This window comes from Glycine soja, chromosome 13, assembly GCF_004193775.1.
Source record: "Glycine soja cultivar W05 chromosome 13, ASM419377v2, whole genome shotgun sequence".
Lineage (NCBI taxonomy): Eukaryota > Viridiplantae > Streptophyta > Magnoliopsida > Fabales > Fabaceae > Glycine > Glycine soja.
Genome location: NC_041014.1, coordinates 6,169,978 through 6,242,066, shown reverse-complemented (window position 1 = coordinate 6,242,066; position 72,089 = coordinate 6,169,978). Strand labels below are relative to the sequence as shown.

Sequence of the window (72,089 nt, the reverse complement as noted above, 5' to 3'; positions counted from 1 at the left end):
TGAAGTGCTAAAAGTGACAGTTGAGCTTAGCTCATCAGTGGGCTAAGCGCGCATCCACCGCTAAGCCCAGCTTCAGCGCGCTTAGTGCAACAGAAGAATCTGGCAGAGCATCAATATCAAGGCCGCACACTAAGCACGAGAGCAATGTGCTAAGCGCAACAGTTATCTTCAGCCAGGCTCAGCACACGACTGGCGCTAAGCTCGAATCTGTGACATCCCGGAATTTTTGGAAACGATGTATTTTGAATGATTATATATATATATATATAAGTATTATTTAGTGTATATGCATATATGTTCTTGTTAAAAGTAGGAATAGTGGGGGCAAGATATGCGGGTTAGGCTAATTAAGGAAGAGAAATCCATAACTGAGAGGTTATGGGTTAATTCTTAATTAATTAGTCTAAAAATCATCGTTTTGCGTGCGACTTAAAACTTAACAAAAGCAACCTCTGAACCATGCTCGGGGTTTTATTCTGAGCGTTTTGATATATATATATTGATTACTTTCGAAAACTGGCCCCGACGGACGCAGAGAAACGCGAGGAATTGGAACCAGAGAAATGGCACGCAAACCGAGGCAGGATTTTAGCGTTTCAAAGGTCAGATTTTTCTCACTTTCTGTGGCTGTGTATGGGTCACAATCAAAAGAGAAAGTGGGCCCTTTTTGCTCCACTCAAATGGAGACATGTGGCATAGCTTAAATAAAATAATAATAAAAGAGGAAAAAGTCTTTTTAAAACTAAAAAGCAACTCTCTCTCTCCTCACTCAGCCCCACATTTTCAGACAGCTCTCTCTCTCCCTCTCCCTCACGTTGCTTTTCTTTCTCCTTCATTCTCCATTGATGCTCCAAACAAAGCTCCAACCTTTGGCCATCATTTCTGCTCCAAGTCACGAAAGGAGGGCATTTTCGGAGTCGTGAAGCGCATCTCTACGTGTGGGACTTCGAAATTTCAGGTTTGGGTGGACTTCTTTCCCTCTTGATTTTCGTGGGTATGGGGTTTTGGGAGATATGATGGGTATCTTTGCTAGGTTTCTGCTTCATGATAGTTATTTGTGAAGAAATTTGTTGAAAGCATGTTAAACTTGCCATGTTTGGATGAGTTAAATATACCCATTCTGTTTTAGGGTTTTTATGATGATGCTTGTGATGTTTATGTGCTAAAATTGCTTATGGAAAACTGTTAGAGATGAAGGGTAGACTTAACCTAGGGTTAGAAGGTGAGAATATGGTGTTATGAGTGGAAAAAGAGTCAAATTTTGAGAGCTGGAAGGCCAAATCTGGAATTGGTAGTATTTAGAGGTTAGAGTGAGTTAATCCTAGCTTGAAATGCCATTTAGGACTTATGAGAAAGGTTAGGCTGTGAACAAATGACCAAAGTGAACAAAGAGCCATTTCTAGGGTAAATTTGGGTGTTGAGGAGTCAAATTTTGATTCGGTGAAATTTTAGGCGTAAATCCAGTTTGAACAAGTTTAAATTGATGTTATAGACTTGTGTGAGGTGAGAGTTTGCTTCAAATTTGTCCCATTCTCAATTTCACTTCTCAAACCTAGAAAATCTATTAAATTGAGGGGTTTTGGACACCTAGATTTTGTGTTGCTGTGTTTTGAAGCTTGACTTTGGTTTAGACATGATTGATACATGTTTTGAGACTTGTAGGATTTGATTTGGGCAAGATTGGATGAGAGGAAGTGTGGTTTTCGAAATCTGCACTTTATGCAGAATTTTGCTGTGAAATTGTGTAGCAGAATTTTGCATAAGTGCAGAAAAGTGCTATGTTTTGCTGGTTGTGGAAAGAGTAGTGCAGAATGAGTTTTGGATGTTTTCTAGCAGATCCCAACGGTCAAAATGTAGGTTTATGTACTATATACTTCCAGTAAAATTTTCGAGTTGATCCAACGGTTAGCGAATTGGAACGAAGGAAATGTTACTGGGGTCTTTAAGTGAGAAAAAGCTGTAATTTTGGTCTGAGTTTTGGGCAGAGTTTTCTGCCTTTGCCCTGTTTTGCTTGGTTTGTTAGTTTGTGATGATTTGGATGTTGAATTACATGGATGTTGGGGAAGCTTGGGAGGATTGATGGGGACCCGGTGTTGAGAGCAACGAGGATATGGGCTACGTGGGAGTACGTGAGCTCAGTTGGAGGTGGGCAACAGGGGATGGTGGGTTTATGTGCGATTTGTGGATGTGGAAAACTTGTTGTGCACCATCGCCCGACCGCCACCTAGTACCACATGTGATGGGTACCCCATAATCCTACAAGCTTGAATCGAGGAAGTGTAGAAGGGTGAAACTTCCTGCTTTTATTCATTGACCACAGAGTGGTACCTGGAGATATGTCGCGGGGGTCAGGAGACCTTGGGGACGTCAGGTGGGGTGCTATTGCCCAAAACCAAGCTTGACCAATCCCAACCCAACCCGGGCATAGTCAGTCAGTGAGAACTGTGATGTACCTAAACAGGCGAGCTCCTGGCAGTCAACAGATAAAAGGAACAAGACCACAAAGCAAGGAGGCTTGTGTGGTGGCTGGCCAGCTGTGAACTTTGATTGATATATGGGATATGGGCTCTGGTAATCGATTACCAAGGGTGGGTAATCGATTACAAGGCTTAAAAATGAAGACAAGAGGCTAAGATGGTCTCTGGTAATCGATTACCAAGGGGTGTAATCGATTACCAGGCTTGAAAACGAGGTCAGGAAGCTAGGGGAGCTTCTGGTAATCGATTACCAGGGGATGTAATCGATTACCAGGCTTCAAAAGGGAACTGGAAGACTGTGGAGGCCTCTGGTAATCGATTACCAGTCTGTGTAATCGATTTCACAGAGGAATGGGTCACTGGTAATCGATTACCAGGTATGTGTAATCGATTACACAGTGCCTTTTTCAGGTTTTCATGTCCTGAAGCTGTGTAATTCGAGTTTGGCCTCTGGTAATCGATTACCAAGGCTGTGTAATCGATTACCAGAGATGAAAAGCCTTAAGATACCCCTTTTACTTGCATGTAGTGGTTATGAGACGCATTGTGTTGCGACACAGTTAGATTTTCGTGAAAGAGTCTACCCCTTTCTTTTCTTTCCTGTAGATCGTGATGGCGGCGCAGCTAATCCATGATCGAGTGGAGATGGAGTGCCTAGAGGGAGCTTGGGAGACCCTCGAAGGCAACACGAGGTGCCGATTTCGGGGCACGATCCGATTCACGGCTACTTCATTGGTGCATCCAGATGAACCCGCGCGTACGCTTCAGCGCACTGTGGAGTGGATACTCCCCACGCCTACACCATATCGTCTAGTGGAGCCAGTCCAAGTGATCGAAGTAACGTCGTCCGAGGAAGACCCTGAGGAGGATCTTGAGGAGCTACCTCTCGAGCCTGCTGTGGATGCTCTTGATTTTTTAGAGGGTGATGAGGACCCACTTCCTGAGGTTGATTCTCCCGAGGAAGTCACGTCGGCATCTGAGGTAGACTCTACGGAGGATAGTGGCCCTGGAGAGATGGCGATCAGCGGAGGCTCTTCATCCTAGTGGACAGCTCCTCGGACTAGTTTTATATACTTTTTTAGGGTGGGTGTATCTAGGACTGACTGTTAGGTTTACTCTTTTGTTTTTGTATGGGTAGACCTATTGTATAGGAATTTGATGATTGTACTCATGTGGCTGAGACTACTACAGGGGATACTTTTGCTTTGGATGACACTATGTATTTTGTAAAACTCCCATATCTTGGATAGCTTTAAATGATGAATGCATTTATGTTTAATCTTGTTATTTGAAAAGAAAGCATTAGTAAACTTTATTTATAAAAGAGTTTATCGACCGTATTATATTCTTTTATTTTCACGTGACGACCTAAAGTAATGGCTGGTACATTATTCCTTTTGAAACAACAAAATAGTTTAGAGGTTATGAGCGGTAAGAAAGAAATGACTCCGAATAGAGTTGTGAACTGGCCATTCAGGACTCTATAGTGAGGATTTTCCTTCTAAACCCAGTTATTGTGGAAAGAGAAAGATATGAAAAGGAAAAAGAAGAAAAAAAATTTACCATGGTTTTCGTTATTTAAATCATTACTATTAAACCAGTCATTAATTTAGGGATGCCACAGAATCCACTTACTCGCGCTAAGTGCGAGGGTGGCGCTAAGTGCAACGTCGCGAATTCAGATCCTATTTAAATCCTGTCTTGTGTAGAATTAGGGTACAACTTTTACAATACCCTGGGCATAGAACTTTTACAGCAGAATTTGAGCAATATTCCAGAGCACACCACAGTGCCTATTTGGGGAAAAGAGCTCTGGAGGCAGCAAGAGGAGCAGCTTTTGCAGAGATACCTAGGTTTTGTAATCTCATTATTGTTAGTGCTTAGCTTTACTGAGTTTTAAAAGATTGGCTAAAATTTTGTTAAAACATAAGCACTTAGACAATGAAGGAAAGCTGGAGTTGCTGCACATGATGTCCAACGTTATGTCAAGGAATCAGATTGGGCTGCACAATGCACAAGGCAAGATAAAATGTCAAATGAAGAATTGAAGCTGCAGGATCCACGATGTCAGATACGATGTCCAGGACATCCTGCCCGAAAATACTGGACACATAAATCTGTTATATCTTTAACAGATTAATGTGCAGTTAGCAACAGATTTGGCGATCTATCTTTAGGAACGAATTAAAAGATAATTAAAGTTCGAATTACAAACTTGAATAGTTCGTTCAGGGATTAAAGATTAAAGATAAAAACTAAAAGATCAAACCTTATCTTTTAGATCTTTAAGTGCAGATTTTTCAGGAGAATGATAGATCTTATCCAGCGCAAGTTGTTGCAGCCCAGATACGCACACTGCTATATAAACATGAAGGCTGCACGAGTTTTCTACCAAGTCCGAGATTGAAGAGTTATTTCGTGAGTTTTGGGACTTGAGTGTTTTGTGAGCCACCTTGATGCTACCCTAACATCAAGTGTTGGACCTGAGTGTGTAGAGTTGATCTCTATTGTTCAGAGAGCAATCTCTGGTGTGTCTTTGATTTATTTGTAAACACGGGAGAGTGATTGAGAGGGAGTGAGAGGGGTTCTCATATCTAAGAGTGGCTCTTAGGTAGAGGTTGCATGGGTAGTGGTTAGGTGAGAAGGTTGTAAACAGTGGTTGTTAGATCTTCGAACTAACACTATTTTAGTGGATTTCCTCCCTGGCTTGGTAGCCCCCAGATGTAGGTGACGTTGCACCAAACTGGGTTAACAATTCTCTTGTGTTATTTACTTGTTTAATCTGTTCATACTGTCAAATATAATCTGCATGTTCTGAAGCGTGATGTCGTGACATCCGGTACGACATCTGTCATTGGTATCAGAATTTCAATTATTATTAGGGGTTTTTCTGTAATGGCTTGTTAAACAGCCTAGTTGGGGATTTCTAAAGAACAAATGATGTAATTATTTTAATATCTAATTGATTGTGTTTCTTGTGTTCAATGCTTCTTTCAATGCTTAAATTCTGTATGCTCTTGGTCTGATCAACAATTTTTGTGCTTGGTTAGGTGATTTTAGCATTGGGAAATGTATTGTTGCCTTAGAACTTGAATGAAGCAAAATTGAAACTTAGTTTTACAAGAGGGATCTGCGGATTAAGTTTTGGTTTTAAATATGTTGTTACAATAATGTTGTTTAGTCTAAGTCTAGTCCAACAAGAGGGATCTGAGGACAAAGCTTAGGCTAAATTAGTCTAAACTTTCGTAAGCTATTTAAGCTAAGTCTAGTCCAACAAGAGGGATTTGAGGATGAAGCTTAGTTTAAGTTAGTCTAAACCTAGGAGGACTGTCTAAATTGAGCCTAGTCCAACAAGAGGGATCTGAGGATGAAGTTTGGATTGATTCAGTCTAACTAGGGATCAAGGTTTAGTAATTTAGGCTACAACATAGAACACAAAATCATGATTAATTAGAGAAACATCTTTATATACATCAGCTGGTCTATTAGAAAGACCCAACACTTCTACCAACTACTGTCAATTTTACTTACTTGCATTTTTACTGCTTTTACCCTATAGTTAGTTTAGTTTTGTTCTAAATCATCAATTATCAATGTTTCTTTCAACAATGCCTTATTTCTGAATTTAACCATGTCTAAGACTAGTTCCTTGAGTTCGATACACGGATTCATCCATTTTAATTTTAAATACTTGACGACTCGATGCGCTTTCCGGCAAACCGGATTTCCCTTGAACATATTTGTATAAACAAAAAGTGGACCAAAAAGTAACTGCAAGGGAAATCCAACAACAAACAATTGAGGAAAACTTGAAACCAATATTTCCAAATCATAGAACAAATATACACATCATCTCATAACATGATGCATATATATAACGGAAAAAAAGCATCAAATGTATATTGGTTCAAGAGTGAGTCTCATATCATTCATGAGAACTTATACTTTCACTCTAATGCTAATTTTACTTCTCCCTGAAGACTTTTTCACTCTGCATAAAAAGCCTCTCAATAATTATGAGCTGATATTTCTCCCATGTGATTCATGAAGGAAGAAAAACCATTCATAATGATTTTAGGAGAAGTTCTCAAGATGTTTTTGCTAACATCATTTTGCAAATTATGACTTGCAATTTTCTATTTTTCTCATTTCTCCACCACACTTTTTGTTCGGTAGATCCAGATTTCACACATAAACAAGTAAAAAGAAAAGGCCATCAAATATGTGTACCTCAATGTGACATACTAAGGTCAAAACTTTTGAAAAATTAGTCTCACTTTACGTCATCATGAACAACTTATAAGTCCTTAAGATTGTTGTCCTTGGCGTTTAAATCCTCGATCAATCATGAACTATTCATGAACCATTGAACAACTTATAAGTCCTTAATATTGTTGTCCTTGGCATTCAAATCCTTGAATAATTATCCCCTAGGATTTAAGAGGCTCTTGCTGAATAATCGGGACATCAAAGGAGACAAGTAGTAAAATATGTGAATAGATAACTCAAGAAGAGATAAGAGCATGGATGATACAATCTCACTTGGAGGAAGGGAAGGGAGCAAACTTTTTATAGAGAGAAAAAAAAACATATAATAATGTGCAATAAAAGATAATTAATTAAAATAATGAGTAGTTATTATGTTTAAATGAGATATTAAAACCAATTTAAAACAAGAATTATGACTAATTAAAATGGTAATAAGGTATGACATAAAATGTGATTATACTGAAAATATGCCAAGTTAAACTAATAAATAATAACCTTTTAAAGTATAAAAAATATACAACAATAAATGGTCATTTGTGAGTCATAATATCATTTTCTTTATGAAAAGTATCCAAATTCCTTTATACATGATACATATCCGTAAAAATATATCAATAAAAGTATAAGTTCAATTAGAGAGTAAATTATGGACTCCAAATTCATTACAACTGCATAATAAGTGGATTCTTTAGAAGAATCAAACTAAGTCTATGAACCTGGTAATTTAGCAAAGCTTTATTTAAGTTAGAGAAATAAGTATTAAAGAAATCGGGGAAAATTAAATTGCTCATTCACCTTTTTATCTACAAACTTTTAAATCCTTATGAATTACTTTATCTTTCTCTTTTGAGATTCCAAAAAACCAACTTTGAATCATCATATTCTGCAAAAGAAATTTCGTGATAGTAGAACAAAATTATAATAATGTAAAATGAAAGATGATCAAAATAATTAGGAACTAATTTAAGAAATACCTTGTTTGACATTAATCTTGTGTTTGGATTAGGAATTTCAAAATTCCAAGGAATTTGAAATGTCTAGAATTTAAATTGCTTTGATTTTAATTTCTTTCATTTTTCAAATATTTTTTTGGATAAATCTATTCAAATTTCTTCAATTCTAAATTTTTTGTTTGGATAAGGCAATTCGATTTCCTCCATATGCAAAATTTCAATTTTATATTTTAAATATATGAAATTTTAATATTAAACTTTATAGAAAACAAACACAATCTAATTTTGAAATATTAATTAAAAAATATTTTTTAATTTTTAATAATTTAAAAATACAAAAATAATGATAATTTTCACCAGGGTTGTTTTGTCTGACCACAACCAGTGATGTTTAAAACCGACATCAACCAAGGCTATTTTTAGGTCGACATCAAATGGAGTTTTTTTGTCAAAGTATGTCGGGAATATTTGTCAGTTGACGTCAACTGGGACTATTTTTTGGCTAACTTTGGTTGAGTCTATTTTTCAACTGATGTTGGCTAGGTTTTTTTTACCAACGTTGGCTGAGGTTTGTTTGGCCGACACCGGCTAGGATCTTTTCGAACGACATTGACCAAGACTATTTTTAGCCAACGTCGGCCTAAAAAATCCTAGCAGGCATTGACAAAAAATCTACCCAATATCGTCTAAAAAATAGCTTGGTCGATGCTGACCAATAGAACTTACCCGATGTCGGCTGAAAAATATCATTAGTCAACGTTGGCTGAAAAATCCCTAGTCAAAGTTGGCTAAAAAATAGCCCTAACCAATGTTGGACAAAAAAACCTACCCGACATCGGCTATAAAATAACCTTGGCTAATGTTGGCTAAAAAATAGCTCTGATCGATGTTGACTGAAAAAACTCTAGAGGATGTCGACTGTAAGAACCTAGTCGATGTCGACTAAAAATAGTCATGCCCGATATCAGTCAAAATTACCTAGCTGGTGTTAGCAGAAAAAACCCTAGCCAACATCAACCAAAAAAACCTAGCTAATGTGGTTAAGAAATAGCTCTGGCTGATGTCAGCCAAAAAACCGTAGTCGATGTCAGCAAAAAAAATCCTAACCGACTTTGGCTAAGAAAATCTAGTTGACATAAGCCAAAACACTCTAGCTAACATCGACTCAAAAATAAAGCTAGCTGATATTGGCTAAAAATAGTTTTGGCTTATGTTGGCTAGAAAAACTTAGTTGACATCAGCTGAAAATCGCTAGCAGGTGTCTATTCAAAAGTTAGCCATGACCGATGCCTGTAGAAAAAATCTAGTCAACGTCGACCAAAAAATCATTGGTCAACATCAATTGAAAAAACCTGGATGACAACGGCCAAAAAAATCCTTGGTCGACATCTACAAAAAATTCCTATGACTGACATCATTGAGAAAATAACCCTAACCATCATCATCTAAAAATAATCTTAGCCAATATCAGCAAAAAATAGCTTTGGTTGACATCATACAAAACATTTTGACCAAAAAAACCTCGACCAACATCTGTGAAAAAAAACTTATGTCGATCTCGGCCGTAAAAACTTTGGTCACCCATAGTTGTGAGTGTTGACAGAGAATGAGTTGCGAGCAAGAACTTCATGAGTTAGAGTGAGCATCTCTGAAAAAAGAATTTCAAATTCTATATTTTTTTAGAGAATTTGAAATCTCACTATTTTAGTCAATCAAAATGATTCATAAAAATATAAAAAAAATTAAATCTCCTTTTAAATATTCTATCCAAATAATGTATTTTATCATGAATCCTTTTAAATTCCTTGAAAAAATGAATTCCTATGTTAAATTACTCCATCCAAACACACTATAAAGGTTGTCAAAAACTTCCTGATATACTACATATTTCGTAATACTACATGGTTTTTCATTTTCATTCATAATCCATATCTTTAATCATCTTCTTGATTTGACCCTATACACTAAAACATATAGCAAGCCATGAGTAAAGACTGGTCTCGAAAGAAATAATCCAACTTGAGAGAAGGACTGGCCTTGGTTTTTTATTAATTATCATTGGAAAACATATAGATATAGGAAATTGCCTTCTTTGAAACATAAAAGGCAAACCAAAATTAGTTTATGTATGTATGTATATATATATATATATTCCCCCACTTTTAGTTCCAGTCAGAATAGTTGCACCAATTATGTTTCTGCCCATCTCATTTACAATTAGCTGAGTACCATAGCATAAATCACCCCTTGGATCAATGTTTCTTAAAAGCATAATTGGCACTCCAATCTTCAAAGTTAATCTATGATTTGGAAGTCCAAAACTTCTAATATCATTCAAAAATTCTGGAGTAAACCATTCCCCTTCAATTATTGGTGTTTTCATCTTATTGGTATGTAGAACTAGAACTCAGATATTCTCTTTCTTCACCTGGTATAAGGGAAGAAATGAAACTGTTTATTTTATCAACAACTTGCAATGTTAGAGCCAAAACCTCTCTCTGAAAAATGTTAAATAAGAAAATTTGTTCAACAAATCTAGATATGCAAAGTTGATGAAATGAAGTATAGGATTTTCATATTCATGAATCAACAAGTCATGTGGAATTTCTACATTAGATTCAGCATTATCATTCCTTATTACAAGACCATCTCCCAATTCTGAAATCCAATCAGCAAACTTGTATGTCAGTTGCATTTTCGTTAGATACTGTAATCTTAACCTCATTTTGTGTCAGTTTTAAGAGTTCACAAAATTTCCACAAATAAGAAGAATTTACAGCAATAGAAATAATGTATTGTATGGAACCTTTAGGAATAACTGGTAAGATATGTCTAACATCACCTCCAAGAACAACAACCTTTCCTTCAAATGGTTGCTCTAAGCTATTTGAATTTTTGGTCCTCATGATATGTCTCAATGTTCTGTCCAAAGCTTCAAAATAAAGTTTATTCATCATTGGAGCCTCATCCCAAATAATCAACTTTGTTCTTTGAAGTAATTATGCTTTGTCATTGCCCTGCTTGATGTTACAATTGGAGGATTCATTGATGACTAATGGAATAGAAAAAACATAATGGGTTGTTCTACCTCCTGGTAAAAGCAATGATGCAATGCCACTTAAAGCTACATTTAAAACAATGAAACCTTCAACTTCGATAGTTGCAGATAAGGCATTCCAAATAAAAGTCTTCCTAGTCCCTCCATATTCGTATATAAAAAAAAAGAATCCTCCATTGTCAGGCATTACAACTTCCATTATTTGTTGGTAAACATTATGTTACTCATTAGATAATGATGATAAAAGATCCTAGCATGTCCGTTTCAATTCATCTCTATTGTAGTTCAGCTCATCAGCAACAAATTTGTTAACATATTGCCTTTCTATACACATTTCTAGATATGGTAGAGTAGAAGATGAGGAAATTTAAAATTCTAATAATTTCAAATATTTCAATTGAAATTCTTTTATTTTCAAAATTTTGTGTTTGGATAAAAAAATTAAAATTGAGAGAAGGAAAGAAAATGAATGCAAAGAGAAGAGAAGATATTGTTGGTGTGCTTCCAAAGAGAAAAATATTGATGCGGTATGGGGAGTCGCAGGGGAACCGGGATAGGACGGTGTACACCATCATACCCGACCACGACATTTAGTCAACAGCGCAATGCATGACCCAGGCCCTCCGCGCCGGTGATAGGCAGTGATGGCTGCTCCCCTGACTGGCAGGTGTAGTTCTACAAGTCCCTTACACCTGCACTCGATCGACGTTCCGTGAGCTTAGACGGTGTTTCTTAAAGAAGAGGATCATCGGCATGAGGGAAGAGTCGTGAATTCGAGAATGGGATTTCAGAAACTTTCAGGTGTAAGAGAGGATGAAGGTTATAAAGGAAATACACAAACACATTTTGGAAGTATCAAGAAGAGAATTTTGATTTTTAACCTTTTAGAAGGAAATTAAAATTTCACATTTTTAGTTGTTAAAAATTCTATTTTAAAATTCCAAAAATTTAAATTCTTCATAAAAAAACATCCAAAAAATGAATTTTAGATTAAAGAAATTTGAATTCTCTCATAAATTACTTTCCTAAGTTAAAATTCTCTATCCAAACGCACTCCAAGAGATATGTAATATGGCTGGCTGAAGTAATTTTTCTATCTCAATAAAACAAAGTTTTTTTAGATCATGTACTTCCAAATTTATAATTGCAAATATATTATAGATATAAATTTCATATTACTATTTAAATAACTAACTAAATGATTGTAGTATATAATCCACTACTAAAAAAAAGGCTTTCTACATCGGTCAATTAACATCGGTTATTGCAAAAACCGATGTTAACGAAAGCGCGGTGGCATTTTTGTAAATAAATGGAGTGACTTAACATCGGTTTTATAAAAACCGATGTTAACTACTTAATGTTAACATCGGTTATTTAAATAACCGATGTTAACATGATGTTAAGATGAATATGTTAACATCGGTTTTGTAAAAACCGATGTTAACTTCATAGTGTTAACATCGGTTATTTAAATAACCGATGTTAACATTAAGTAGTTAACATCGGTTTTTTGAGAAACCGATGTTACCTTGTTGAAATTAACATCGGTTTTTAGAAAACCGATGTTAATAGATTCATCCTAACATCGGTTATCCTTAAAAAACCGATGTTGATGTTGTTATGTTAATAAGTTAAAACGTGTTGAAATTTCACAACTCGCACGCTCGAAAACCCTACTGCACTCTCTATTCTCTTTCTCCTCCCACCTGAAATATGCCGAAAACCGCTCGGTCGACACCCACATTCCCCCACATTCATTTCAATACTATCGGAAACCGCTGGCTGGAACCCACAGAACCTCCTATCGAAGAAAAGTTGAAGAAAACCCTACATTGTTGTTGGAACTGTGTGGGTCGAAGAAAACCCTACACTGCTCTTGGAACAGTCGTGGGTGCTCAAAGCTCGAAGCTTTCTACCCTGCCAGTTAACAAGGTATGAGCTCTACCTTAGTTTGTTGCTCTTCTTAGTAAGTTCTTAATCAGTGCGGTGGCATTGTCCGAAGGTTCTTATCAAATTATTGGGTCATTTTGTCCACTTGGCTAACCATATAAAAGTATCAATAAGAATTGTAATGTAGGGTTTCATTTTGTTGTGGCAGTTGATTGTGCTTTACGTGGTTTTCTAGCTTGACGAGAGTTACACGCCGAGCAAAGTTTCCATCCGTGCCGGTGATGGTTTTCACAACTTGAAGGTAAATTTTTATTTTATTGGTTTGGGTTTGATTGGGATGATTATGCTTAATTATTTGGTGTTGACTTTGGGAACATTTTTAGGAGATTAAGACCGTGGAACTTTTGAAGCCAACTGGGTGGGTTTATCTATCCTTGTCTGGAGTTGATCCTAGGTAAGTACAGTGTTCTTTCTGTATCCAGTTTTTGTTGGTTTAAGTTTGTATCCAGTTTTTGTTGTTTGGAGGCCTGGATTTTTGTTTTGAACGAAATTTTGTGTGCATGTGTTGGTAGATTTCTAGCATAGAGCGAAAATGAATTAGTATAATTTTCTTCATTTTTTTCTATAAAAATTTAGTGATGTTCATATTAATTGAATGATTTGCTTTCATTGGATACAAAGGGGATGCCGTCTCTTGAGACGTGAAAACATAAGCAACAAAATAACAACCCAACAAAGAAAACTACAAAACCCAACCATACACCCCACACTAGGTAAAGGCCAAAGACATAGATGAGGACCATTACTGAAAAGGAACAACAAAGTCCTTTTCCCAACCCCTCATCCAAGACCAGGTGAGAAAGATTGCATTATCCACCAGCTTAGAGATGACAAACGGTTGATTTTTAAAAATCATGTCATTTCTAAGGTTCCAAATAGATATTGTAGCTGCTATCTACCAAATCTTCCACTTTCTATTAGAATCCCTCGAACCAGCCAAGGAGAAGTGCTGAGAGAAGTTGTCCCTAGGCCTATAACTCTGTCTTCCTTGACCCAAGAGTTAAACTCCCACCACATTGGCATAACTTTTTTGCAAGTGAAAAAGAGATGAGAGGCAAATTCAACTTGGCTTTGACAGAAGGTGCAAAGATCATTTTCAATTACAACTTGCCTTCTAATTAAGTTTTCCTTAGTCGGTAACCTATCCCAAAGTAGTCTCCAAGCAAAGGATAGGGCTCTAGGAGGTACTTTGATTTCCCACAGCTGACTGAAGCCACGATTTAGGTGGCCAATTGGCTGATCACCTTTAATACAAAGATAGGCAGTGCTAGTAGTAAAGATTCCCTTTGGGTCAGCTCCCCACACCCAATAATCCTTCAAAGCTTCATTAGGGCTTAGTGCTGTAGCTTGTTCAATAAAGGCTGAAGCTCTCCCCAACTCATTGTCGAAAAGATTTCTTCTCCATGAGAATTCCCACTCTCAACCTAGAAATCAAGAGTAGTGTTTATGTTGCTTAAGGCTTGGATAGTTACAATTTGTGTTTGCTTATGCTCAATTATCTTGAATAACACAATTCAAGAGAGCTTAAGACTTATTTTGATTCACAAATCTAGCCACAAATCAGCACCACAACTCAACTTCATCATAGGCATCATCTAGGAAACTTAGAAAACAAAAAAAGTTCAACAACAAGATTACTTCTAGGAATTGATTTTGAACATGTTATGAACTAAATAACATGCATGAATTAGACTCAAAATTCAAAAGATAGGCTAAGAATGACAAGAATACATGAACAAATGTATCTAGAATTCAATCAACAAAATAAAAATTCAACACAAACATAGAACATAATGTGACAATTATTATGACTAAACATGACTCTAAGACAACATGGATTAAGTGATTTACACTTATATTTTTGTGTTTTTTTTTCTTATCAATATTTTGGAAGAAAATTTAGATCTAATCAATATTTTGGAATAAAATTTAGATCTAAAGGTTCAACACAAAAACATGATTCAAGAGTAGATCTATAAAATTTGAACCATAGAAATGCAAGAACAAGTGTAGATCTAAGATTTAATCGGTTTATTGTTTTGAATCTACTCTAAACAACACCAAACCACAAGAAAATGGAGGATATACATTGAGAATAAGATGAATAACAAGGATTTAAAGTGAACTGATCAAACAAAAAGATAGAGGAAGCAAAAGAATATCACCTAAATGAAGATGCTTTTGATACCACAAGATGTAGCTCCTATGGAGCTTGTAGGCCTTGGATCTTCTTCATCAACGGAGTCCTTTTCTTCTTGAAGATCATGGCAGCGGAATGGATAAGGAAGAAAGATGATTGGAGACACCACTTCAAGGAGAAGATGAGTCTAGAAGAAGCTCACCATCATAGGAAGCCACGGATAAGAGCTTGAAGGTAGGAGAAGATGAGTGGAGGGAGAGGGAGAGAAGGGGCACGAAATTTTGTGCCTCAAATAAGGTCTAAACTTTGAAGTGTAATTCTCAAATTACCAAAGTTGGAAAAAATGCACACACATGGCCTCTATTTATAGCCTAAGTGTCACACAAAATTGGAGGGAAATTTGAATTTCTATTCAAATTTCACTTGAATTTGAAATTGAATTTGTGGAGCCAAATTTTGGAGCCAAAATTTCACTAATTATGATTAGTGAATTTTAGCTATGGTTCAGCCTACTAATCCAAGATCAAGTCCAAGGTTTTCCACTAAGTGTGCTTAGGTGTCATGAGGCATGTACAAAGTGTGACTATGTGATGTGGCAATGGGGCGTAGCAAGCAAATGCTCGCCTCCCCCTCTAAAATTTAATTAGATTGGGATTCTCCCATTTCAATTAAATTTATTTATCAAAACTCACATCAAATATTCACTTAATGCATGTGAAATTACAAAACTACCCCTAATACAAAAACTAGTCTAGGTGCCCTAAAATACAAGGGCGAAAAATTCTACATTTCTAGGGTACCCTACCTACATTATGGAGCCCTAAATACAAGGCCTAAAAATAATTAAATCCTAATCTAATATGTACAAAGAAGAGTGGGCTCATACTTAGCCCATGGGCCCAAAATCTACCCTAAGGCTCATGAGAACCCTAGTGCCTTCTATTGCATCTCTAGCCCAATCTTCTTGGAATCTTCTATCAATTGCCCTTGGGGGATAGGATTGCATCACTATCTAGAGTCTTATCATCTACTTGAATATTTCCTTGAGTCTTCTCTAATGTAATTTGCAGTGTCTCGCCTTGTAGAGAAACAGCTTCCAAAGCAGCTAACTTTGAGTTCTTACTAACAGGAATGTTACTAAATTCATTATACTGTGAGTTAGACAGTATTACTTTTAAAATGTTATAAATTTCAAATTTCAAAAGAGAAAAAATTTGAAAATAGATTTGCAGGTGGCTTCAATTCCTTAAATTTCTGGATCAAAATAAGAGCATCACAAACTTTCTTCACCCGAAAACAAGGCTGAAAGCGTGAAGTGGCCATATTTTTCAGCTGAACTTTAAACAACAACATCTTATTGACCAGAGATCGAATTTCTTCAAGAATTGCAACACCATAAAGATAAAAGTTAAATTTGTTACAAATTGTTAAAACAAAACTGATATAAATTTCTTTTCATTAACAAAGGATATTAGTACCTTTTAAGTGGAGTCAACCATTTCTTCACAATTTTTTTTCAGTAGATAAGTTGCATCTCATTCAAATAAAACTAATGTACTACTATCAGATTCATCAACCACCCTGATCTTGATACGATACCTGTTTCAAACATAAAAGTTGCTATATTATAGATATGAAATATAGAATTCATTACTAAAAATGTTACAAATGGAAGACGAAACAATGCATTTTGATTTTGTAAAAACTTTAGAAACATGCTGATTTCAACTTTCACAAAATATCTTTTACTATTAGGGTAAATAGATTTGTTGCATCTACGGGCAGTGTACCACCAATCTTCACCTTCTATAAGATGTTTAATTATTCCGAGGACCACACCAAAAGCACTGTGATATGTATTCACAATCTTAGATATAAGCATGTCCAAAAAGTTTAATTTTAAATGATTATAGAAGTGAAGGATAAAAATTAAAAGTGTAAACCTCATAAATTTGTTTCAACTCTTTCAATGTCATTCAATTAGAATGGCCAAGAAAATCTGTTGGACAAGTGGCCTCAGATATCTTAAGAAGGGGGGGGGGGTTGAATTAAGATATTACAAACTATTTCCCCAATTAAAATTCTATTTCACTTTCTATTCAAGTTACAAATTCCCTTAACAATGAACTTCTTAAATAATGATTCAAATAGAACAATCTGAATATAAATATAAAACAATAATAAATAAAAGAGTTTAAGGGAAGAGAAAGTGCAAACTCAGATTTATACTGGTTCGGTCACACCCTTGTGCCTACGTCCAGTCCCCAAGCAACCCGCTTGAGAGTACCACGAACTTGTAAAATCCTTTTACAAGTTCTGAACACACAAGGACAACCCTTCCTTTGTGTTCAGAATTCTTTTACAACAAGAGACCCTCGGTCTCTTAATCCCTTAGAGAATTAGAAAGAAGAGAAGAATGAATCTCTCTTGAAAGAGATAGATTTTACAATCTAAGCTCTCAAATGATTCCTTATTGAATTGCAAGTGTATTGGCCAAGGAATTCTTAAGAGGATAAAATGATTTTGCTCTTTGAGAGAATAAACACTTGTTGTTCTGAAAAACTCTGAGCAAATTCGTGTTCCAAGTCACATATATATAGACCTTTGGTGGTCATGTAAAAACCATTTGAGACGATGTGACTCTTAGAAATATTTTTCTGAAAATCTTCTCTGGTAATCGATTACAGGATTCGTGTAATCGATTACAGATTTTAAAATTTGAATTAAAACGTTTATTAATTGCTGGTAATCGATTACCAATATTGTGTAATCGATTACACAGTCTAAAATTTGAATTCAAATATTTAGTAGCTATTGTAAATCATTTTTGGCCACTGGTAATCAATTACATCCTCTGGTAATCGATTACCAGAGAGTAAATCTCTTGAAAAACACTTTTTAACTTAAATTACTTGCCCAAACCTTTTGCTATATCAAATAGGAATTCCCTTCCTAAAATACTAGTGATCACTTTGATGTTGTGGCTTGTATTCTTGAATCATTGTCTTGAATTTAAACTTGAAAATCCCATTTGCATCATTTGCATCAAATCATCATGATCATCATCAAAACACCAAAGTCATTTGCTTCTACAATCTCCCCCTTTTTGATGATGACAATATAAGTCCTGAAATCAAGATACAAGCAAACAATGTATATGTATAAAATTGGCGTTCACTCCCCCTATGTTTTGGAATTGATGATCACTTGATTTCTAAGCTTTTCTACACCCCATTTTTCTCCCCCTTTGGCAACATCAAAAAGCCAAAGTACTTGGGAATCAAAACAGATATAATAATGAAGTGGATAAAGATTAATTATAAATTATAAGTCATAACTAACGAAAATCATAACTAAGACATAACCAAAATAGAATCCAATCAGTTCAAAATTCAAAAACACATAGTATCAAAGCATAAAAGTCTAAAATCCAAATACTAAAAGATAAATAAAGTACTGAAAATAATAATCTAAGTAGCATAGCCAAAATACACGACTTATAAGAGACATAGAATTATAAACTAAATTCTAAGAAGGTGGAGGTGGTGGTGGAAGATCGAAACTCTGACAAATGTAACCCACATCCTCTTCAAGCTGTGTGAGGCGAATATCCATTCCGGAAAAATGAGTATCCAGCGAGTCGAAACGTTCACCAACATAAGAACGAAGACCCCGTAATTCGGAAAGAACTTCAGTCATGAGTGCTGAATCATCTCGCTGAGGAGGAGGTGAAGGAGTACACTCATCTTGAGGAGGGAGTGCGTCTTTCTTCAGCCATTGACCATTCCGATCCTAATGGTATCCAAAGGAAGTCACTGCACCAGCACCAATTGCAAAGGAACGCTTGACTTGAACAAATGGTTCATCATCAAGCGGAATTTGAAAATGATGCAGAACAAGGTTATCAATTGAGGGTAAGGGAGAGGTGCATTGGCCCGTAATGCCTTATGCATTCGGTACCGAACCAAGTGAGCCCAGTCGATCTGACGACCGGTAAGGAAAGCCCACATCATAATCAAATCCTCCTTAGAGGCTTGTGCCAAATTTGAAGACCGGGGAAGCAAAATTTTAACAATTATATAGTGCATGATGCGATTATCAAATGTTAATGACCCGACCAGCAATCTATCGGTCATTTCAGCCTGGTCATTGCAGACCATACGGCGAGCATCATGACTAGAATAATCAAATTTCTAGTCATTAGCAATGGTGCCCTCAAAAGGTGCACCTTGACTAGGTAAATGAGTTAAAGAAAAGAACAATGACTGATCAATGATCATGGGAATACCATGCACCTCAGAAGAAATAATGCCATCCTGAATTTTTAAATTGCAGTAGAAGACCTTTACAAGTTCAGGATAATGTGGCAATTTTAAGGACATGAAATCAACCAAGCCTGAATTTTGAAACACTTGATAGCAATCAAACATTTTATCATTAAAGAAATCTATGTCTAGGTACTTAGGGTCTAAGATGATCCTAGAAGAAAATTGAGAAAGGTACCGTAGACGCTGATCATCAGATGAAAACAAAGTGGATGATCTTGGAGATGACAAAGAGGGATGAATAGGTGTTGTGGGTGCTTCGGATGGTCCGTGGCGGCGATGGGCAGCAGCAGCGGCGGTGGAGGATGATCCCTTTCTCTTCTTCGATGGTTTTTCCATTTGATGAAGTTTTAGTAAATTTCAATCGGTGGAAGTGAAAGATGAGTGAAAAAGAGGAAGATTGGGCTTTACGGGATGTGTTTTGGTGAAGATTTGAGTAAGATACAAAGGTTTGAAGATTTAGGGATGGAGGAGGCACGAGGAGAAGCCTTGGCTGCGCAGCAACACTGGTTTCGTGGGTATTTATAGACGAGGATGAGTTGTAATCAATTACAAGGCTTGGTAATCGATTACAGGAGTAATGAGCCTTCTGGTAATCGATTACAGGATGTTGTAATCAATTATAGGCTGCCTGTTCTTGTGTAATCGATTACACTGGATGGTAATCGATTACCAAAGCATAAACTAGGCTCGTTTAAAAAAAAACATTACCTATTTCTGTAACATCCTAGAAATTTCTACCCGGAATTTTTGAAAACGATGTATTTTGAATGATTATATATATATATATATATAAGTATTATTCAGTGTATATGCATATATGTTCTTGGTAGAAGTAGGAATAGTGGGGGCAAGATATGCGGGTTAGGCTAATTAAGGAAGAGAAGTCCATAACTGGGAGGTTATGGGTTAATTCTTAATTAATTAGTTTAAAAATCATCGTTTTGTGTGTGACTTAAAATTTAGCAAAACCAACCTCTGAACCACGCTCGGGGTCTTATTCTGAGCGTTTTGATATATATATTGATTACTTTCGAAAACTGGCCCCGACGGACGCAGAGAAACGCGAGGAACTGGAACCAGAGAAACGACATGCAAACCGAGGCAGGATTTTAGCGTTTCAAAGGTCAGATTTTTCTCACTTTTTGTGGCTGAGTATGGGTCACAATCAAAAGAGAAAGTGGGCCCTTTTGCTCCACTCAAATGGAGACATGTGGCATAGCTTAAATAAAATAATAGGAAAAGAGAAAACCCTTTTTAAAACCAAAAGCTGTTCTCTCTCCTCACTCAGCCAAAAGAAAATTCAGAAGCTCTCTCTCTCTCTCACGCAGCCTTCTTCTTCTTTTCTCTCATCCACCATTGTTGCCCAACAAAGCTTCAACCTTTAGTGCCCATTTATGCTCCAAATTGCGAAAGGAGGGCATTTTTGGAGTCGTTAAGCGCGTCTCTACGTGTGGGACTTCGAAATTTCAGGTTTGGGTGGACTTCTTTCTCTCTTGATTTTCGTGGGTATGGGGTTTTGGGAGATATGATGGGTAGTTTTGCTAGTTTTCTGCTTCATGATAGTTATTTGTGAAGAAACTTGTTGAAAGCATGTTGAGCTTGCCATGTTTGGATGAGTTAAACATACCCATTCTGTTTTAGGGTTTTTATGATGATGCTTGTGATGTTTATGTGCTGAAATTGCTTATGGAAAACTATTAGAGATGAAGGGTAGGGTTAACCTAGGGTTAGAAAGTGAGAATGTGGTGTTATGAGTGGGAAAAGAGTGAGGCTTTGAGAGTTAGAAGGTTAAATCTTGATTCTGTGGTAAATGGAGGTTAAAATGAGTTAATCCTAGCTTGAAATGCCATTTAGGACTTATGAGAAAGTTTGGGCTGTGCTAGAGAGAAAAACAAATGACCAAAGTGAACAAAGAGCCATTTCTAGGGTAAATTTGGGTGTTGAGGAGTTAAATTTTGATTCGGTGAAATTTTAGGTGTCAATCCAGTTTGAACAAGTTTAAATTGATGTTATAGACTTGTGTGAGGTGAGAGTTTCCTTCAAATTTACCTCATTCTCAATTTCACTTCTCAAACCTATAAAATCTATTAAATTGAGGTGTTTTGGACACCTAGATTTTGTGTTGCTGTGTTTTGAAGCTTGACTTTGGTTTAGACATGATTGATACATGTTTTGAGACTTTTAGGATTTGATTTGGGCAAGATTGGATGAGAGGAAGTGTGGTTTTCGAAATCTGCACTTTATGCAGAATTTTGCTGTGAAATTGTGCAGTAGAATTTTGCATAAGTGCAGAAGAATGCTATGTATTTGCTGGTTGTGGAAAGAGTAATGCAGAATGAGTTCTGGATGTTTGCTAGTAGATCCCAACGGTCCAAATGTAGATTTATGTACTAGAGACTTCCAGTTAAATTTTCGAGTCGATCCAACGGTTAACGAACTGGAACGAAGGAATTGTTACTGGGGTCTTTAAGTGAGAAAAGTTGTGATTTTGGTTGGTGTTTTGGGCAGAGTTTTCTGCCTTTGCCCTGTTTTCTTGGTTGTGATAGTTTGTGCTGTTTGAATGTTGATTTACTTGGATGTTGGGGAAGCTTGGGAGGATTGATGGGGACCCGGTGTTGAGAGAAACGAGGATATGGGCTACGTGGGAGTACGTGAGCTCAGTTGGAGGTGGGCAACAGGGGATGGTGGGTTTATGCGCGATTTGTGGATGTGGAAAACTTGTTGTGCACCATCGCCCGACCGCCACCTAGTACCACATGTGATGGGTACCCCATAATCCTACAAGCTTGAGATGAGGAAGTGTAGAAGGGTGAAACTTCCTACTTTTATTCGTTAACCACAGAGTGGTACCTGGAGATATGTCGCGGGGGTCAGGAGACCTTGGGGATGTCAGGTGGGGTGCTATTGCGCAAAACCAAGCTTGAGCAATCCCGACCCAACTCGGGCATAGTCAGTCAGTGAGAACCTGTGATGTACCTAAACAGGCGAGCTCCTGCCAGTCAACAGATAAAAGGAACAAAGACCACAAAGCAAGGAGGCTTGTGTGGTGGCTGGCCAGCTGTGAATCTTGTGTGATATATGGGTTATGGCCTCTGGTAATCGATTACCAAGGGTGGGTAATTGATTACAAGGCTTAAAAATGAAGACAGGAGGCTAAGATGGTCTCTGGTAATCGATTACCACGGGGTGTAATCGATTACCAGGCTTGAAAACGAGGTCAGGAAGCTATGAGGGCTTCTGGTAATCGATTACCAAGGGGGTGTAATCGATTACCAGGCTTAGAAATGAAGGCAGCAGGTTGTGGATGTAACATCCTAGAAATTTCTACCCGGAATTTTCGAAAAAAGATGTATTTTGAATGATTATATATATAAGTATTATTCAGTGTATATGCATATATGTTCTTGGTTAGAGTAAGAATAGCGGGGGCAAGATATGCGGGTCGGACTAATTAAGGGAGAGAAATCCATAACTGGGAGGTTATGGGTTAATTCCTAATTAATTAGTTAAAAATCATCGTTTTGCGTGCGACTTAAAATTTAACGAAACCAACCTCTGAACCACGCTCGGGGTTTTATTCTGAGTGTTTTGATATATATATTGCTTGCTTTCGAAAACTGGCCCCGGCGGACGCAGAGAAACGCGAGAAACTGGAACCAGAGAAACAGCACGCAAACCGAGGCAGTATTTTAGCGTTTCAGAGGTCAGATTTTCCCCACTTTTGTGACTGAGTATAGGTCACAGTCAAAAAGAGAAAGTGGGCCCTTTTTGCTCCAATCAAATAGGGACATGTGGCAGAGCTTGAATAAAATAATAGAAAAAGAGGAAAACCTTTTATTTAAAACCAAAAAGCTTTTCTCTCTCTTCACTCAGCCCTCACTTTTTTTTCAGACAGCTTTCTCTCTCCCTCACGTTGCCTTTCTTCCTCCCTCATTCTCCATTAAAGCTCCATACAAAGCTTCAACCTTTAGTGCCCGTTTCTGCCCCCAAATCGTGAAAGAAGAGCATTTTCAGGATCGTGAAGTGCGTGGCTACGAGTGGGACTTCGAAAATTCAGGTTTGGGTGGACTTCTTTCTCTCTTAAATTTCGTGGGTATGGGGTTTTGGGGAGATATGATGGGTAATCTTGCTAGGGTTCTGCTGTGTGATGATTATTTGTGAAGACATTTGTTGAAAGCTTGTTGAAATTGCCATGTTTGGATGAGTTAAACATACCCATTCTGTTTTAGGGTTTTTGTGATGATGTTTGTGATGTTTATATGCTGAAATTGCTGATGGAAATCTGTTAGAGACGAAGGGTAGAACTAACCTAAGGTTAGAAAGTGAGAATGTGATGTTATGAGTGGAAAAAGAGTGAGACTTTGAGAGTTGGAAGGCTAAGTCTGAATTCTGTGGTAAATGGAGGTTAAAGTGAGTTAATACTAGCTTGAAATGTCATTTAGGACATGTGAGAAAGGTTAGGCTGAGGTAGAGAGAAAAACAAATGACCAAAGTGAACCAAGAGCCATTTCTAGGGCAAAATTGGGTGTTGAAGAGTCAAATTTTGATTTGGTGGAATTTTAGGTGTAATTCCAGTTTGGGCAAGTTTAGATTGACGTTATGGACTGGTGTGAGGTGAGAGTTTGCCTCAAATTCACCTCATTCTAAATTTCACCTTTCAAACCTAGAAAAGCCATTGAATGGAGGGGTGTTGGACACCTAGATTCTGTGTTGCTGTGCTTTAAAGCTTGAATTTGGTTTAGACATGATTGATACATGATTTGGGACTTGTAGGAATTGATTTGGCCAAGATTGGATGAGAGGAAGTGTGATTTCCGAAATCTGCACTTATGCAGAATTTTTGCTGTGAAATTGTGCAGCAGAATTTTGCACAAGTGCAAAAAAATGCTTGTGTGTGGTTGGCTGTGGAAAGAGTAGTACAAAATGAGTTCTGGATGTTTGCTAGTAGATCCCAACGGTCACAATGTAGGCTTATGCACTATAGACTTCCAGTAAAATTTTGGAGTCGATCCAACGGTTAACGAATTGGATCGAAGGAATTGTTACTGTGGTCTTTAAGTGAGAAAAGCTGTGATTTTGGTTGATGTGTTGAGCAGAGTTTTCTGCCTTTGCTCTGTTTTGCTTGGCTATGATAGCTTGTGCTGTTTGAATGTTGTTTTGCTTGGATGTTGTGGAAGCTTGGGAGGATTGATGGGGACCCGGTGTTGAGAGAAATGAGGATATGGGCTACGTGGGAGTACGTGAGCTCAGTTGGAGGTGGGCAATAGGGGATGGTGGGTTTACGCGCGCATTGTGGATGTGGAAAACTTGTTGTGCACCATCGCCCGACCGCCACCTAGTACCACATGTGATGGGTACCCCATAATCCTACAAGCTTGAGATGAGGAAGTGTTGAAGGGTGAACTTCCTGCTTTTATTGTTGACCACAGAGTGGTACCTGGAGATATGTCGCGGGGGTCAGGAGACCTTGGGGACGTCAGGTGGGGTGCTATTGCCCAAAACCAAGCTTGACCAATCCCGACCCAACCCGGGCATAGTCGGTCAGTGAGAACCTGTGATGTACCTAAACAGGCGAGCTCCTGGCAGTCAACAGATAAAAGGAAAACAAGACCACAAAGCAAGGAGGCTTGTGGTGGCTGGCCAGCTGTGAATTTTGTGTAATATGTGGATTGTGGCCTCTGGTAATCGATTACCAAGGGTGGGTAATCGATTACAAGGCTTAAAATTGAAGACAGGAGGCTAAGATGGTCTCTGGTAATCGATTACCAAGGGGTGTAATCGATTACCAGGCTTGAAAACGAGGTCAGGAAGCTAGGGAAGCCTCTGGTAATCGATTACCAGCCTGTGTAATCGATTACACAGAGGAATGGGTCACTGGTAATCGATTACCAGGCATGTGTAATCGATTACACAGTGCATTATTGCATATTTCATGTCCTGAGGCTGTGTAATTCAAGTTTAGCCTCTGGTAATCGATTACCAAGGCTGTGTAATCGATTACCAGAGATGAAAAGCCTTAAGATACTCCTTTTAATTGCATGTAGTGGTTATGAGACGCATTGTGTGGCGGCATAGTTAGATTCTTGTGAAAGAGTCTACCCCTTTCTCTTCTTTCTTGTAGATCGTGATGGCGGCGCAGCTAATCCGTGATCGAGTAGAGATGGAGTGCCTAGAGGGAGCTTGGGAGACCCTCGAAGGCAACGCGAGGTGCCGATTTCGGGGCACCATTCGATTCACGGCTACTTCTTTGGTGCATCCAGATGAACCTGCACGGACGCTTCAGCGCACTGTGGAGTGGATACTACCCACGCCTACACCATATCGTCTAGTGGAGCCCGTTCAAGTGATCGAGGTAACGTCATCCGAGGAAGACCCTGAGGAGGACCTGGAGGAGCTACCTCCTGAGCCTGCTGTGGATGCCCTTGACTTTCTAGAGGGTGATGAGGATCCACTTCTTGAGGTGGATTCTCCCGAGGAAGTCATGTCGGCATCTGAGGCAGACTCTACGGAGGATAGCGGCCCGAGGGAGATGGCGATCAGCGGAGGCTCTTCATCCTAGTGGACAACTTTTTGGATTAGTTTTGTATACTTTTTTAGGGTGGGTGTATCTAGGACTAACTGTTAGGTTTACTCTTTTGTTTTTGTATGGGTAGACCTGATGTATAGGCATTTGATGATTGTATACATGTGGCTGAAGCCACCACTATGGACACCTTTGCTCTGGATGACACTATATATTTTGTAAAACTCCCATATTTTGGACAGCTTTAAATGATGAATGCATTTATGATCGATCTTGTTATTTGAAAAGAAAGCATTAGCAACTTTATTTGTAAAAGAGTTTATCGACCGCATTTTATTCTTTTATTTTCACGTGACGACCTAAAGTAATGGCTGGTACATTCTTTCTTTCGAAAAAGCAAAATAGTTTAGAGATTATGAGCGGTGAGAAAGAAATGACTCCGAATAGAGTTATGAACTGGCCATTCAGGACTCTGTAGTGAGGATTTTCCTTCGAAATCTTGTTTTGGTGAAAAGAGAAAGAAATGAAAAAGAAAAAGAAAAAAAAATTTACCATGGTTTTTGTTAATTAAATCATTACTATTAAACCAGTCATTATTTTGGGGACGCCACAGTGGAGGCCTCTGGTAATCGATTACCAGTGTGTGTAATCAATTACACAGAGGAATGGGTCACTGGTAATCGATTACCAGGTATGCGTAATCGATTACACAGTGCCTTTTTCAGGTTTTCATGTCCTGAAGCTGTGATTCGAGTTTGGCCTCTGGTAATCGATTACCAAGGATGTGTAATGGATTACCAGGGATGAAAAGCCTTGAGATACCCCTTTTACTTGCATGTAGGGGTCATGAGACGCATTATGTTGCGGCGTAGTTAGATTCTCGTGAAAGAGTCAACCCCTTTCTTTTCTTTCTTGTAGATCGTGATCGCGGCGCAGCTAATCCATGATCGAGTGGAGATGGAGTGCCTAGAGGGAGCTTGGGTCGATCTTAATGAATGAATGTTCAGGTTTAGACTTGAAATTCGTTCGATCCATTGTAACTTCACAATTCTCTACTCATCTCTCTTGCTCATCCCCAATTCACTAATGTTTTCTATCCTAACTCCCGAATGGTCGCAGATTCTAAACTACTTGTTCGATACCCTATCTCTTGGACATACTGATAGAAGAAATCAACATTAATGGTCGAGAATTAGTGAGGCTTAACCAAGATTATTTTATCCCAAGAGATAATCTCAATTAAGTACTTGATTCATGTTCAGGTTTCAAAAAGGCTCGCCAAAGCGCAAGTCAATTCCTGAATTCATTTATAAGACAGCCAATCAAATAAAAGCATTAAGTATGGAAACAAATATAAAAACTCAAGATGAAGTGTTGAATTGATAAAATTAAAGTGTAACATGGTTCCTCCTTTCCTCTCCTAGGTGGAAGGAATTGCACTCATAAAAATAATACAATGAAACCTAGACTGTCTAATGGAATAATGGAGGTGTTTAGTAGGTGGAAGTCTAAAATATAATTCTAAGAATTGCTTGGGACTTCTACCACTTATAATGAATGCTTAGCCTCATATTTATAGAATGGTAGCTAGGTTTAGTTAAGGAGATAATCACAAGAAATTACAAACAAATAATATCTCTAATTAATTCAAGTAATTATCTTCCTTTTTAGTTGATTTATCTTTGAAAAATATCTTGTTCTTGATTTTCTTAGCTTTTATCTTCAATTTTTGCAATTCTTCCTTCCACACCTTTCTACTGATTTTGGGCCTCTAGAGCTCTGGCTAGAATGACCTATTTTTGCTTTAAAATTATCAAAAATTCATTAAAAATAATTAAAAGATAAAATTCTACCTAAGACAAAGTAAAAACTAAATTTAAAGCTAATTGATTCAAAACAAGGCCTAAAGTTAAAACTTAGAATCCGGTAAATTTGACATTTATCAACACTCCAAACTTAGAACCTTGCTTGTCCTCAAGCAAGACTAACTAAAACTACTAAAACAGTTAAAACTACTTAAAAAAAGTAAGGACTCAAAAACAAAAGAAAAATTAAAACTAAAGACTAAGTATACACAAAGACAAGTTACATACACACTCTTCTTGCATTCCCCTTCATTCAACAATTTTTTTGTTCATGTGCTTCAATCAACTAAGTATGGTGGTGCCCACATTCAACTTTTTAGCTCAACAAAATCAAAAGCATGGTTAGAAATATGCAACAAGAATGGCAATCAAATTTAATGTCATAGCAACTTGTCCTCACAATAAGTGATTCACTATTAAGCTTGTGACTTAGCTTTAGGTAAGTGTTTCACTCAATTCACAACTTAAGACACCATAGTTCAACTTTGACTTTCATTCTCAAGTTAATCAACACATCAAATGCATGCAAAGATCACTAAAGATTTTCTTGGCTTGTAATGGGGTTTAGCTAACAAGGAAAATTGATTTTTCTTGGCAAGTATTATTCTATTCATTTCACTTCATTCATGTCCTACCAATCCTTGGTACCCCAAATTTTTCAATTAGATTCATACTTTACTTGTCCTCTACTTTTGATTTTTTTTCTTTACTTTTCTTCTCTCTTTATTTATTTTTTTATCTTTCTATCTTTTTTTTACATTTCTCTTTTTCAACTTTTCAAGAGAGAATGAGGACTTTTGTGAAAAAGATAATGGTACTCACAAACCAAGAGGGGGAGGTGAATTGGTTTTCAAAACAAAATGAACTTTTAAAACCAAAGTTGCAAAAACTTCTTTTGCATGAATCATATCACAAAACTTTCATAAACCAAACTTAATCAATACTAAATCAACCCACCCTTTACACAATATCCTTGTCAAAGTTCTTTCTTTCAAAAAGATATTTTCTTGAACCTTTAGAAAATTGATCAAGAATCAAACAAGAAAGAAAAATAAGATCAAGAGAAGAAGTACACAAGCTTTTTATAATGGTTCACTCTCTATCACTAGAGAAGCTAATCCAATTATCTAATCCAAAACCCGAATTAGATTTTCACTATGCATATAGAATCCTTACAAGCAATCTATGATTCCCACCCTGGAAAAAGAGACTTAGGCACCCAACACTAGGGTCCTTTGTGAATAAGAGCCTAAGAGAAACCTACCCTTAACCCAAACTAGAAACACCTATTCTAGCATGCCTTTAGCGATTCATGCACAAACAAAAGATGTGTAAAACTATACACGAAAAACCAAGAGTAAAGATAGACACAACCTGATCAATCCTTTCTACAAAACCCTTGCTTGATTGAATAAGGTGGATTCTTGTACTCAAGAAAGTAACATAACTCACTTATCACAAAACATCTTCACAATTAAGAGATTTGAAGTTGTGAGTTATTGTTTCTAAGCACTTTTCTTCTTTTCTTTCTTTAACAAATAACAGCATGTGATCTTGGCTCAATCAGAAGCTTATTTCGATGTATATTGAAGAGAACAAAAGCTGGTTATTTATAGAAAAAACAATTATAATTGCCTGTAATCGATTAAATCTACAAGGTAATCGATTAATTCAATGAAGTAATCTATTAGATTATCTTTTTAATCAACTAAAGTGTTCTTCCCAAAACCTAGAAATAGCTCAAGAACAATGTAATTGATTAGATACTAAAAGTAATTGATTAAATTGTTTTTGTTCGCTTCTGAAACACTTATAGAAAGAGAATTAATCGATTATATCACATAGTAATCGATTAAAGCAGAGACTCCTGAATAAATCAGTTCTTGTCTCAAAAACAACTGTGTAATCAATTATGATAAGTCTGTAATCGATTAAACCAATACGAGGTATAACTCTGCAAGCTTAAGACAACTTGTGTAATTGATCATGATAAGGCTATAATTGATTAAAATAGAGAGTTTTTTCTTCTAAAGAAATTTTATAACTTTCGAAACTTTCTTCTCACTTACTCATGATGATGCATGCTGCACAAAAGATATGATATGGACTAAGATGCAACATTCAATATAACAACCAATACAAATGCCACTCAAAGGACTTGGGCATGTAAAAGAAAAAACATCTTTAAGCTTTAGTCTTCATGTTGCTCATGTTGCTCCCCATATCTCTAACATTTTGTTCACATGATAGCTCATAGGTACCCTTACTTTGTTCCCTTGAGTATTAATTTTTGCCACTCCAAACTTAAGGACTTTCCCAATTCCTAGACCTTTGGTCTCCTACCTCTAAGTTATGGGTAGTAGCAGATATAACATATTTTCGAGGTTAAGGTTTAGAAAAGAATAAATCAATATAGGCTCCAAGTATGGTGCAAGGGATTAACAATATAAGGTTGGATGTTTGGCTCTAGGCTAAACATGCAAATATGGCCTTGACCACTTCAATGCATATAGTTGCAATCAATATACTAGAGATTTAGTCAAAGTTTACTGTGGGTGAAATAAGAGTGCTCTCAATATGTATATCAATATAAGGTTCGCTCACTCACTGGGCTAGGTTTACAAGTTGCATATTTTTATTTCAATTCTTCATGCCAAACTTATTACACTTTTAATTCAAGCAATTCAATGGCATTCATAATTAGCATATGAGTTCATACGCACAAAGAATGATTTAAGCTTACAAAATTTTTATTCAAATATTTTTTTCCATGTGGGGTTGCAATAGAAAAAGGGTGATGTTCCTGAGTCATGTGTTTCCTAAAAACTACTTAAGAAAAACTAAAGCATACTTCCTAAACATAAATCCTAAACTATTCTACTTAAACAAACAAAACATAAAACAAACAAACAATTAAAAATCAATACAAAACAAACAAAAATAAAAGTAATAAAAGAGATGGGGGATAGAAAAACTTCACTAGGGCTCAATGGCCCTCATCTCCATCGCTATCATGCACGACATCTTCCTCCATAGCTTCTTCTAGTGCAGCCTAACCACCTCCTTGACCAGCATTGGCTTTGTCCCCAAAGCCAGCTGGACATACCACATAGGCTGCATACTCTTCTTGAGATGGGTAATGATAGGGTCCGACAGCTTTGGTGGTGACATGTAAGGAGAAGCCGCACGTAGAATCTGTCCCCATGTTAATGGCGTGGTTGTTGGTGGCTATGAATGCCCTCATGTTGTGCATCTCCACTTCATAGCCCATTGGGGCTTGTTTTTTTAAGACATTTTTATTTTATTTTTTTACTCCAAATCTAAAATTAAAACCTATATTAACAATTAAAATTCAATAAATTTAAATTTAACTTTCCTAAGAATTTAAAATGCAAAAAGAAAAGGTTAAAGTTAGAATGTTAGGTTGCCTCCTAGTAAGTGCTTCTTAACATCAATAGCTTGACGTGGCATGTGGATTGTCAAGGTGTTGTATGATGTTGTTGGTGAGCTGATTTGTTGAGAAAATCTCCAATGCCTTGATGTATTAGAACATTTGTTTCTTGCCCTCTCTAAGTGTGTAGACTCCTTTACGAACATCGATGGTTACATGAGCGGTTCTAATAAAGGATCTTCCTATAACAATTGGAACTTACTAGTCCTCCTCTATATCCGTGACAAAAAATCAGTTATAAATGTTAAATGATTTACCTTTATTGTCACGTTTACCCATTTCCATAGTGCTTTCTTTTAAGAACCATTGGCAAATCATAGAGTCATGTTGGTGGGCTTTAGGTTAAGGCAACCAATCTTCTCTAAGTAAGAATGAGGCATAAGGTTGCAACTTGTGCCCAAGTCAAGTAGTGCATGGTCAATAGAGAAATTTATCAATATGATGGGGGTGGTAAAACATCCCTTGTCCTCCAAATGTCTTGTGGGTCCTACTTGATGTAGCACGTCCCATGTGAGTTTTAAATAAGTGGTTCCTCCTTCTTCCCTTGTCGCATCTCCATGTATTTCTCAAATTTGGCCATCCTCTCATTGTCTCCTTGCTTATGGATTTTTAGTTGATAAAATCAAACAATGGAGGCTTAAGTGAGGATTGCATACCTTATGGATTTTTGAATAAGCACTTGGGTTGAGTAATGTTAAACAATATAATAAGAATACTCGATAAAATTATATGGAGAGAAGTAGAACACTTGGCTTATACTAGTTCGCTCAACTAAGCAACGTTTAGTTCTCCTTTACTCACTAGTAAAATGTTCCACAAATCAAGAACTGATTGCAAACAAGTATTCTAACTCGCTACTCCTGACTTTACAAGTATCCTTAACACCACTTTTGGTATCTTCTTAAACTCCCCTTGAATCTAAGAACCCAAGTATTTTTTTAACACTAAGCTACTCCTAGCTTTCACAAACAAATGTTTGATTGAATGCAAGTATTCTTAACACTCAATGAGAATATACAATTAAGCACAAATACAAACTACTTTGCTTTGCAAAGAATAATAACAGTGTAGAACATGTAGTGTTTATAATAGCGTATCACTTTCTTAATATTTCTTGTGCTCTTGTTCTTTCTCTTTTTATGTTTTTCGTCAAATCGCTTCATTTGGGGAGACATCCTTTTTATAAAATTCAGTAAACTATCTATTGTGGGATCTGCACCGTTATCTTGAAGGGATCATTGTCTCGCATAAAGGAATTAATCAACATGTCAAGTTCTGAATGGCGAGGATTTTATACGAAGTACAGATAGCACCATGTGCTTTTTGACCTTTGTGAAAGTGACCTTCTAGGGGATATTCCACGAAGGTCTTCTAGTCTCTTCTATGTTGACCTTTTCTTGAATTCAAATGTTAGTCATTCAAACATAATAGAGACAAATGGAATTTGAACAAAATAATACATGTGCACTTCCCTTTTTCCTGATACTTAGTCCTTAAGACTGGAAGCACGAATTTACCTTATGACAGTGTGTTATATTGTTTGCACAAGAGTGGATTCTCACTGAATATAGCATGTTGGATGCTAGGTTAAAACAAAGCATACTCTCTATAACTGTCAACGATATTCCTTTAACTTAATAATTATGTCCACTTGTCAAAAACTCGTTAGAATATCAATAATTTATACTTATGTTATACATCAAAATCTAGGGTGGATGAGATGCATGGTCATCCAAACCTAACACTATTCGTACTTAGTGCTTTGGATGCACCTCTGGATGATGATTCCATTTTTGTCTTCTAGCCTCTGAGAGTGAGGGACTTTCTCTTCTTTAGTACTTCATCTTGTTGGAGTTCTTGTTCCTGAACTTTCAAGTTTCTAATAAGCTCCTCAAGGGATATGGAGTCCAGATTCTTTAGCACTCTTAGTGATGTAATCCTACCCCCCGAGGGAATTGGATAGAAGACTCAAAGAAGATTGGACTAGAGATACAAGAGAAGGCCCTAAGGTTCTCATGAGCCTTAGGGTAGATTTTGGGCCCATGGGCTAAGTATGAGCCCACTTATCTTTGTAAATATTAGATTAGGGTTTCATTATTTTTGGGCCTTGTATTTAGGGCTCCATAGTGTAGGGAGGGTACCCTAGCAATGTAGGATTTTTTAGCTCTTGAATTTTAGGGCACCTAGACTAATTTTGTTTTAAGGGTAGTTTTGTTATTTCACATGCATTAAATGCACGATTTGATGTGTTTGTTGGAAGAGAAATTTAATTGAATTGGGAGAAGCCCAGTCCAATTAAATTTTGGACCAGCCTAAGGGGGAGGTGAGCATTTGCTTGATACACCCCACTGCCACATCATATAGTCACACTTTGTGCATGTCCTTCATGCTTTACATGCCTCATGACATCTAAGCACACTTAGTGGAGAATCTTGGACTTGATCTTGGATTAGTGGGCTGAACCATATCTAAAATTCACTAATCATAATTAGTGAAATTTTGACTCCAAATTTAGCTCCACAAATTCAAATTCAAGTGAAATTTGAATAGAAATTCAAATTTTCCTCTAATTTTGTGTGACACTTAGGTTATAAATAGAGGCCTTGTGTGTGCATTTTTTGAACTTTGATCATTAGAAAAATTAGACTTCAAATTTCATACCTCATTTGAGGCATAAATTTCATGCCCCCCTCTCTCCCTCTCCCTCCATTCATCTTCTCCTACCTTCAAGCTCTTGCCCATGGCTTCCTATGGTGATGAGCTTGTTCTCGACTCATCTTCTCCTTGAAGTGGCGTGTCCAATAACCTTTCGTCCTTCTCCATTCCGCTTCCATTAATCTTTAAGAAGAAAAGGACTCCATTGATGAAGAAGATCCAAGGCCTACAAGCTCTACATGGAGCTACATCACTTAGCACTATAACTTTTTGTCTCCATTTTCTATACAAGCTTCTCAAAATTTTTCCAATATGACCATAGTTATTATAGGTTTTTCCCTAAGACATTAACTCATTTAAAATAGTTTGGAAATGTCTAAACATACTTTGTATGTCTCACCTTCTTCCATAGTAAAGAATTTATGCTCATTGATTCCTAAAAATAGTGCTCCCACAAGAGCAAGTGTGTCCTACACAATAGTAACAGTGGACTAAAAGTCAGGTTATTGAACCCTAGAGACCAATTATATTCTCAAATAGTCAAAATTATTAAACTAAATAGTTAAGATAATTTACAAAAAAAGATTGAGGTATTTTTGTGGTTTTTAAAAGAAAACATATTGTAGAAGAGAGAGTTAAGTAATATTAAAAGTGACCAAGGATTAAGATTAACTAGTACCAATTTTTCCCTAATCCCAGTTCTAATGAAGTTCCTTCCACAATTAAGGGATGATCAATTATGGATTAATTAATCTATCAAAGATTATCCAAATAGTTTGATCATACAATTTGGAGTAAAACATTCTCTACCTAGGTCTACCAAACATAAGTAAATGATCACCACAATACATTCAATTAAGAATAGGAATGATTAGTTCCCAATTAAGTGATAAGAATAAGGAATAGAGTTAATTAACATAAAACACTGAGGAATTTCACTAAGAACAAAGAAAGGGATACAATTGATCAGTTACATCATGACCCCTGGACTAGGGTGACTAGCTAGCCACTCATGCTCATAGCAAACCTAGAAAGCTTATAAGAAATTAGCATAAACATACCACAAGGGAAGAATGATGATTATGATTCATCCTAACAGTGTAGCATATGCCTTCTGTTAGTCGATGAATACGACTAACTTTTGTGTATAAAACCTGTGTGAATTGTATCAAACTCCTCCAATTTATGGTTATTTTGTAGTGTTATAAGTTCTTTTAGTTAAAGATAGGTAATAAATACTTAGTAATTCTATTTTGTGTGTTTAATAATCATTTTCTCTCAATTTCAGGTTAATTAGGCAAGTTTTGAAGTGTTGTTTTTCACCTTCTTGCTAAGCCAATCTGCTGGCTTAGCGAGCATCCGCTAAGCGCAACACTCATTGGCTAAGCGTGAGGAAGAATCTAGAAGAAGATGAGATGTACAGGTTCACTGAGCGCACCGCTTCAGTCCATCTGCTGAGCGAGAAAGGCACGCACTAAGCCGAAATTCACTAATATGCGCTAAGCGGTTCAAAATTGCGCTAAGCGCACGAGCACGAACAAGGCCACCTATTTAAGCCTAAAATCAGATTTTGTGAAGGGAGTTTTGGGCTGAGAGCTGAAGCTTTGCATGTCTAGTGATTCTAGAGAGAGAAAGGTCTAAGTTCCAGAGAGTTTTGAGAGATTTTGTTATGTGAAGATCTGCAGAGACCATAGCTTGAAGAGGAAGTCGTTTTGAGAGCTTGAGATGAGTTTGTGAGTGGTTGTGAGATCCTAGAGGTGAAGGAGACATCCTCACCACTTGTATTTTTGCAATCTTTCATCTTGTTCTTCTCTTTGTTGTAAAGGAGGCTTCCTGGTTATGGAAAGCTAAAATCCTCTGTTGGATCTTCCTTGTAGGTACTTGATGTAAATATCTTTCTATCTATTTAATGATGTTTTGTGTGTTCTCTGTGCTATCAGCTTTTCATTCTTGTATGCCTTTACCTTGATCACATAGATGCATGCTTTGTTAGGGTCATTCAACAGTGGAAACTGGTCTGATTCTAATGACCTTGATAGGACAGGGCTAAGTTGTCATACTATCACGAGGAATCGGGGTACGATAATTTAGTTATAGTATGTTTGTCTTAATGCGGTCCTGGTTGATTTTAGTCCAACAAGAGGAATCTGAGGATGATGCTTGATCAGGATTAGGCTAAACTATCATGAGGAATTGGGGTTTAGCATCTCAGGAGACACCATAGGAACACATGAGCATTGTTAGATAGAAAATATCCTTTTAGCATCAGGCACCTATTAGGAAGACCAACGCGTTTTCTACTTGTTTTTACACATCATTTCTCTCGCGTGATTTTCCTTTTTGCATAGATAGTTTACATACCTATTCATATTCACACTTAGATTTTCACACCAAACACCTATTCACTGAAATAGCTTACCAAGTAAAACAAGTTCCCCAAGAGTTCGATACTCAGTTCTTACCGTTTTATAATACTTGTGCGATCCGGTGCACTTGCCGGAAGCGAACACCTTACAACCCTCAAAAGAGCTCTCTAATTTGTAAAAATGGTAAAAGGTACTTTGATAGACTCCAACCCCCTTATTTATAGCTTCCTAAGAATACAAACTCGTCTGAGGCACACTGTGGCAGTGCTAAAATCCACAATGGCCATAGTCAGTATCTATGAGCTGAAGCTCTAGGGCGTGATGAATTGACTACGGTTGTCATGATGTGACTATGGTCGTAGTGAGTTCACTATGGTCATCTTCGAAAGGCTAATGCTATTTTCCTTCTCTTTTTTTTATTTGCTTTGGGGTGATATATATATATATATATATTTCATCAACCCCTTTTTGTTTTCTATCTCACTTGAGAGAAGGAGTTAGGATTCATTCATTGGCACAACTTGTAATGTACATTAGTTCCCCCCTTTTCCTGACCAATATTTCACACAATATAGTTCAAGGACCAAAAAGAAATAATCATTCAAGCTCAAAGTGGCCAACTAAGGTAAACTTATCAAAAGATTCATATGTCTCAAGAAAGCCTATCAATGTCTGATCTTTTCAGAAAAATTAGAATTCATTCAAGGATATGCATGTCAAAATAGAGAATAGAACAATGCTACTGAAAGGATCAATTCACACACACCAAGAGAATCAAGGCTTAAAAGTCACATATCTAAGGGTGGCTCTAAGAACAGTTAACAATCATGTATGTTAATGTTCCCTCCTGAAGAAAACTCCAATTACCCCAATACACACACTATTTTTTTTTTATCAAGGGAGTAACTGAAAATACAAAATTCTAAGCCTATGAGATTTTCATAGTACTAGAACCAGAACAATGCAAGAGATCACATATATCATAGAGAGCTCAAAGTTGGTGGAGCCATGATACCCCTCGCCACACTTAATACATGTAGTGCCCTCAATACATCAAACTAAATAAGAACAAAATAAACGACTAAAATAAAATGTAATAAACTAATTTACTAAAATAACAATTGAACAAAAATGCACAACTAAAAAACTAACTGACCATGGCCATAGTAGAGTCACCACGACTGTACTTGACACCTATGCTAACCGCTTGGGCCATGATCAGACGATTACAACCGTACTCGATGCCTGACTTTGAATGCTTGGCGCATGGTCAAACAGCCATGGTTGTTGTAATGAAAAATAGTTTGACTTAATAATTTAAAAGAAAACATGTGACAAGACATAAATAAATGGATACCAATCACGGGTTTCCTCCTAGATAGCGCTTGTTTAATGTCACAAGGCTAACGTGTGATGGTTAAATAGTCCAAAGGTTGGAGAGGTGCACAATGTTTGCAACTATTGGAATCCCTTATTATATGCCTTGACTCTATGTGCATTCATCATGAAAGTGGGCTTAACATTCTCTCCATCAACAACCTCCATCATGTTAGGATTAAGCTTCCTTTGGAATATCTGTTTAGGTGGAAAGCACTCTTCAGTGTTGATTCTGTAGGTTCATATTATGGGGTCTAAACCCTTTATGTCATGAATGCTTCACCCAAAGGCTTCCTTGTTGTCCCTAAGAACCCACAATAGTTTCTCAACCTCAATTTCATGTAAAACTTCAAAAATCAAAATTGGAAGAGAAGATAGGGTTTTAGGGAAAACATACTTGATGCTAGAAGGAAAGGCCTTCAACGCCAAATTAGAAGATTCCTCAACAGAAGGCTTTGGACCATTGCCCCATTCCAACCTCTCAAAACTAGATGGTTTAGGACCATGTTGAGAGTGGAGAAACGTTAGTATTTCCTCCACGTCTAGGTTCAACTCCCAGTCAAAGTCCTCATTAGAGAGAACTTTCTCTAGAGGATCAGGCATCCCCACACTTAAGAACACCCCCTCCATCAATGCATCAGATAAATCATACAAGTTAAACACTACTCTTTCATCCCTTAATCTAAGGGTGAGTCTCCAAACATAACCTCAACAAGCAAATCACAAGTACTGAGGAAAGGTTATTCCAATATGAGAGAAACATCCTCATCTACCTCCATGTCTAAAATTATAAAATCAGCTGGAAAGATGAACTAGTCCACCTTAATCAGCTCATCCTCAATTTCCCCTCTAGGATAAACAACTGAACGATTAGCAAGGTGAAGAGTGATGTTAGTAGGCTCTAAGTCTATTATGCCCAATTTCTTAAAGATAAAATAGGGAATCAACTTTACACTAGCCCCTAAATCACATAGACACTTATCAAAGTAAGACCCCTCTATCAAACAAGGAATAGTAAATTTATCGGGGTCTTTCGTCTTAGGGAGAAGTTTCCTAAGGATAGCAAAAGACTCCTCATTAAGACCCACAATGCCAAAATTTTCCAATTTCCCGTTGTTTGATAAAATTTCTTTCCAATGCTTGGCATAAGATGACATTTGTGAAATAGCCTCAACATAAGAATGATTAGTTCTCAATTAAGCAATAAGAATGATCATTTCTCAACATAAAATTTCTTTCAAATTTGTTGTAAAACAATCTCTACCTTGGCCTACTAAACATATGCAAATGATCACCTCAACACATTCGATTAAGCATAAGAATGATCAGTTCCCAATTAAGCAATAAGAATAATGAAGAGAATTAATTAACAGAAAACACTAAGGAATTTCATTAAGAATGAAGAAAGGGGTACAATTGGATAGTTAAATCATAACCCCCAGACTAGGGTGACTAGCCGCCCATGATCAAAGCAAAACTTGAAATCCTATAAGAAATTAGAATAGACATACCACAAGGGAAGAACGATGATCATGATCTGTCCTCATAGTGTTGCCTATGCCTTACAACCCTCAAAACTCTAAAAAGTGCTTTCTAATTTGTTAAAAAGACAAAAGGTACTTTTACATACTCCAGCCCCCCTATTTATAGCTTCCTAAGAATATAAACTAGTCTAAGGCGCACTACGGTCGTGTTGATATCCACCACGATTGTAGTCAGAAACTATGACGTTGAAGCTCTGGGGCTTGATGAACTGACTACGATCATCATAATGTGACTACGGTCATAGTGAGTTTGCTACGATTGTCGTCGGAAGGCTGCCACTACTTACAAAGGAGTGTCATCATATTACCATGGTTTTCATGCTCACCAAAGTCCTGCTGAATGCACTACAATCGTGGACGAGTGACAGAGTCTTCAAATCTTCAGGTAAAAGTGCAAATTTCCACCCTTTTCACCTAATTGAGTGGCTATGATTCTGCAAGACAAAACTAGCAGCCAAACATGAGTTCAGCCCAGAAAATGCATGCAAATGGCACAAAAACTAACACAAAATATCACTATAGAAGTGGCTTATAACTTACGTGTAAGGACTTAGTTTGTTCCTCTTTACCTGTGGCATACCTTCATATGTTATGGCTAAAGTGTCCCACATTTGCTTGGCACTCTTGATATTATGGACTTTGGTGTATTCCTCTTTAGAGAGCACAAAGCAAAGCACTCCAAGCCTTAGAGTTTAGCAAATCTTTGATTTTGCTCTTGTGCCCATTGGCTCCCTGGGATTTCGTTCATCTCAACATCTATGGAATGTGGTCACCATTTTCTACATTGTCCCACAGGTCGATGTGTATGGACTTGAAGCACAAGATCATTTGCTCCTTCCAATAATCATACTTTACTCCTCTAAACATAGGTGGCTTGTTGGTGGAGTATCCTTCTTCCATTTCTTTCTTTAGTTGTTGAATCATTTCCTCAATATTGTTAAATACTCAACCAGAGAAGCCGAGCTCTGATGCTAATTGAAATATCAAAGATCACACTAGAAGGGGATTTAAATAGTGTGTTAACCAAAGATATAAACTTTTTTGCTAAGAGGAGTTTTTCATAAGATATTAAGCAAGATAATTTGTGTCATCCAATGACAGAAAAATAGTTTTGGTTTAAGGCAAAAGACTATCACCTAGTAAGGATAAAACAGGGTTTTCTTAAAGTACGTCAAAGAAGACATGATGAAATATAAGTTAAAGCTTAAGAGAGAAGCAGAAACACTTGGTTTATACTAGTTCACTCAAACTGAGATACGTCCAGTTCTCCTTCACAAACTGTAAAAGGTTTCACTAATCAAAACTAATTACAAAAAAAGTATTCTAACTTGTAACTCCTAGCTACAAAAGTATTCTCAAGGCCACTACTGACAAACTTCTTAGACTCCCCCTAAATCTAAGAACACTAAAGTATTGTTTTTTCACTAAGTCACGCCTGACTTTCACAAGCATATTGTTTGTTGGAATACTAAGATTTGCACACTCAAAGACTGGATAAACAATAAGCTCGAATACACAAGATAACTTTGCTAGGTGTCGCAACCTGCCCTTTGACGGGAGGGCTAGGCAAAACAAAATGGTGCGTCTTCCAAGAAAGGAAAATACGTAGGAGTCGCCACCAACGTTTATTCAAGGAAAACGTTAAAAAAATCGAAAAGGGGTCTATGAATTTTAAGAATAAGGGTTTGGGAGTTGTTTACATGCGGGGAAGGTATTAGCACCCCACGTGTCCATTACAAGGGACGACAACTTTTAATCGAGTGTGCAAAACCATAACTTCAATATTTATTTATTTCCCTTTTTTGTTTTTTTTTTTACTTTTTGGGGTCGACAAGAGTGTTGCCCTTGCTCCTACGTATCCTCAAGTGCAATGAGGAACTCAGACCTACGTAGTTCTTTTAAAGCAAGAAAGTTATGTGTCGAGTTAATTTTAAACTTTTGAAAGGTTCATTTTAACCGACAAAAATAAAAGAGACCGTTAAGGCATTGGACCTTGAACGGATCCAAGCAACTTTTGTGGATAAAAGCTCGGTTATGTGTTGATTTTAGCTTTGGTTTCACTTATTTACTTTCAATCTCATTAAAAGACAACTTGAGAAGTAAATGATTGGTTGAAATTTTATTTTACAAGGAAAAAACGAGACTACGACACAAATGATCGGTTGAAATTTGCTTTACATGAAGAAATGAGATTATTGATGGCAGAAGAATGAGATGAAGATGTGCAAAGAAACAAGGAAAACCCACAAGGGTGCATAGAGCGAATTCAAAACCTCAAAATAAATACTAACTAGTTGATGAAAGAAGAAAGATGTAGGAATCGATCACGGATGTGATTCAAAAGCGCCTCGGCCTCATTTTTTCTTTTTCTTTCTCCTTCTTCTCCTTAATTTCACGAAATCCTTTCAATATATCAAAGTTGAACCCCTTCCTTCAGCCCCCTCATTCCTATTTATAGGAAATGAGGGGACTTGGTTGGTCAGCAGCTCGCCCAAGCGAGCTGTTGCTTCAACCTGAAGTAACCTTGCTCGCCCAGGCAAGCTGGTTACTTCACTCCTAAGTTATTTGAGGGCCCAGGCGAGCCAAAGGCTAGCCTAGGTGAGCCAGGGGTTAGAAAAGTCTTCCAAATGACCCTTTTGCCCTCCATTTTGGGTATTTTCTGCACTCTTTTCTGAAACATAGAAAAAACCTTTCGAATTGCACAATAGCTGGTGTCAAGCAGCTCAATTCGGCTAGTAAGAATCAAAACGTTAGCAAATGATCATCCCCAGACGAAATTAAGGTCTGACAATTGCCCCTCTTTACTTATCTTTTATTGAAAATGAAAAGACAAGTAAAGATAAGGACACTAATTTCATCCTAGCGATCTTGCCATCCGATCGGCTACTAGCGAAAACCCAAGCAGTGAAACCTGTCAAAAGAAAAATGTAAGAGGCATCAGGTACATCAAACAAAATACCTTGAAGTCTAGAAAATTAAAGGAGACATTAAAGTCTCAATGAAAGACTTTGATAGCCCTTTGAAAAATAAAGGAGACATTGAATCTCGACAACAGACTCTGATAGTTCTGGAAAAGTAAAGGAGCAGATGACCTTGATTGTCTCTGCAAGACAACAAACTATATCAGTCTTTGAAAAGTAAAGGCAGATGACATTGATAGTCTTTGCAAGAAAAAAGACTTTGATGGTCTTTGAAAAGTAAAGGAGCAGACGACCTTGATTGTCTCTGCAAGACAATAGACTATGATAGTCTTGGAAATGTAAAGAAGACTGATGCAATCCTACCCCCCAAAGGTATTGGATAGAAGACTCTAAGAAGACTCTAATCCCATGGGCGCTGCAAGTTGAGTCCACTGCCTCCTGGAACTCAGCATATTCTCCTTCCCTCAACTGGACTCGTCTCTCCTTGAGGAAAGACCAACCCTTGATTGCTTCAAAATAGTGTTGGTGTTCCTCGCTTCAAAATCGATGTTCGTCAAATTCCATATCCACTTGTGGGGCCACACTGGATCCTTCTCCAGCAGCATCTTTCCTTGCCCTCTTAGCTAGAAGCTTCTTTGGAGCCATTTCCTGCAAGGACACGTTCATAAAGTTAGTTTGCATGAACTGCACAAACTATCATTTCATTTATCTTAAACAAGCAAAGACCAAACAATTTTGAATGGTGCGTATTTCTTTTTACCAAATGCAAGTGTCACCGTGCAATTAGAAAACAATCATACATTGGTGCATATATCATATATATATATTTTTTGAAAAGCATTTTAGCTACCTAGATGCAAGGTGCCTATCATTGTGTAGCAAGTTCAAACATTAGTCTAAATCCAAGAAACCACTCTCACACATTTATGTAATTCATACATTTTACACCCAAGACAAAGTTTAGATTTCTATGCCTAACTCATGCTCTTGGCATTTCAATCTAACAACCTAAGTTGTTCAAACCTCCCAAATGATGGTTGTACATGCACAAACTCATTTCACAATTCAAAATTCACAATAACACATGCAATGGTCATTGAGGCATTTCACCAAACAGTTGGTGGGCGCATGTTTACACATGTAAAAATGAGGAACGGAGAATAATAGACATGTAAAAATGAGGAATGGAGAATAATGGACATGCTAATCCATAGTAGGATCAAAGGTAGGCCTAGGGCCATCCCTTGCAGCCCCTAATCAAACAATCAAAGCATGGATTCATACACAAATCATCTCACGAATTTTGCAAAGAATATGACAATTAGAGCACCAAAATACCACAATGGAAAGCCAAAATTTGAAGGGAGATGGTACCTACTTGTAGGAGATGAATGATAACGCAAAAGTGAAAGCAAAAGTGCACAAATGGAGGCTTGGGGCTGCTAGAAACGAGAGCTCGCGTGATTTTCCTTTTTGTATAGATAGTTTACATACCTGTTCATATTCACACTTAGATTTTCACACCAGACACCTATTCACCGAAATAGCTTACCAAGTAACACAAGTTCCCTGAGAGTTTTATACTCGGTTCTTACCATTTTATACTACTTGTGCGATCCAGTGCACTTGCTGGAAGCGAACATACACCAAAGAGAAAGGGGTTGCCCCAGTCAATGTGCGCACCGAAGTTCGATAACCATGTAGTGGAAAGGGGAGCATTTCATGCCAATCCTTGTATGACACGGTCATCTTCTGAACTATTTTCTTGATATTCTTATTAGTAGCCTCAACTGCCCCATTCATCTTGGGCTTGTAAGGGGTAGAATTATGGTGTTGGATCTTGAAATCCTCACACAATTCCTTCATCATCTTGTTTTTTAGATTGGTGGCATTATCAGTGACAATCTTCCTAGGCAACCCATACCGGCAAATTATCTCTTTTTTTATGAACCTAATCACCACACTCCTAGTCACACTAGCATACGAAACTGCTTCGACCCATTTGGTGAAGTAGTCAATTGCGACTAAAATGAAGTGATGTCCATTTGAAGCCTTGGGCTCAATGGCTCCGATCACGTCTATGCCCCACATATGGCCAAGGTGCTGCCAAGACATTCAAAGGTATGGGTGGGGCGTTAACATTATCAGCGAAGGTCTGACTGGCACTTATGGCATTTCCACACATGGATGCAACAATCGCTCTCCATAGTGAGCCAGTAATACCCCACTCTCAGAATCTTCTGGGCCATGGCATGTATGTTGGCATGTGTTCCAAAGGATCCCTCATGCACCTCTACCAGCATTTGCTCAGCCTCCCTAGCATCCACACATCGAAGCAACACCATGTCATGGTTCCTCTTGTATAGGATATTTCTGCTCAGGAAGAAGCCGACTGCTAACTTACGCAACAATCTTTTGTCGTTGTCGGAGGCCCCCTGTGGGTATTCCTTGTCCTCGTTGTATCGTTTGATATCGAAATACCAAGGTTTACCATCTTGCTCCTCTTCTATCAAGCAGCATTGTGCAGGCTTGCCACGACATCTGAATTCGATGTATGGCAAATCCCCGAGCGGGGTTAGTTGAAACATGGATGCTAGAGTGGCAAGGGCATCAACCATCTGATTGTCCTCTCTAGGAATGTGATGAAAGGATATGTCATCAAAGAATTCTATCAACTTCCTAATGTAAGCCTGGTAGGGTACCAACTTATGATCCCTAATGATGTAGCTCCATTGGAGCTTGTAGGCCTAGGATCTTCTTCATCAATGGATTCCTTTGCTTCTTAGAAGATGAATGGCAGCTTAATGGAGAAGGAAGAGAGAGAGGAGATGCCACTTCAAGGAGAAGATGAGTCTAGAAGAAGCTCACCACCATAGGAGGCCATGAATAAGAGCTTGGAGGAAGATGAAGATGAATGAAGGGAGAGGAAGAGAAGAGCACAAAATTTTGTGCTCTAAAAGAGCTCTGAAGTCTGAAGTTTAATTTTCAAATGGTCAAAGTTGAAAAAATCCACACACATGGCTTCTATTTTTAGCCTAAGTATCACACAAAATTGGAGGGAAATTTGAATTTCTATTCAAATTTTACTTGAATTTGAAATTGAATTTGTGGAGCCAAATTTTGGAACCAAAATTTCACTAATTATGATTAGTGAATTTTAGCTATGGTTCAGCCCACTAATCCAAGATCAAGTCCAAGATTCTCCACTAAGTGTGCTTAGGTGTCATGAGGCATGTAAAGCATGAAGGACATGCACAAAGTGTGACTATATGATGTGGCAATGGGGTGTAAAAAGCAAATGCTCACCTCCCCCTCTAAAATATAATTGGATTGGGCTTCTCCCAATTCAATTAAATTTATTTCCAACCACACACATCAAATATTCACTTAATGCATGTGAAATTACAAAACTACCCCTAATACAAAAAACTAGTCTAGTTGCCCTAAAATACAAGGGTTGAAAAATCTTACATTTCTAGGGTACCTTACCTAATTATGGAGCCCTGAATACAATGCCCAAAAATAATGAAACCTTAATCTAGTATGTACAAAGATAAGCGGGCTCATACTTAGTCCATGGGCCCGAAATCTACCCTAAGGCTCATGAGAACCCTAGGGCCTTCTCTTGCATCTCTGGCCCAATCTTCTTGGAGTCTTCTATCTAATGCCCTTGCGGGGTAGGATTGCATCATTCCCTCCCCCTTGAAAATGATTTGACCTCAAATCCCAAGGTTCTTGAAACTCTGGGCTTTTTTCCTCAACACCTGTAAAAAGAACAAAAACATATGTATTAGTGGTGTTTGGTATCTTGAAGTAAGGTAAGGTCTGAAAACCCATTTCCTGGGCATCTTCCCATGAAGGAACATGGTTCCTCACCAACTCAATGAGTGGTGCTAGAAGTATAGAAAAATATGGGACACACCTTTTTGTAAAAGTTTGTTAAGTCATAGAAGCCCCAAATCTTTCTTATACTTGGTGGAGTGGGCCACTTCGAAATGATCTTTATTCTCTTAGGGTTCATGGGAACCCCTTGATCACTATTTAAAAAATTAATAAAAGTAATGCAATAAAACATACCTTTTATGTATTTTCATGTTGATTATTCCTACCAAAAAGCATGACAAGCCTAAGGTGTCCCATATGAGTACCTAAGTTTGTATTGAAACTAAAAATAAGAACAAACCTACCTAATGAGTCCCTATGTACAAAAATCATGAAGATGTTGGGTGCACGAGTGATTTTACAAAAGAGTGTTGCACCACTCAAAACATTCATCATACCACCTATTTTAGGGATTTGGTGCCTAATAATACCTATTTTGGGCACCAACAAAGCACAAGGATTTAAGATCTTGTGAACCAAATCCAACAACTCCTTTACTTGAGGAATAAACTCAAGCCTAAGAGGTGTGGCAATGCTAACAAGTGTCTTTTTACAAAGGAGAAAATGTGGAGGTTGTCTAAGAGGGGAAATTTCTTTAATATCTGTCTTTATTTCAAAATGTCTTTCCTTCTTAGCTAACCTCTTGGACGAGACACTTACCTCCTTACACTCCTCCTTAACCATTAAAGGTTGTCCTTCTTCTTGGGGGTAGATCTCTTTACTAGATTCTTCCCCCTTTTGCTTCTTCACTTTAACTAAAGGAAGGTGAAGTAGTAGCCTCATCTTGGCTACTATAAATGTCTTGACCCCTCATAATCATGGTTTTCTTGGTGGGGCATTGAGAAGTAATGTGCCCTCTTCTAAGACATTTCAAGCACTTTATGGAGCTAGTCTTCTCTTGCATACTAGCCTTAAGGGGTTGTTTTTCTATTGTCTTCCCCGTATCATCTTTGGGCTTAGAAGGTGTCACCCCTAAGATGCCTTGACCTTGGTCTTTCTTTGGATAAGAGTGAGAGCCATAAGATTTTGAAGTAGACTTTCTTTTAAGTTGTTGCTCTACCCTTATTTCCCAATCTAAGTTAGCCTCTACATTGTCCTTCCCATGGAAGTATAGGAGGTTAATGTTAGCCTCTTGAGGCTTTCTTTCCTTTTCTCTACAATGGGAGTGAGGTCTAGGATATGCCCTATGCCTTCCTTCATAATAGTCACGAAGTTCTTCACTTAGGCTCTTGCAAGAGTTATGACTACTATAGGAGGCATGTTTTTCTTTTCTTAACTCTTTTAGTATTTTCCTTCTTTCTTCTTCCTTTATTTTCTCTTTTTCATCTTGACTTATTTCTTCCACTCTTTTTTTCCTTTTTCTTTTCTCTCTTGTTTTTCTTTCCACAACTTAATGGATCTCAACTCATCTAATATCTTATACAAGGGGTCCTTAGGAGTATAACCCTCACCATTAACACTAGATGAAGAATGAAGACTCATGTTGGTTTCTGAGTTGTGGTTCTTTCTTGTTGGGGGTTTGAAAACAAAAGGTAAAAGAAACTATGGTTGAAACTAGCCAAAATAAACACTAAAAGAGGTGTGAAAGATGAGGTAAAAATTAATTGGTAAAAGGTAAGCTAATTGACAATGGAAGGTAAAGGAAATAAGCTATGAAAGTAAGCAAGAAATGTAAACTAGGCGAATCCTAAGAGTGTTTGGATGACCACATTTAAGGTTCCCAACAAAACACTCACAATCCTAAGGGAAAATTGCCTAAAATTATTACACACAAATGGAAGTAGGGTGACCTATTGGAGGCTCCCAACTTACTTCCAATGAAAGGCCTTTTTGTTACAAAATTTGAAAGCAATGAAAGTAAGTAAATTGTCAATTACAAAATTACAAAAAGGTCCTCAATTTTGGTGGTTGTTCTCTCTTTGGTTATTCACTCAATTTGGAGTGCTTCTTAGTCCAATAGCTCTTAAGTTGGTTTTCACCTTGCTTCTTGACTCAAATTCTTCAAGGGATGGCACCAATCCTCCTTTCCAATTCCCTATATGGCAACTCACAAACAAGGAAACAAAGAGACAAGCAATAACCAAAGACCAAAAAAATGAAATGAAAGCTAAACCAATAGAGTTTTAACAAGACAAATTTTCAATGATTATTCAACAATTAAAGCATTGAAAAGTACATAAAAGCAAGCTAGGACTCAAAGAGAAACTTAGAATGGCTCTAGAGTAGAGTAAGAAAAACTAAAAAAAAAAGACTCAAGAAACCTCTAGTTTTGGAACTTGTATTCACAGTAATTTTCAATTAAAATTTCAGAACTAGGATTGGTATAAAATAGACACCAATTATAGAACAAATTTTGAGCCAAAACAACAAGCACACTTCCCTTTCACTTTTTTTTTTCCTAGAGACTGATTTTTCTACCAACTTGTGTGATTTTTATTATTTTTTACTTTTAATCAATGTCCAGGAAAAAAAAGTGAAAGGGAAGTGTGCTTGTTGTTTTGGCTCAAAATTTGTTCTATAATTGGTGTCTATTTTATACCAATCCTAGTTCTGAAATTTCAATTGAAAATTATTGTGAAAAAAGTGCCAAAACTAGAGGTTTCTTGAGTCTTTTTTTTTTAAGTTTTCTACTCTACTCTAGAGCCATTCTAGGTTTCACTTTGAGTCCTAGCTTGCTTTTGTGTGCTTTTCATTGCTTTAATTGTTGAATAATCCTTGGAAATTTGTCTTGTTAAAACTATATTGGTTTAGCTTTCACTTCATTTTTTTTCTCTTTGGTTATTACTTGTCTCTTTGTTTCCTTGCTTGCGAGTTGCCATATAGGGAATTGGAAAGGAGGATTGGTGCCATCCCTTGAAGAATTTGAGTCAAGAAGCAAGGTGAAAACCAACTTAAGAGCTATTGGACTAAGAAGCACTCCAAATTGAGTGAATCACCAAAGAGAGAACAACCACCAAAATTGAGGACCTTTTTGTAATTTTGTAATTGACAATTTACTTACTTTCATTGCTTTCAAATTTTGTAACAAAAAGGCCTTTCATTGGAAGTAAGTTGGGAGCCTCCAATAGGTCACCCTACTTCCATTTGTGTGTAATAATTTTAGGCAATTTTCCCTTAGGATTGTGAGTGTTTTGTTGGGAACCTTAAATGTGGTCATCCAAACACTCTTAGGATTCGCCTAGTTTACATTTCTTGCTTACTTTCATAGCTTATTTCCTTTACCTTCCATTGTCAATTAGCACTCCAAATTGAGTGAATCACCAAGAAGCAAGGGGTCTGTCATACCCTAATTTCGTCTGGGGACCATTGTTTGTTGGCATGCGACCTTCGCTTGACCACCTCAAAATTTTTAACACCCATCGTTGTGTAATCTGTAAAGTCTCGCAACATTCTAGAAGTCAAAACAAGCATTGTTGCGCAATCCGTAAAGCTCCGCAACATTCCGGAAGTCAAAAAGAGTATTGTTGCGCAATCCGTAAAGTTCCGCAACATTCTAGAAGTCAAAAAGAGTATTTTTGCGCAATCCGTAAATTTCTGCAAGGTGTCGGAAAGAAATCGATATAAAAACACAAAAGAGGGTGTATTTAGTAAAATAGGGGGTGCAAATAGAAATTTTCAAATCTAGGCCCTTCTAGAGGATTCTGGGCATTTCCTTGCTTAAGGTGGAAGAAACCTAGCTCGCTTGAGCGAGCTGGGCGGCAACCACCTCCCCCGTTTTGTTAAAAAATGGCTTCCAGGGTTTCCGTAATGCTTTTGTAAAATTGCTGAAAACCTTGGGTAAGCATGTTTCACTTAATATTGGTGAAAGGGAAGAGAAAAAAAGTGTAAAATCAAGTCCTATATGCTTCCGTAAGGCTTCCGCAACTTTTTCGTAAATTATGAAAAGGGGGTGAACTTATCAAATGGGGTGCAAATAGCAATTTTCAAATTTTCGAATATGGGTCCTTCTTGAACATTTTGGATGCTGGGCGAGATGGACGGCAACCTCCTCTCCCTTTTCCTATAAATAGGCGAAGGGGGGCTGTTCCAAAGGGTCCTCCCTTGGCTATGCATTTCAACTGTTTTGGGTGAAAAACGTGTTTCTGTGAAGAAAATCCAAGCCGAGATCTTCACCGTTCTTCATCCGTTCTTCGTTCTTCAACCGGTATGTTTTCGAATCCAAGACTTTCAATTCATTTCTTTTTTTTTTTGGCTTTTGTAACGACCCGCCTCGTCGCTACGGTATCCACACCCTAATATTTGATAATTTCAAATTTTTTTTTATAAAAGGAACTCCCTTAATTTTTGCTTATGAAAATAGATGTGATTTTGTTACAACATAAATTCAACCAACAACACGCCATTACTTAAGTGAATATGCATAATTACATAGAAACAATAATTCGGTACATGTCATACACATAACGAAAATTAAATATGTTCATATATATAATTAAAATTCCAGTTTTACATCTTTAACTCAACAAAATAAAACTTAAAAACCAACTACGGAGGAGTTGATTACAAAACACAACTCCCTCCCAAAATAACGCCAATGTCATCACGTCGACTCGGCGGCTCCTCACCAGAATCTTACTCCCTACACCCTGCCACTGTCATTCTGCTCCCACGAACAAGGTTCGTGATCATCACAGGTATCAACCACACGATACAAAATTGCAAGGGTGAGTATATTATAAAAGAACCAATACCAATTCCAAATAACCACAATTAGCAAGGAACATAGGCAAACACGATAAGCATACGCAACAATCATTATTCAACACTCATATCCAACAAATATTCATCATTCACATCCAACAATTACTCATCATCCATCCATGGACCCATTCAAGACTACACAGAATGATGCATGCACTTGACTCAACACTCAGATGCAATGTGGTACGTACCAACAACAACCAAATATCAGGAAATAGCCTAAGCGTGTCCACACGACACTCTCACTTAGGGAACTGTGCTGAGTTTGTCGAGACCACCCGGTTGTGCACATAACAGCCCCCCTCCCATAGGTGATCAGCCTGGGAGCCCAAAGGTGTTCCCTACCAAGTGACAGCCCCCTAGTACAAAGTACACTTGGCCACAGTTACTCTATTTCCTGTGTCGTATGAGTTATGATCACGGCCAAAAGTAAGTGCCAAAGACCATGGACCAATTAAAGCGCCTAAGCATCCCCTAAGAAATGCTTAGATTCTCTAACCACGCTAGTTACCCACGTCTGGGCCATCCGACAAGGTCAGTGCACTCTACCCCCCATGACATACACTTCATACGACGTATGATCGTGGCCAAAAGCTAGTGCCAAAGACCCTGGAAGGTCAGTGCACAGTGCCCCCCACGATCATACACAACATCCAACGTATGAACGTGGCCAAAAGCTAGTGCCAAAGACCCTGAAAGGTCAGTGCACAGTGCCCCCCACGAACATACACAACATGCACATGCCAATGCATTTCCAACATCAATCAACAAATCATATTTCCATGTCATTCACAACATAAATATCATCTCATCTCAATGACGTTATCAACAACAACAACAACAACCTCGTTTCATATTCACATATTCATCAATAATAACAATTCATGTTGACATGGTCTTTATTAACAATGTCATCTCAAATCAATATCATCATAATTATCATTATCATCACATATCAATTAAAATCCTCAATAGCAACATCAACAACAATTCAAACAAACACAACAATATCATTTCCACACGCATGGTCTTCAAACAACACATTTCAAACAACCAAAACAATATCATTCATCACAATATATATCGCATCCCATTAGTTAAAACGTAATTTTCTTTGAAGAAAAATCAGCATGCAACAAGGACAGGCAGATATCCTCATAGCTAGGTTCCCTGACGCTAACTATGGTGTTAAAACGGTAAATTTTATAATAAACTCCCCTTACCTATCGTGAGCTACCCCACGGATTCCTCGTCACGTCACTTGAAGATTCCTTTTTGTCCTTGCTCGTCGATTCCACACAAGCCTCTGCCATGCCAAAACGAAGGAGACTTAGTATGGATTTCAGAAAAGAAAGCTAGTAACAGTGCTCTGGGTCAAACACCCACATCACTACATTTGGAAATTCCGACCACGCCAATGTGACCGGGGTTCGGTGTAGGTTACGAAAATAACATGCATTTCATGAAAGGATAACGTTTACAAAGTTTCTTTCACTAAGGTTTTTCAAAGGAAGCATGAGACATACAATGGCGGTTCCAAAGTCAGAAAAGATGCAAAGACAAGATGAAACTAACAAGAAACAAGCGTAGAACCATGGTTACCTCGAAAGAAAATGAAAGGTCAGATTAGGGTTTCGTTCTCTATCGAAACCGCAAGCCAAGTTGGAAGATTCCACTTCGGTTGAAGGGTTCCTCTCGGTATGGAGAACAACGATGGTTTGTGGTGGCTAATGGTGGCTGTGGGTGATGGAGAAAGTGCTTGGAACTTTAGAAATGGCTTTGGAAGAAAGAAAGAAGAAGAAATGACGTTTTTCCTAAGCTACACGAAAGAAAAGGCTGAAATGCTTAAATAAGAGATGCTCTCGGGAACGGAAGCTTCTAGCACACTCCAGACATCTTCGCCAAGATCCCAACGGTCAGATCATGGAAAATTGTTTTTTGAAGGGGATGATACCTCTAGAAACCATCAAGAGAGATATGACCACCTTGGGAATTATCACTAAAAGCCTTTTAGTTCCTCCCGTTTAGGTCCCTAAAATAGGGGCACGAAGCGAACACGTTGCGTGCCTTTTAAACACTGCCATGCATATAACCTAAATGTCATGTACGCCTTTGTTGTATGATTATCTGAGGATATTGCCATGCTATGTACATCCCCCTATTGTGCTTTTGCGCATCTGTGTCATGTCGTCACGCATGCGTTGTATGTTGGTCTCATCTTTTGTCATGGGAAGCTGGAAGGTCCATATCACCTTCTTAACTGCACACATGGGGCTCTGCGCCCCCGAATGCGCAAGTAAGTAGAGAGAATTTTTCGGGCTCTCTTGTCCGTAAATGCATTCATATCATGCATCGCATAAGCATTTCTTCATGGCATCGTAATGGACGTATCGTTCCTGCATTTGTCACTTATCATTTCATGCATTGCATTTTGCATAAGTCATTTCATCACCATGTATCTGCATCTAACATGCTTTTTGCATACCTTTTATTTTCATGTTTACTCATGCATGATCCTTGTGTTTTCCTCTGCAAAACAAAAACAAAAAAAGGAAGTGTGAAAATTCACACTGCATTCTTAGTTGCATGTGTTAGGTACAATGAGCCAACCATGTTGGGATCATAAACCTATTTCTCAAAAAAAAAAAAACAAAACAAAATGATTGAACATGGTACCTAATGCATGGTTAACTAAGAAAAGATGTTTCTTCGGGCATCTCAATTTCATAATTATATTTGCCATGCATAGCTTAAGTATGCTCGAGTCATTCATCTCTGTGAAATGTTGTCAAATTATTGGCAATCGAAATTTCCATTCCTTGGATTACCAGGTTGAACCAAGCTCATGCTTTTATGAAAAGGTTCATTAAGTCAAGTTGAAGTATGGAAGTAACCACCTTGCAAAAAATTGGGGCAAAAGATGAATCGAGTTACATCTCTACTTTGTTTACTGCCAAACACATTTAGGATTGTTGATGTCCTTGTTACCTCCAGTTTCATCTTGACAAAGATGTCATGGACCATGTTAAAAATCTAAATTGATTCAACCCCATGTCCTGCGTAAAAATTCGCAATACTTCAACTGTGCATCATTCGCATACATCCATGCTCTTCATTGGTTGCATTTCTAATTGCATTCTTTCCCTGAAAACCAAACTTTAATCATTGTTATCAAAAGGAAAGAACATGCTTTACGGTGCCCTTACCGAACTCGTGCTAGAGCTAGAGTAATGGGTGAAGTAGAGGAGGTGCAAGAGCAGATGAAGGCCGACACGGAGGCCTTGAAAGAGAAAATGGCCACAATGATGGAGGCCATGATGAGCATAAAGGAGATAATGGAGGTCAATGTGGCTGCAATAGCCACTACCAGCACCATTGCTGAGGTGGACCTGACCCCCCCATATGGCCTCAACCAAATAAATCATCCAACCCCATATATGGTAGGTCTGGAAGGCAAAGAGTTGGGAGGTATGGGCGGCCCTCATTTAGTGCAAAAAACAAGCATGCCTTCCCACTATATGGCTTGCCTCCCAACTATACACCACCCAATGTGGCGTACACTCCCAATGAGAATGTCAATAACTCCACTCCTATACTCATTGAGAGCCAACAACCTCAATTTGATCATGCACATGTCTCTTGACCCATGGGGGAGACACATGAAATGCCCCACCACAATCTAGCCGACTTCGAGCCTTTCCTCAGATATGCCACTGAAGGGCAAGTAGTTGGTGATATACCCCTGCAAAACACTTTGGAGGGCCCTCAGTATCACCCACAACCACACCTCTTGCATTCCACAGCGGGTAAAAACCCTCATGCTATGGCATAAATGGGAAAGTTGGATCATCTAGAGGAAAGGCTTAGGGCCATTAAAGGAGGAGAAGATTATGCCTTTGCTAACCTAGAAGAGTTGTTCCTAGTACCCAATATCATCACCCCTCCCATGTTCAAGGTGTCGGACTTTGACAAGTACAAGGGGACTACTTGCCCCAAGAACCATCTAAAGATGTATTGTCGGAAGATGGGGGCATACGCAAAAGATGAGGAACTGCTGATACATTTCTTCCAAGAAAGTCTTACTGGGGTAGCTGTTACCTGGTACACTAACTTGGAACCTTCCCGAGTCCATTCTAGGAAGGACCTAATGGTTGCCTTCGTTAGGCAGTGTCAGTACAATTCTGATATGACTCCAGATAGGATGCAACTACAAAACATGTGCAAAAAGGGGCATGAATCTTTCAAAGAATACGCCCAAAGGTGGAAAGACCTGGTAGCCCAGGTGGCACCCCCAATGACGAAAAAGGAGATGATAATTGTGATAGTAAACACATTACCAGTGTTCTACTATGAAAAGATGGTGGACTACACACCTTCAAGCTTTATTGATTTAGTTTTTGCTGACGAAAGGATTGAAGTGGGTCTGAAAAGAGGAAAATTTAATCATCCTGCTTGGACGAATGAGAAAACAGGGGCAAATGAAGAGGGTGAGAATGAAGGAGAAACCCATGTTGCGACTGTCATTCTTACATGGCCAAACTTCCCACCAACCCAACAATGTCAATACTCAGCCAATATCAGCTCTTCTCATTACCTACCACCCAGTCATCCACAAAGGCCATCCCTAAATAAACCACAAAGCCTGTCTACTGCACTTCCAATGACGAACACCACCTTTAGCACAAACCAAAACACCAACCAAGAAATGAATTTTGCAGCAAAAAAGCCTGTAGAATTCACCCCAATTCTGATGTCCTAAGCTGACTTGCTCCCATATCTACTTGATAATTCAATGGTAGCCATGACCCAAGACAAGGTTCATCAACCTCCATTTCTCTGAGGATACAACTCGAACGCAACGTGTGCTTATCATGGAGGAGCCCCGGGGCATTCCATTGAGCATTGTAGGGCCCTTAAGCATAAGGTGCAAGGTCTAATTGATGCGGGCTTGCTGAAATTTGAGGAGAATCGCTTGTTGAATCCTAACATTGACAAGCGACACCACACATGGGGCAATTTTGAAAGCTATTGTTAGATGTCTCTAATGACTCATCAGGATTTTCAAGTTTATGCCATTATTGTAAACCATAGTTACAATGCTAAATAAAATGGATAAATTTGACATCTTTGTCCCTTATCCCCTCGTAATTACATCTTTGCTTCCACTAGAATGTGGGTGAAAGTCATTGGTTTGTTTGCTCAAGTGACCTGCGCTCCTGAGTTTGGATTTCCAAGACCGTTCAATTAGAAATTACTCGTGCTACGCATTTGGTGAGGGTGTCGTAAAATGACGAGTAAAGCGAAAAAAAAGGTTCAAAAAGAAAAAGGAAAAAAAACATTTGATTGACTGTGTTATCAAGTAAAAATATAGATATTCATGTGACCTCATTTTATCATTCCAAAAAGTTTGTCTTTTTTAGAGAGAAGTGAGTTATCAAGAATAGGAGTCATTTGACTTAACCCATCAACTGAAAAAATCCTTCAACTATTTCTCGTCCTTGAAAAATTCTTTTTGCGAGAATCAACCGCCTCTTTCATTCTTCCTTGCTACAAGGTTGTGAAAACAAAACAACGATGGATACCTCAGAGCCCTACACTGGGGCAATGAAAGGCACCATGCATAAACCTCAAGCGAACCTAGGGGCAGATTAGAAGTTCTCACCCGTCGATGTTTTTAAACAAAAAGAGGGGGGACAAACCCTAGGATTTCAATAGATTGATTAAGCGTCAAACAGCTCCATTGCCGTCACTCCAAAATGCTCAAGTGTTTAAATCAAACAGAACATACACTCTGAGGGAGTTCCCAAAGAGATTTGCAAAAGATAGGATAAGGTTGCATGAATTATCACCTCTTTCAAAAGGACAGTCAATCTGTGTTTTCCAAAAAAATCAAATCAAATCAAAATCACAAAATAGGGAAAGAATGTCATGAACATTGTACAACTTTCCATTACATTGCATTGTTACATACGAAGTCCACATTTACCGCATTTCAAGACAAAGGTTGAATGCATCTGGATCCCTAAAAATCATGTTAACTACATAGATTTCCTACATCTACTGTCCAATCTTTTTGAATTTGGAATGACCGGCCCTCTCAATGAGTCAATCTCTTGCTTTCTCATAAGGGTGGACCCTTGGGTACTAGTACCCTCACCTTCAGAGGGCTACACACCCTCGCCATCAGAGGACTACACATCCTTGCCTTCAGAGGTCTGCCCGCCCTTGCCTTCAGAGGACTACACGTCCTCGTCTTCAGAGGTCTACACGTCCTCTCTGTCAGAGGACTACACGTCCACACCCTCAGAGGGCTGCACGCCCTCGCCTTCAGAGGGCTGCACGTCTACACATCCTCGCCTTCAGAGGGCTACACGTCCTCGCCTTCAGAGAACTACACGTCCTCACCTTCAGAGGACTACATGTCCTCGCCTTCAGAGGGCTACATGACCTCACCTTCAGAGGACTACACGTCCTCCCCTTTAGAGGGCTACACACCCTCGCCTTCAGAGGACTACACGTCCTCGCCTTCAGAGGGCTGCACGTCATCGCCTTCATAGGGCTGCACGCCCTCACCTTCATAGGACTCCACATCTGCACCTTCAGAGAACTCAAGGTCCTCCGCCCTTAATGCTTAATCGAGGCCTGCGCTCCTGGGTGAGGGGCTAGTAGTTTGCTTTTATCAGTTCCTAGGCCTCCCCCTGATATTGGAGGGCGACCAACTATGCAAGCACAACTAGAGAGGGAGGCTATCGTGCAACTACTATGCATACCGGGGCAAGATTTCACCCAGCCGCTGCAAGGAGACCAGTGTGGATCATGCACACCACCACAACTCTGATCTCCCCCTGCCAAAGTGTCAGTTGGTCTGTGCCGTCATGACATAGGTAAGTATGCACGTGGCTCAATTGATTTCTGATGCCATCCACTATTTGCAGGGATCGCTCCCACAAGACACCCAGTGGACCCGAAGAAGTCCAATAGGGCCCTGGGGTTTCCAGCTCTGGTTATGGGCCTCTGTAAGTCCTACCGGGTGCCCGTCCCCCCTAGCAAGGTCACGCCATCGTGACATAGGTAAGTATACACATCACTCAACTGATTTCTAATGTCATCTATTGTTTGCAGGGATCGTGCCCGCAAGACACCTAGTGGACCCGGAGAAGTCCAACAGGGTCCTGGGGTTTCTAGCTCTGATTACAGGCCTTTGTCAGTTCTACAGAGTGTCCATCACCCCCAACAAGGTCATCAGGCCCCCTATTAACCAGGCTTTCATCAAGAAGTACTGCGCCCCCCAGGCAGGCGCAGGGCGAGACACCACAGCAGCCTGGGGATGGCCGGCAGTGGGCAATAGACGCACTGCCGCCACCTCCAGAGCCCCTCAGCTCATCTACAAAGGCTGGAGCGTTGCCTACGACCCGTGGCCGACCAGCAGGCGACCAAGTCCAAAGCCAAAGGTAAGTAAAGTACTAGGTCCGTGACCGACAAGTCATCACGCGTCCGGCTCAAGACGTTAAATAAGTGCTACTAGGAGGCAACCTAGTACCTTTTAAATCTCTGCTTGTTATTTTATCACCTTAATTTCTCAAGTCATAGTAGGACACACCTAGTTGCTCATGATCCTAGGAATTTAAATAAAACAAGCACAAGCTCGAAAGGTAGTCATACCTCACAAAATATATGTAAGTGTGTTTAGGTAGCGAAAATACCTCACAATATATATACATATATATATATATATATATATATATCTATATCTATATATATATATATATATATATATATGTATGTATGTATGTATGTATGTATGTTTAGGTAGCAAAATACCTCATGAAAAAAAAAACAAAAAAACAATAAAAGTAAAATAAAAATAAAATTGGTTAGCTAAAAAGCCAACATGCTTTTGAAAGAAAATGAACTTGCCATTCAGAACAGAAGGTTTTTGAAGAAAAATGTGTATGCACCTGAAGGGTGAATGCTGTGAAAATTTTCCCGAATGCCCAAAATGGACTCGGATAAATGCATGAATTGATGAAAGAACATGTTTTGGAAACACTAGGTTGGCTTAAATAGGAAAAATGAATCCTGAGCCCTAGTGTCACATGATCATAAAAACTTGATGCTTGAGTGTCCACATGGGTGCATGCATGACCAGTTTTGCATAAAATTTCCAAATCATCATTGTTGTATGTGTGTCATGGAAATAAATGTGGGGCATCCCCTTTATCCCTGAACTGCTGGCCAAACCAACACCCTGACATATATCATGTTCGGCCGTTCTGCAAGCCTTTTGACCCAAGACCTCAAACCACCATAAACCTTGACCCGGGATGAGAATTACCATCCCTGTCCTCGAAAGAAGGAACAATGGGGTCTCCCAAGAAAAAAAAAGTCATTCACTATTGAGCTGCTAACACGTTTCCAGAACAAAGAAAGTTCCAGATCAAAGATCGGAAGAAAACAAAAGAAAAAGAGAAATTCTCGATCAAAGATTGGAAGAAAACAAAAGAAAAAGAAAAGTTCCCGATCGAAGATCGGAAGAAAAAAAAAATAAATATATAGAAAGGTCTTCGGACCAGACAATATTTGAATTGTCACAAGCAAATAAGAAAAGAAAGGAAACCACAACTTGAAGTGGTCCTCTCCCTTTGATTGCCAACCAAAATCCTATGCGTCGGTGACTTTTTCGCCCCGCACTAAACAAAAACAGAAAAGGAAAAGGCCAAAACACTCAAAGCCAAATTTCCCACAAAAAAAACACCATTCCCGAAAAATTCCTATTGATCCGTGATCACACATGTAATCTTTGATTTGATAGGAAATGATTTGCAAAATCAAGTCATGACATATCTATGGTTCGAAATTAGGATAAAACACTTACCTGTGTGAGATTGATACACTTTGAGTGATTTTCTTCTATTTTGTTGGACCCAATGTTTCCTCTAAATGGTTGTTTAGAAACAAAACGCTAACATCCAAAATCTCATTTATGGTTAGGAGAAAATTTCATCAGTATACTCTCCTTCCCCGATAGACACATTGTTTTTCACAAAAAATTATATGTTGCTCTTATCAGTTGGAGGTTTTTTTTTTCTTTACTAAAGGATGTTTGCATTTTAGTTAAAGAACACCGAGACTATTTTAGTCTCACACATCACAAAATCAAGAACTACGAAGGTTTGAGTTCCTCATCACAAATTAAGGATACGTAGGAGCAAAAGCCTCGCTTTTGTCGACCGCCCCACCTTTTGCTATCGTGACCTGTGAGTCCGTTGGCACGCGGAGACGCCCTATATGGTAACCCACACACACTCGTTCGCTATCCATCAGACTCAAAGTCTGGTAGCATGCAGTGAGTGACGTCGTCATCTGCACCTTTCCCGAAGATGTCAGCGTCTTCCGGACGAGACTGCGAAAAAGTCTCATTTGCTATCCGTAAGACTCAAAGCTCGATAGCATGCAGTGACTAATGTCGTCACCTGCACCTTTCCCGGAGATGTCAGCATTTTCCGGCCGAGACTGCGAAAAAGTCTCATTTGTTATCCGTAAGACTCAAAGCCTGATAGCATGCAGTGACTAACATTGTCATCAGCACCTTCCCTGAAGATGTCAGCATCTTTCGGCTGAGTCTGCGAAAAAGTCTCATTTGCTATCCGTAAGACTCAAAGCCCGATAGCATGCAGTGACTAACGTCATCATCTGCACCTTCCCCGGAGATGTCAGCTTCTTCCGGCCCAGACTACGAAAAAGTCTCATTTGCTATCCCTAAGACTCAAAGCCCGATAGCATGAAGTGACTAATGTTGTCATTTGCACCTTTCCCGGAGATGTCAGCGTCTTTCGGTCGAGACTGCAAAAAAGTCTCATTTGCTATCCGTAAGACTCAAAGCCCGATAGCATGAAGTGACTAGCGTCATCACCTGCACCTTTCCCGGAGATGTTAGCGTCTTCCGGCTGAGACTTTTTTTAGTCTCACACTTTGGTTACCCTGACCTATGAAGTCAGGTGGCAGGCGGAGATACCCGAGTGGTTATCCGTACAAAGACAACTTCTGTTAATCCTGACCCGTGAAGTCAGGTGGCAGGCGGAGATACCCAAGTGGTTATCTGTACAAACACACTTGTGTTAATCCTGACCCGTGAAGTCAGGTGGCAGGCGGAGATACCCGAGTGGTTATCCGTACAAAGACAACTTCTGTTAATCTCGACCCATGAAGTTAGGTGGCAGGCGGAAATACCCCAAGTGGTTATCCGTACAAACACACTTGTGTTAATCCTGACCCGTGAAGTCAGGTGCCAGATGGAAATACCCCAAGTGGTTATCCATACACACACAGTTCTACTACCCCGACCTGTGAGAAGTCATGTAGCATGCGGAGATGCCCTATACGGTAATTCGCACACATTTCGAAGACGACAATGTCTTCACCTCAAAAACTTCAATATCCTTTTCCCATGTGCTTCGTAGGACTCGACGTCCTTTGTTTGTACATTTTTTTTAATAAAAAAAGGAATTTCAATATCTTCATGCCTTCACGGGTTTTATTGCTTAGATTTGCGCTAGTGGCCGGTCGGGTAAAGATTCAGCTCGAACGAAATTAGTGTCTTATCTTTACTTCCCTTTTATCTCTAATAAAAGATAAGTAAAGAGGGGCAGCTTTCATACCCTAATTTCGTCTGAGGACCATTATTTGTTGGCATGCGACCTTCGCTTGACCACCTCAAACTGTTTAACACCCATCGTTGTGTAATCCGTAAAGTCTCGCAACATTCTGGAAGTCAAAACAAGCATTGTTGCGCAATCCGTAAAGTTCCGCAACATTCCATAAGTCAAAAAGAGTATTGTTGCACAATCCGTAAAGTTCTGCAAGGTTTCAAAAAGAAATCGATATAAAAAACACAAAAGGGGGTGTATTTAGTAAAATGGGGGTGCAAATAGAAATTTTCAAATCTGGGCCCTTCTAGAGGATTCTGGGCATTTCCTTGCTTAAGGTGGAAGCAACCTAGCTCTCCTGGGCGAGCTGGGCAGCAACCACCTCCCCCGTTTTGTTAAAAAATGGCTTCTGGGGTTTTCGTAATGCTTCTCTAATATTCCTGAAAACCTTGGGTAAGCATATTTCACTTAATATTGGTGAAAGAGAAGAGAAAAAATGGTAAAATCAAGTCCTATATGCATCCGTAGGGCTTCCGTAACTTTTCCATAAATTATGAAAAAGGGGTGAACTTATCAAGATGGGGGTGCAAATAGCAATTTTCAAATTTTCGAATCTGGGCCCTTCTTGAACATTTTGGAAGCTGGGTTACTTAAGGAGTAAGCAACCCAGCTCGCCCAGGCGAGCTGAGCTCAACTAGGCGACAACCTCATCTCCTTTTTCCTATAAATAGGCGAAGGAGGGGCTGTTCCAAAGGGTCCCTAACCCCCTTGGCTATGCATTTCAACTGTTTTGGACGAAAAAACGTGTTTCTGTGAAGAAAATCCAAGCCGAGATGCTTCTGTAACGCTTCCGAGACATTTCCCTAAGCAATTTCATGAAGATTTTCCGTCGTTCTTCACCGTTCTTCGTTCGTTCTTCGTTCTTCAACCGGTATGTTTTCGAATCCAAGACTTTCAATTCATTTCTTGTTTTTTTTGCTTTCATCTTCATTTCATTCACTTTCGATTTTCTTTTCTTCCGTTTTTAACGTGCTTTAATCGATCGTTTAAGCCATTATCTCGCCTAATAAATGATAAAATGAATTTCAACCGATCATTTGTGTTGCAATCTCGTTTAATCACTGTTAAAGCAAAATCTAACCGATCGTTCACACTATAACCTCGGTTAAACCAAAAAAAGCAAAATAATAATAAAATAATCAAAATATCTCGGGAAAAATAATAATAATAAAATAAATCAAAAAAATCAATCAGACATTTTTCTTTGAAAGTTTCCTTAAATGAATTGACTAATAACCAAAGTGAAGCTAAGGCTAAAATCAACTCATAAATCAAGCTTTGTCCGCAAAAATCACTAAAAACCGTTTTAAGGTTCAACGCCTTAAACGGTCTTCTTTACTTTTATCGGTTAACATGGACCGTTCAAAAGTATAAAATCAAGACGTAACTTTACCGCTTTTGCAAGAACTACGTAGGTCTGATTTCCTCATCGCAATTGAGGATACGTAGGAGCAAAAGCCCTGCTTTTGTCGACCACCCCAAGAGATCGTTAATGGTCCAAGACCTTAACGTTCCTCTCCTTTCAAAAACCAAGAGATTGTTAATGGTCCAACGCCTTAACGTTTCTCTCCTTTCAAAACCAAGAGATCGTTAATGGTCCAACGCCTTAATGTTTCTCTCCTTTCAAAAGAATCAGAAGATCGTTTAATGGTCCAATGCCTTAAACGAGTTTTGTGCGGTTAAAATCGATCTTGCGGAAAAAGATCAAAACAACTTAACCAACGTTTAGTTCTAAAAGAACTACGTAGGTCTAATTTCCTCATCACAATTGAGGAATACGTAGGAGCAAGGGAAATACCCTTGTCGACCACAAAAAGATAAAAAATACAAAAAGCATAAAAAGACATAAAAACGTAAAAAAAGGAAAATAAAACAAATCGAAGACATGATATTGCACACTTGGTTAAAGGCTGTCGTCCCTTGTGACTGATGCGTGGGGTGCTAATACCTTCCCCATGCGTAAAAACAACTCCCGAACCTTTTGCAAATTAAAGTTCGTAGACTACACCTTTTCGGTTTTTCCGACTTTTTCCTCAAATAAACGTTGGTGGCGACTCCGTGAATTTTCCTTTCTTGGAAGATGCACCCGTGAGCCCCGCGTCGCCCTCCCGCTGAAGGCTAGGTTGCGACAGGGCCAACCACCTTATGAGCTATTGGACTAAGAAGCACTCCAAATTGAGTGAAACACTAAAGAGAGAATAGCCACAACAATTGAGGATTTTTTTTTGTAATTTTGTAATTGGCAATTTGCTTTGCTTTCAAATTTTGTAACAAAAAGGCCTTTCATTGGAAGTAAGTTGGGAGCCTCCAATAGGCCACCCTACTTCCATTTGTGTGTAATAATTTTAGGCAATTTTTCCTTAGGATTGTGAGTGTTTTGTTGGGAACCTTAAATGTGGTCATCCAAACACTCTTAGGATTCACCTAGTTTACATTTCTTGCTTACTTTCGTAGCTTATTTCCTTTACCTTCCATTGTCAAACCTCCTAGATAGCTTGCCTTTTACTAATTAGTTTTTACCTTATCTTTCACACCTCTTTTAGTGTTTATTTTGGCTAGTTTCAACCATAGTTTCTTTTACCTTTTGTTTTCAAACCCCCAACAAGAAAGAACCACAACTTAGGAACCAACATGAGTCTTCATTCTTCATCTAGTGTTAATGGTGAGGCTTCTACTCCTACGGACCCCTTGTATAAGATATTAGATGAGTTGAGATCCCTTAAGATGTGGAAAGAAAAACAAGAGAGAAAAGAAAAAGGAAAAAAAAGAGTGGAAGATATAAGTCAAGATGAAAGAGAGAAAATAAGAGAGGAAGAAAGAAGGAAAATACTAAAATAGTTAAGAAAAGAAAAGCATGCCTCCTATAGTAGTCATAACTCTTGCAAGAGCCTAAGTGAAGAACTTAGTGACTATTATGAAGGAAGGCATAGGTCACATCTTAGACCTCACTCCCATAGGAGAGAAAAGGAAAGAAAGCCTCAAGAGGCTAACATTAACCTCCCATACTTCCATGGGAAGGACAATGTAGAGGCTAACTTAGATTGGGAAATAAGGGTAGAGCAAAAATTTAAAAGAAAGTCCACTTTAAAATCTTATGGCTCTCATTCTTATCCAAAGAAAGACCAAGGTCTAGGCATCTTAGGGGCAGCACCTTCTATGCCAAAAGATGATAAGGGGAAGACAATAGAAAAGCAACCCCCTAAGGCTAGTATGCAAGAAAAGACTAGCTCTATAAAGTGCTTTAAATGTCTTGGAAGAGGACACATTACTTTTCAATGCCCCACAAAGAAAACCATGACTATGAGGAGCCAAGACATTTATAGTAGCCAAGATCCCATTCCCCTTTCAACTGGTGGATTACCAAGGCTGAGTCCCCATACACCTTGAGCAACTTGACCTTGAAGTCAATTGCCGCTTGGATCCCAAGGGTGCACGCCTCATACTCAGCCATGTTGTTCGTGCATTCAAAACCCAACCTAGCCATGGAAGGTATATATTGTTCGTCGAGGGTAACCAAAACCGCCCCAACTCCATGGCCTAGTGAATTAGACGCACCATTAAACCACACAATCCATTTGTCTCTGTCTTCATCCTTTACTTCTTCCTCAAACAAGGTCATGATGTCCTCATCAGGGAATTCTGGATGCATAGGTTGGTAGTTGTTGATGGGTTGTTGAGCCAAGGAATCTGCCAAGGCACTCCCCTTTATCGCCTTATGAGTGACATAAACAATATCAAATTCTGACAGTAGAACCTGCCACCAAGCGATTCGTTCAGTGAGAGTGAGTTTTTCAAAGATGTACTTGACTGGATCCATTTTGGACACCAACCAAGTGGTATAGTTCAGCATGTACTGCCTCAGACAGTGAACTGTCCACACTAGGGCACAGCATGTCCTTTTGAGCAAAGAGTAGTTCATCTCGCATGCCATGAACTTCTTCCCTAAGTAATAGACGACTCGTTCCCTTTTTCCGGACTCGTCATGTTGTCCCAACACACACCCCATTGATTCATCTAACACAGTCATATACAGGATAAGGGGTCTTCCGGGCACCGGTGGCACAAGCACATGAGGGTTCATGAGGCACCGTTTTATCCTTTCGAACTCCACTTGACAATCATCGTCCCATTGGACGAATTGATTCTCGCACAATAGCTTGAAGAGAGTCTCACAAGTGGCGGTTAGCTATGATATGAACCTCGCTACGTATAACTTTGTATACTAAAATTTGGTTGATTGATAATTATATAATAATTTTAATTTTTTAATATACATAATAAATATATTAAAATTAATTTATTAAATATTTATTTCATTACAAAATAATTTTAAATTACCTTATTAATAATATAATAATAGTTAAATACTTGTAGTTTATGTAATGGAAAAGATCACCATTATCATCCAAAGGAGACCATCATGTTTCATTGAAGGAAATAAATCTTGTAAAATGTACTTATACAAAGAAATGGTAGATGTAATGTCTTTCATTACACAAAAGAAATTGTAATAAAAACATTCTTTAAATCATAAGTAATGCAAATTTTTTAAAACTACAATGGTCTGAAACACCTTAAATGTTATAAATAAGATTGAATGTTAATTTGTCAACAATAACCCAGATAGAATCTAAACCTTTGGGGGTTCTAGGTAGTCCTACAACAAAATCCATGGAAATGTTGTCCCACTTCCACTCGGGTATCTCCAAGGGCTGTAACTTCCCTAAAGGTCTCTGATGTTCTATCTTAGCCTTCTGATAGACTAAACATGCATACACAAACTCACTAACCTCTCTCTTCATGTTGGGCCACCAAAACATCATCTTCAAATCCTGATACATCTTGGTAGCACCAAGATGGATGCTCAGGTTGCTCCTATGACCTTCCTCTTGTTAGACCAGCAGCCTCAATAACTTAAGAGGGAGTGAATTAATTTCCCACTAACAAACTTTTAACCCCCTTCTAAAAGAGATAGGCTTAGAATGCAGAAGAAGCAGCAACCAATTTAATAATGTTCTTTAAACATGAAAGACAAAATTGATTGCAACAAAATAAATGAGATAAAGGAAGAGAGACTGCAAACACAGTTTTTATACTGGTTCGGCAAAGTCCGTACCTACGTCCAGTACTCAAGCAACCCACTTGAGATTTTCCACTCCCTTTGTAAAAATCCATTTACAAAGTCTGAACCACACAGGGACAACCCATCCCTTGTGTTCAGGAATCCTTACAACTTAAGAGAACCTCAGTCCCATAATCAATCTCGTTGAATGAGAAGAAAGAAAGAAGAATTCTCTCTTAAAGAGAAGGATATTACAATCGAAGTCCATGGAGAAACTCTTACTGGATTTGCAAGTGTTTGCCCAAGAGTTTCTTTTGAGAGAGCATTTGGCAATGAATTTCTCTTGGAATATCTCTCTCATCGCTTTTTCAAGTCAGACCTACACATATATATAGGCCCTTCGTGCCTTTTCAAAATGGTTTGAAGAGATGTGTCTTTTCAAAAAGCTTTTCTGAATTTTTCTCACTAGTAATCGATTACAGGTTTCTGGTAATCAATTACACGGTTATATTTTGAAGGGTTATGAATTTTGAATTTGAATTTCCAGAGTTTCGTTGCTGGTAATCAATTACAAACATATGGTAATCGATTACATGTTCAAAATTCAAATTCAAAACCCTTTTCAACAACAATTTCTCAAACTTCCCTTCTGGTAATCGATTACACTTCCTGGTAATCGATTACCAGAGCCTTGCATGACTTTGAAACCCTTGTTTTGAGGCAAGGCTTGGTCTTGAAGAAATCTTGAATCAAGACTTTGTTTGTTGAAGCAATCTTGTATTAATCTTGAAGCAAATGTTTATCCTTTTGAAGTGGCCTTGTTTGATTCTTCTTTGGCATCATCAAAATCATGTATGTATACATTCACATTCTCCCCCTTTTTGATGATGACAATCAAGTGATTTCTTTTTGACATCATCAAGACATGCATGACTCACATTCTCCCCCTTTGTCAAGCAAATTCTTTTTGACATCATCAAAACCTGCATGATTTACACCTCTAAGATCATCTTCCTAAGTTTGGGCAAATTGGGAACACAAATCCTATCTTGAATTCTCAAGACTCCATCCAATCCCAAATTCATTACTAGAGAAACAACATTCTACATCGGTTATTTGGGACCAACTACATCGGTTGACGACCATCGTCGTAGGGGACGTCATTAAAAGGGGTCGCCTATTCTATGTCAATTGCCAAGGATCGTCTTAGAATGCTCAACATTCTACATCGGTCCTTCAGTTGTAACCGGTGTAGAATGCTGAGAATTCTACAACGGTCACTGAAGAACCGATGTAGAATGCTGAGCATTCTAAGATGGTCTTTCACACATGATCGTCTTAGAATGATTAGATTCTACATCGGTCTTGTCAGAACCAATGTAGAAATGCTAAATTTTTTATTTTTTGTATTTGGAGCTACTTTTCTTTTTGTATTTACAGAGTTGAAATAAGGTTCAAATAGTAAACACATGACAATATGAAATTAATTAAATTTTATGCAATGAGTATCAAATTTTCAAATATTTTATAGTTTAAAGCAAATTAAGTACACTAAACATGTTTATTTTTTAACAAATTTGACACAAATTAACCAAATAAGTAATTATTTATATGCAATTACTTTCTTTCCCAAATTAACCAAATATTAGACATTGAAGATATTTAAAAAAATAAAAAACAAGTAGTCAAGTTGTATGATGATGACATAATTAACTATCATGTGGTAATTAAGTAGTCAGCATATATGCCCACACATACAGCAGAATTTTGGAAAAAGGCCTTCCATGGTACATCATAACCTATATTTTAAGAACAAGACACAAAACAAAGTTACCTAGCAGATATTGTAAGTATTCATTCAATTGAACCCAGTGTAAGGTTTACACACACACACGGGCAAAAAGCATTCTTCTATTTCTCAAGTTAAAAAATTAGATACTTTTAAAAGGAGAAAGTAAAAATAGACACTACTTGGAAATTGGAGTTTCTTGAGAGAACTCCTCTTTATGAATATATATAATGTTATTACCATCAAAATCCTTAACAAAAGACTACTTGTAAATTGTATGAAGACGAGATAAGGATATTATGTATAATAAGTAACACTAGGAAATAGTTATCAATAGAAAAAAAATATTAGAATATGGCTTGAAGTAGAATTGGCATGTGATTCCTAAGGACATTCAAACTTTGACACAAAAGTGAGGTTCAAAACTGCCATAAGTTTTTTACTCATACCTTCAAAGAGGCATTAAGTTATGTGAGAGAAGTTTTCCATGATTGTGTACTATTGGTATCATCATCTGCTGTGAGACAATCGAAATCAAAAGTAAAAAACAGTCCATTTAACCATAAGCCTCAAAATATGTAAACAAAAGAATGGAAGTGTTCAACTGAACATCCAAGACAACTTATACATGAACATGCATGCTGCCTTGAAGGCATAACATAAAAAAAACATGGCAATCATATAAGGTTAATAAATTTATATAAACAGTAGAATAGGAAGTTTAATGACAGGTCCGATTTTTAAAACATCAACAAAAACTATCCTGTAATTTTTTTATGAAAATATACCATAGAATACATGTGTTCATCTCAATCTCACCATTTGAAACACAATGAATAATTAAAATGGAACTTTTATGAATAGAACAATTTTATTGAGAACAAAGAAAGGTGCCAAAAAAAAACAATAACAACATCAGAGAAAAAAAAAACACCTGAAAAGGACTAATCAATCAAGATACTTAAACCTAAAATATAAGTGGTAACAGAGATCACCTATAATTATTAGGATTAATGGAAAGTAATGCCCGGTACAAAGCTTCACCTTCTTCTAGGTGACCAAGCTTTACTAAAAGTGAAACCTCTTGTTCTTTGTATACAAGTTTATCAACCTAGGAAGGCAAATTCAGAATCAACTTATATATCATGTATTAGTTACATTTATCAAATTCCCCAGGTTAATAAAACTAAAACATAATTACAATTTTAGATTCTTTTTTGTGCAACTCCTCCAGAGCTCTCTCAAGAAATTCACATTCCTCTAACAATGAGATCTAGGCAATAATATTTAGTGCAGAGAAACACCACAGGGAAAAATAATAACAACAGTCATAAGATTTCATATTCTTGAACATTCAACAGTAGCATTGACAACAAATAGAATTGTATTCAACAAATGTAATTTGACCATATATCAAACTATAAAAGTGACAAAAAAAATCCAATTGATTTATAAAGCCATAGTGGATACCAGCTATCATTAGCATATAAATTATTAAAGAGCATCACAAAAAGCCAATTCACATTTCAGTTACACCAACCCTACTAAGGGTCTTATCTTATCTAATTGATAGAAGCTTCAAAGTACCATGAATACCACCCAGAGGTGAACCTGAGAATTAATAATGAGTATTATCATTTACTCCACCTGCTGCTTAGGTTATGTGAATAAAATAAATGGTGCACAAATAAGCCATTTTCCCGTCCCATTATGCCTCACAGAAGTCACCAATACCAATAGTTGTACTAGACAGTGAATACCATATCTATTGGACATCTTTTAAATAGGCCATTTTTTGGACCAAGGGTTGACCCAATCAGGTGGCCAGTTTACTATATTGACAGTCTGACAACCCAAAATTCATAAATCCAAACCACTGGGTTTGACAGAGAACCACACACACACACCCTGAGTCACCCCCCCCCCCCCCCCAAACCATCTTAGGACCTTAGAGCCATTATATAACCTTAAAATAAGCATAACATAATTTTAATATACCGTATAGAAGAACCCATGATGACATGTCATTAAAAAATACCAAAAATTATTAATTATTTATTGAATGGGATATAATTATTTTGTGTTATGTATTAAAACATTTTTATAATATCTTTCAAAACATTCTACTGTATAAAATGTACATAGTTGGTGTAAAATATTTTTCCGCATACATCTCTAATAATAAGATTTTGTCGTTTTCTCGTAACAAATCTATTCATTTATAAATATAATATATGAGTATTTTCTTTAAAATTATTTGTTGAAATAAATGCTCATTTTAATAAAATAAGTAATTTTTTTATTTTTTAGTATATTTGTCTAAACTCTTTATATTTTTTTTTTAAAAAAAGTTCTATCTATTTTGTAAGAAAATGCTCATATAAGAGATGCTTATTTTAAAATTATTTTTTAAAAGTTTAAACAAATTTATCCATATATATATATATATATATATATATATATATATATATATATATATATATATATTTGGAATTTCTTATATATATTTGAGTAAAAATATTTTACACACAAGGGGATACATAAAGTGAGAATAGTATTTGTAATAAAAAGGTATGTCACATTATCTTTAATCTTAATATTGCATGATTTGATCCGATACTTAATTAATGATGATTATCTCACTTTCTCATAATAAAAGTCCCTTCAATTCACTCAATATACTCACATATGACCATATATGTATAAATTTAACTCATAAAAATAGTCTCTACTACTATGACAGGGTTTAGCGTGCACTGTTTAAGGCTGCTTGCGACAAGTTTCAACTTAAATATGTCAAGTTTCTGCAGTTTTTGTTTTACCTATACATTTAAAAAGCGTTAAAACTCAATAGTACCAATTATCATTCATCAAAGTAGTTAATTAAATAATATAGTAGATACTCAACTTGTACAAATAATATCAAAATAGTGATACTTGCTAATGTTATAGAACATAAATTGTGAGTGTAAAAAATTAATTTAATTTCCATTATGCACTCAGTCTTTCACATTATGTTATCCGCACTTTTTTTACGAGATTATGTTATCCACTCTTATAAGGATTATAATGAGTTTTCCTCTAAGGTCCTAAGGTGAAATTCCTCCCATGATATGGCCTTTCTTTGTGCACTTCAAAATTCAGAACGGAAGGAGACTAGAAGGAGATTTTCATTCACCTTTCCCCTTAATCCAGCCCAAGTTCTAATGTGATAAATAATTCTAGTTTAAGCACATCCTGTTATCATTTTCAGTAAAATAGAAAATAGAAGACAAAAAAAAAAAAACACCTCCACTTGTTAAACAGACTAACATTATGATTTTCAAACTTAAGTACATGCCAGCATAATCAAAGACTAACATCCAAGTTAAATTTATTGATTATAGAGAAGCAACTAAAGGCAAATGCATTTAAGATGCTACCTGTAGGAGTGATAGGTCACGAAGAATTTCAATATTGTCGGGATCAATTCTCAGTGCATTTCGATAGCACTTGATCGCCTCCCAGTATTCTCTGTCTGACCGATAAAGGAGACCATAAACATGCCAGCAAACATGACTTTTAAGGTCATTCTGTACCAGAACAAAAATCAAAGCTGGATCATTTGACAGACAACTATTGTAAGATTGATAAACTAGTTCGTATGCTTCAAACTTACGGTCCATGCAATTTAATGTCAAACCCTTCATCGATAAATTTTCTAGAAATAGGAACGGACACATAAATAAAATTTATGACCAAAGAAATAAAATATGCTACAAATAAGAAATAATAGATAGAAAATGGGGAAGAGGGGAGGGGCTAACATTGCATTTCTTGCATGACTTACTTAAACAATTAAGAAGGGAAATAAGATGACCCCTGGCCATAAGGAAAAACTTAGAAAATAATCACCAAAATAATAAAGTATACCTCCATGGTTTGGAAATTTTTTCAAAATTGCATCAACCTGCTTTGAGACCTTTTTTATATTGTTTGGTTTCATATGATTTATGCAGAAACAAAAACAATGACACATAATCTCCACATCAAATTTACCCACCACCTCCAAAAACAAGATTATTCCACT

The 72,089-nt window shown here is 37.7% G+C and overlaps 1 protein-coding gene across 1 annotated transcript; it reads right to left on the bottom strand.

The window, feature by feature from the left end:
• Positions 1 to 44,024: 44,024 nt before the first annotated feature.
• Positions 44,025 to 65,250, bottom strand: LOC114381543. Its single transcript, XM_028340820.1, has 2 exons — positions 64,531 to 65,250; positions 44,025 to 44,570 (listed from the first exon to the last, which is right to left on the bottom strand). Exons 1-2 carry the CDS (start codon positions 65,248 to 65,250, stop codon positions 44,025 to 44,027), a joined length of 1,266 nt encoding a protein of 421 aa, XP_028196621.1.
• Positions 65,251 to 72,089: the final 6,839 nt, after the last annotated feature.

Coding starts and splice junctions, on each gene's coding strand:
- LOC114381543 (XM_028340820.1), bottom strand. CDS start 65,250: ATGAACCCTCATGTGCTTGTGCCACCGGTGCCCGGAAGACCCCTTATC. Junction 44,571..64,530: donor TGTATGGGGACTCAGCCTTG/GTAATCCACCAG, acceptor GTACCCTACCAG/GCTTACATTAGGAAGTTGAT.